This window comes from Macadamia integrifolia, chromosome 7, assembly GCF_013358625.1.
Source record: "Macadamia integrifolia cultivar HAES 741 chromosome 7, SCU_Mint_v3, whole genome shotgun sequence".
In the NCBI taxonomy this organism is placed as follows: domain Eukaryota; kingdom Viridiplantae; phylum Streptophyta; class Magnoliopsida; order Proteales; family Proteaceae; genus Macadamia; species Macadamia integrifolia.
This window is the reverse complement of record NC_056563.1, coordinates 1,224,979-1,297,067: the sequence shown is the minus strand read 5'-3', so window position 1 is coordinate 1,297,067 and position 72,089 is coordinate 1,224,979. Positions and strand designations below refer to the sequence as shown.

General features: G+C 39.1%; 3 protein-coding genes and 1 long non-coding RNA gene across 6 annotated transcripts in view; 3 read left to right on the top strand and 1 right to left on the bottom strand.

Moving 5' to 3' along the window:
* The window catches only part of LOC122083839 (zinc finger CCCH domain-containing protein 44-like), a 16,071-nt gene extending 14,277 nt beyond the window's left edge, over positions 1 to 1,794 (bottom strand). The window contains exon 1 of the mRNA XM_042651744.1: positions 1,757 to 1,794. The gene's annotated coding sequence lies outside the window, so the exon portion shown is untranslated. The remainder of the gene's footprint in view (positions 1 to 1,756) is intronic.
* Positions 1,795 to 37,608: 35,814 nt separating this feature from the next.
* LOC122083293 (transcription factor TGA2.2-like) lies at positions 37,609 to 57,650 on the top strand. 3 transcript variants are annotated; one of them, XM_042651051.1, is made up of 12 exons: positions 37,609 to 37,991; positions 38,507 to 38,632; positions 39,586 to 39,689; positions 40,573 to 40,649; positions 40,775 to 40,969; positions 41,216 to 41,299; positions 41,384 to 41,443; positions 43,860 to 43,937; positions 44,048 to 44,099; positions 48,078 to 48,349; positions 50,606 to 50,854; positions 57,005 to 57,650. In XM_042651051.1, exons 2-12 carry the CDS (start codon positions 38,535 to 38,537, stop codon positions 57,149 to 57,151), a joined length of 1,416 nt encoding a protein of 471 aa, XP_042506985.1. In that variant the 5' UTR covers positions 37,609 to 37,991; positions 38,507 to 38,534; the 3' UTR covers positions 57,152 to 57,650. The 3 variants fall into 3 exon arrangements, with proteins under 3 accessions (XP_042506985.1, XP_042506983.1, XP_042506984.1); XM_042651049.1 differs by having other exon boundaries at positions 37,611 to 37,991; positions 38,462 to 38,632; XM_042651050.1 differs by lacking the exon at positions 37,609 to 37,991 and adding an exon at positions 38,016 to 38,301 and having other exon boundaries at positions 38,462 to 38,632.
* Positions 50,865 to 55,567, top strand: LOC122083294. The gene is made up of 2 exons (XR_006141615.1): positions 50,865 to 53,971; positions 54,137 to 55,567. It is a non-coding gene; the product is annotated as an uncharacterized LOC122083294 (long non-coding RNA).
* A 7,089-nt stretch (positions 57,651 to 64,739) lies between the features above and the next one.
* LOC122083715 (flavonoid 3',5'-hydroxylase 2-like) lies at positions 64,740 to 69,167 on the top strand. The gene is made up of 2 exons (XM_042651599.1): positions 64,740 to 65,698; positions 68,244 to 69,167. Exons 1-2 carry the CDS (start codon positions 64,802 to 64,804, stop codon positions 68,871 to 68,873), a joined length of 1,527 nt encoding a protein of 508 aa, XP_042507533.1. The 5' UTR covers positions 64,740 to 64,801; the 3' UTR covers positions 68,874 to 69,167.
* The last annotated feature ends 2,922 nt before the right edge of the window (positions 69,168 to 72,089 follow it).

Sequence of the window (72,089 nt, the reverse complement as noted above, 5' to 3'; positions counted from 1 at the left end):
GAAATCTCAAACCTCCCAGGACCCAGATGGAATAAAAATGATGGACCTTTATGCATTCATAAGCACCAATTTTAACATGAAAATATATAAAGATACCTAAAACACTATCAAATACCCTTATCAGCAATCCTTTATGCATTCATAAGCACCAATTTTAACATGAAAATATATAAAGATACCTAAAACACTATCAAATACCCTTATCAGCAATAGTTCAAATTCTAAATTCCACGATTATAGTAGAATAAGAAAATTGAATTTCAAGCTCTAAAGCCAATCCACCTTAAAAATTTAACAGAATTTTAAAGCACAAACACGTAAAATAACATGAAAATCTCCAATTGGAGCAAGCAACCAAAGGAAATCTCATATGTAAATGATGGGTTTGCTCCAACCTATGAAAGGAAGGAATAAAAACCTCTTGTCGAACCTCGTTCTGACTTTCGTGTGTTACTAGATTAAGCTTTCAATTTTGTTGGTGTTCAGTGGACCGATCCAGCCTTTGAACCGCTCGTTACAATGTCAATTAGCAATCGCCTGCTAGACATCCCGTATCATACAAATCATCTGATCTACGACCACCCTTGTTGTGCTACACCCGATCAGGCCAATCAGCTGGTTCGGGGTAATGGACAGAGAATGGGCATGTGGTCTCCTTGTCGATCTCTTTCTGGGCAATATGGATTTCTTGACCTCGTCCGTTAAGGTTAGCTTCTTGTAAGAGCTCCTTAGTTGTGCAGTCTTCCAATTTACGACCAGCACAGTCGAAACAAATTGGAACTAAGCCCCCATACTCCAATCTCTTGGTAAATGTATTGATCCATACCAGCAACAAGAGTGTTTTTTCAGATTAATCTGCCTACAAAGTCGCACAATCGGGACGCAGCTTCGCAAATGGTAGTAGGGCACTCCCGCACACTCTATGCTCTTCCCTAGGCAATGAAGCTCATCTCCTATTGACTATTGATAGGTTTTCCAGGGGCCTTGTGTTAAGCATATATTAGTTGCTCTCTCTTTCGATTGAGCATCGATACCCCAAAGGTCTCGCCTCAGCCAGCAGCATGTACCATAAAAATTTAATAGAATCTTAAAGCAAAGACACGCAAGATAACATGAAAACGTATAAAGATATCTATCGAACACCCTCGTCAGCAATAGTTCAAATTCTAAATTCCACAATTATAGTAGAATAAGAAAATTGAATTTCAAGCTCAACGGCCAATCCATCATAAAAATATAACAGAATCTTAAAGCAAAGACACGCAAGATAACATGAAAACGTATAAAGATATCTATCGAACACCCTCGTCAGCAATAGTTCAAATTCTAAATTCCACAATTATAGTAGAATAAGAAAATTGAATTTCAAGCTCGATGGCCAATCCATCATAAAAATATAACAGAATCTTAAAGCAAAGACACGCAAGATAACATGAAAACGTATAAAGATATCTATCGAACACCCTCGTCAGCAATAGTTCAAATTCTAAATTCCACAATTATAGTAGAATAAGAAAATTGAATTTCAAGCTCGATGGCCAATCCACCACAAAAATTTAACAGAATCTTAAAGCAACGAAACGCAAGATAACATGAAAACGTATAAAGAAACCTATCGAACACCCAGCAGCAGTTCAAATTCTTATATCCATAATTATAGTAGAATAAGAAAATTGAATTTCAAGCTCTAAAGCCAATCCACTATAAAATTTTAACAAATCTATTGATTGTACAAACGAAGAAAAAGCCTATCTACCAGCTGTAACGTGCCGAAATCTGCAGTTCGATCCAAAAGGGCAACCTTCAGGCGTGTTGAACCGCCTGCATTCGAGATCCCCACCACCTCCATTACTTTGCTGGAAGCGCCAATCTTGATGCTCCGAGCCTCTAGAATTTACTCCAAATCCACCATTTTCAGAACGGGATCTTTTGGGATGAGTTCCATGGATAGATCTCTAAGGAATCCTCTGTGGATCTAGATCGGATTTTCCGATCCCTGAAAAAATATAAAAGCAATCGAGATACTTGATTTTTGTTGTTCTTAGGGTTTAGCGAAACTAGGGTTTAGTCCTACTTCGACAACAAGGGTTTCAGCTACCTAAATGGATTGTATGGATGGATGGGGTGAGGTCGGAGAATGAGCTGTCCTTTTTTTTTTTTTTTTTTTTTTTTTAAATGAAGCTGTCCTATCACCTATGATAAGCTGTTCTATGACTTTATAGCAGTTCGGGAGTTGGAATATTGACCCTTGACACGAGAAAGGAAAATCATTTCATCGGCCCACGTAAGGTATTTATTGAGTGCAGAGAAGAGAAGTCTTGTGGAGCCCACTGAGCAGGGAAATGCTTACTGTTGGGGATTGTGGACTGCACCTAGATGGGGCGAAATTATGAGAGTGAATTTGTAATAGAAACCATTTATCGAAATCGAATCGATTTATTTACACCAAAATCATAAAAACGTTTAGTAAATGATACGATTATGATTTTAAGTTTTAGGTCGAATAGCTAAACAGGTCAGGTCGGTTTCAACCAAAAACCTGTAGTTTTAAATCGAATTGAAACCGTTTAAACCGAATCATTTAAAACCATTTAAATCGATCCGATTAATCCATATAACAATTAAATAAAGTATGGTACAGTAATTCGTATAACAATTAACAATTAAATTAAGTGTTCATCCTGATTTGGGATGATTTATTACTATTCAGTTCAACTTTAGGCTTTAGATCATGAACTTGTAATCCATATATGTTACTATTTGTTATCACAGATGGGGTGTTTTGGCTAAACCACCTGTCATTTTAATATTTTATGATGTTGAAGGCTAGATTTGGATATTGTATGATATTAATTCTATATGTTTGAGAATGGTCATACAAAGAAATAGAACTAGATTATCAAATTAAGACATACCATCGTTAATATAGAATCTCTTATTTGTAGTTGCCAATTATTTTTGGATAAGCTTATGATCTTCAGTTTAGAGATGGTTGCAAGTTATAATAAACTGATTGTGAACCGTTTTACAAACCTTACGGAATAAATCAAAATCAAAACCGTTTAAAACCGTGAAACTGACACCGTTTAGAAACCATGGAAATCGAAACCGATTACTAAATGGTCGCTGTTTCAGAAAGTGAAACCATTTAGTAAATGGTGTGGTTATGGTTTTAGTCAAATAAATGTGAACCAAATCGATCCGCACCATTTAAACCAAAACCGAACCGATTAACACCTTTAGGCGAAATGACCGAACTCCCATGAAATGAAAAATGATACTTCAGTGATTGACTGAATGCTTCTAAGTATATATGTAGGAATTGAACTCCCTTATAAGATATGTTTCCCCATTTTTTATTCTTGGTAAAGCTTAAAACCTATCTCTTGTTATGCTAAATTGCCAGAAAAGTCCCTTGCTAATAAGGGTACAAGTGTGATACCCTACTTTTAAACCCTGGTTTACTTACATGGTTGACCTGATTTAATCATGCAGGGCCTGAACCAGAGAGGGTTAAGGCAGATTCCCTATGGACCATGATAGCAAGGGTGACTTTGAACACAGGTTGGCCAGACAAGTCCGAGTCAGTGCCAGAGGAGATGGGTGTACCCAAGTCGTGTACATGCACGTATCATAAGGTCATGTACGGGTAATGCTGGTACGTAGCCGTATCCTAAAGTGTATACGTATTATATATCTCGTACCGAGAGTGAGATACATGCCAAGAGTCGAATTCCATCGAAATCTCAATTGTTTGGCTAAGTTTTGACCAACAGGTGGGCAGTCACAGGCAAGCAAACCCGCCCACCTGAGTGACCCACCCATGTGGTTATTAGATATTCTCTAAGTATAAATAATACTTATTGTGTTTCTCCTTTTCTCATTTAATGCATTAAAGAGTTGGTGAGAAGAGTAAAGAGGAGAGAGAAAATAAAGGAAGAAAAGAGAACGAAGAAGAAGAAAGGGAAAGAAAGAAGAGGAAGAAATGATTTTAAGCGACGCCCATGTTTGATCTTCTCATTCCAACACCGAAAAAGTGATTCCCAACACGAGATCTACGATTTGAGGTTTAAATAAGTGTTTACAAGATTTGAGAAGCATTGGTGATTTCTTGAGTTAAGAGGTGATTTTGAGGTTTTGGAAGAGTTCTTGAGCAAAGAAGATAAGATGGCTTTTCAATCCTTAAATCTAACTTAGATCTAGGTTAGAATCATCTTATAAGACCTTAGATGTGTGGAAAATGTGATTGGAACAGACCCATTTGGTTTCTCCAAGGTTGAGGAACGTTTCATGGAAGAAAGCAAATTTTTGCCCCCACAGGTGGGCGAAGACCGACGGGCGAAGCCGCCCACCTGAGGGGGTCCACCTGAGGGGGGTAGCCCCTCGGTCACCGGTGGGCAGAGACCGGCAGGCGAAGCCGCCCGCCTGAGGGGGGCCCACCAGTTCAATCGACTGGCTATCCGGCCTGCCTGTGAAGACCGGTGGGCGATGACAGGTGGGCTGTCTGGCCCACCTGTTGGCCCCCCAGTAGGATTTTTGTCCTCGAACGGGCCCAAAACGGACAAGCAACCATCTTTTATGATTTTAAACATGATTTAAACATCAAATCTAGTTAGTTTTGACCCCAAAGTGGTGAAAAGCTAACTTCATTCACTTATGATAGGTTTCACTAAAAACTTACGTTTCTCGCGCTGGATCTCACCCATACCGAGCGTGAGCTTTTGTACACAACAAGTAAGTGGGGAGAGGACATTTGACTTTATTTTAAGGTGTGTTGTAGCATCATTAAATTGTATCTAGACTAGCCATGTCATCATGCAAATTATGTGTAGATTAATCATCCTCGCATGCTATTTGCACGTATTGCTTGTGCATTCTAAACAAAGGAATTATGACATGTGGGTGGTGATTTACATTCTCAATGTTAAATGATTGATGTGCTTATGTGAGGAGTGATTGGATTACTGTGCATGATGCATTATTAGACTAGACGCCGCAGTCGACTTGGAAACGAGTGCATTGGTGGCCCGTGGTATGGGACGTGGTGGTACTATGCAATCGTACTTTGTCATATAGGAGCATGCGATTTAGAATTATCATTTCCTCGTGCTATGACCCTTCCCAACAGGGGTTGAGGTGTTGGGTTATCACTTGGGGGGAAGCAGTGGTCGTGGTTGTCGAGTCACTATGGTGGTTAGACATACGCCCGGTTGGTCATTAGGACAGTCGGCAACCTCAGTGGCATATTCAAGAGGGCCAATCATATTGCTTTTAAATTGCTAGGTCAACACCTTTACTTTTCTATCATTTACTTTTATGTTGAGAGCCATTAGTCGGAATGCTTTATTTTTCTGAATACTCAAGGTGGGCCTTCTCCTACAACCCTATGGGCGTATCGCGGGATGGAGTTCGCAACTCGTACCCGGGGCATATGCGCATTATGGTTGTAAGTAGCACATAACCAAAGACTTAGTAATATTGTTTAGGTGGATAAGATTTAAAATGAATTGCATAGCATATAGTGCATATAAATGTGATTATTGTGTGGTCTTTCTTTTCCCTTACTAAGCTAGTGAGCTCATCCCACGTGCGCACCTCTTTTAGATGATTTTGCAGGTCATCCGCCTGAAGATCAGGAGTCAGGCCCCACTGTCGAGTTTTCTGTTGAAGATTGGTGGGTCCCTGAGGAGTATGAGCACGGTGCTGATTGCATATGCGAGGACTATGTTACGGGACCACAGTAATGACACCGTACAGGATTTTGCTTTTTGATTCTTTTGATGACCCCCTTTTTGTGTACTTGATACGTAAATTGTTATTCTTTTTATGTAAATATCATGCCTGCAGGCCCATATGTACTTAGCTATATACTACAATTTGGGTATCAAGTATATTGGGGATATTTACAGGTAATTTAAGTCTTCCGCTAAACTTTTGAAAACACTTATCTTAGATGTGAGTATGCTGTGATGGGGTACTGTATCAGATGATCCTGACAGGTTTGGGTTAACCGGAGTTAACCCGGTCACCTGTCCGGTTCTGTGTGAACAGGGAATGACAACAAGCCTCCCAATTCCCACCAAGCTCAAGCCTGCCCAAAGCATGCCTAAAGAAATTAGCCTACAAGTTGGGCCAAGTTGGGCTAGGGTTGAGATTTTCCTCCCTCCCACTCCTACTCACACTTTCCCCTAATATATATATATATATATCTAGGGATTGGAAAGCTCAAAGAGTCATCCCATAGAGTGATCTGGGACATGTACGTGCCCATGTGTTGGGGTGCTTACCCAAGTCCTCCCAACCATATGATGGCTCTATGGGCTTTCCGCTCCCTAGAGAGGATCTAGACCCCACTCCCCCAACCCCACCCCACCACACCTCACTCTGCTCTTCCCTCCCTCCCACTCACTCACTCTCCCCCACTGCTTACTCTTCACCAACTATTGCTATAGCGCTCTCTCTCTCTCTCTCTCTCTCTCTCTCTCTCTCTCTCTCATTTTGAGTTCAAGGCCAGCTCACCTTAACCTTGGGCTTTTTAAGGCTAGGCTAGAGTTGAGAAATCCCAACCCAACCTTGAGCCAAGCGGGCTAAGTCTAAGCAAAGGGAACCTAGGGTTTGGCTAAGGTTTTAAAAACCTGGCCAAACCCAGTACGACTGCACCCCTAGTCACAAAAGGTGATTTACTCATAGTTGTGGAGGGTGAACAAAAGGTGATTTACTCTTAGAAATAAGATCTACTATAATTGATGTTTATTCTCTGATAAGAAAACAATAGAAAGATGGATCTTGATGATAAAATAATAAATTATTGTTTTATGGTTGTCCTTGTTGGCAACCCAGCCACGTGGCGATGATGACGTGGCCAGTTTTGGTGACATGGATGAAAATGATGACATGACAGTGGCTAGTGTCACCGACGAGATAATAGAGTCGCTTGGTATGTATGGAGTGGTTTAATACATCCTTAATAGGTGGTGCGGGTTTCTTGGTCAAAACTGGTAAAATCGGTTCATTTATGCTCAGGGGCGTTTTTGGTAATGAAAATGATATTTTTGGAAGATCGATTCTTCATGAAAAAGATAGATTGTAATTTACCTCGTCCAGTGCATTTGATTTTGTCACATTCCGATATCATATGAAGAAGTTACGGCATTTATGGCAGTCGAAAATAGTTTCGGTATTAAAGATGAATTTTTTAAAGGAAGTGTTCTCCATGTAATAATACGACAAAAATCCAATATTTCCAACAGTTTTGATTTCATCATGTTTCGATTTTGTATGAGAAAGATACGTCACTGAAAATTTCTAGGGGTATTTTGGTCTTCTTATATGGTTGAGTCAGATGATTGAGTCTTTTGGAAATCGTAGAGCGTCCAATTACGGTTTCAACGCACTTCATTTCATCTCAATCGGATATCATATGAAAAAGTTATAAGTATTTCCGTAAAATCGATTTAAAAATCCAAACCAAAAATTCATCAGTATACTCTCGGTGTTGGGTGGATTTTTTAGAATTTATTTTTGAAATTTGAAGGTCTTTTATGTAATTTTGAGGTTTTGAAGGTCTTAGTTGGTTAGGGGTGTTTAGCACTGAAATATATGAAGGTAGGGGCTTGATTGTAATAAATAGGAGTAAAGGGAAGTGAAATGGATGGTCCATATTCGAGCACATAGGCTTGATGCCCATCCAAAGGCTGCTGAGATTTTACACTGACATGGACGAGATAGATGCTTGCGCGTAGGATTTGATTGGTTAAGTGCATAATTCTTGATGCACTGGCGCTACACCTTTTCAAGGTAGGTTGTAGTGTTTCGCGCTTGTATAGAAGGTATAAAAAAGATTCTGATCTTAAGGATCTCTTGAGATCTGATTAAATCCATCATGAAGGGTTTGGATCCAATGATCAATAAGCCTTTCACTTTTGTGAGTGGGAGACAAGCTCCCTTAAAATCCGAAAAAGCAACCAATTAAAGATCGACAACAAAAAGTGACAGTTGACTGCTGACGTCAGCATGACGTCATCAGTTGACTATCTTATTCAAATCTTGTGGTTGAGATTTACTATCCGTTATTTTAATCGGATGGTCTAGATTAAGAGATTCTCCTTGATGAGATCTACGGCCAGATTTGCGCCCCTGTTGTGTGCGCTGCCGGTGTAGCCTACGCCACTTCTACGAAGATTCCATTTTAGGCTATCTCATTGCTCCAACTTCAAATGGTCATATCTCCCTCATTTTAACTCGGATTTGGGTGAACTAAGTTACAACTTCTTTATTTTTTCAAGCCCTACACTATGGAAGCAAGACAAATGAGTTTTAAGTGAATGAAGACTACGATTTTGATAAGAGAAGCTTCCCCCTCTTTGTTGGTCCTTGAATGAACATGAATACTTGATGATAAATGTTCTTCGGCCATTAAATGAAGTAAAAGAGGTGATTGAGGTGTGTTAATGATATATTAACTCAAAGCCAAAGAGGAAGAGAAGAAAATAAGGATGTGTTTGCTTTGAAGAGCAAGGAGCCAAGGAGAGAGAAGATGTAAGCACTAAACTTGTCAGTACAAGTTTTCAGTCATCTTAGGCAATCGGTTGTGAGATTCTCTAATCTTTGATTTACATTATATGCATGTATGTATGTTAGGGTTAGTTGTGGATGAATGTATACATTCTAGGTTAGTTGTGGATATATATGCTAGGCAGAGCTTGACTGTAGGGCATTGATATAAGCCCAATTTAATTATATTATTTATTGAGTGTTTAGTGGGTGCTAAGCATTGGGAGTGGGTGCTCCTGTGTAGTGGGTGCTACACATTATATCGGCACTGCAAGTATCATCTCAGCTTCAACTTGAGAAAATTGGGTGTGGGTGCTCCCGACTGTGGGTGCAGTCAAAAGTAGTGTATTAAGTAGGTACGAAACCTTTACAAGCACTACTCCGGGGATGTAGGTAAATTACCGAACCTCGTAAAAATCTTGTGTTGTGGGTGCTTGTTGTTTGTATTTTATATTGAAGTACGTAAAATGTGAAATAGGTGTGCACACTTGGAAGTGCCTATGAGAGGCTGAGTGTGCATACGATTGTGTGCAAACAGGGACAGGTATATCAGGTTTTTCTTGGTCAGACATCGGACAGGTTTTTGGGGATCAGAATTGGACTCACTGATTCACCCCCCATCTCAGTGACTGCCGGGTTACAACAATTGGTATCAGAGCCGATACTTAGTGACAGTTTGATCAACAGCTGAGTGATCCAAAGGCAGTGGCAGTGACAGTATGGCAGGTGAAGGCCATTCAGAACATGCATCAAAGTTTGATGGATATAATTTTATCTTGTGGAAGAGGAGAATGTAGTCGTACCTAGGTTCACTAGGTTATGATGTTTGGGCATCAGTTCTGATTGGGTACAAGGAACCTGAAAGAGGTCCGGTTGATAATGAAGCTAAGAAGGCTTATTGTTACAATCAAAAGGCTGTGAATGTAATATTCTCAGCATTGGATAAGGGTGTGATGGCTAAGGTAATAGATTGTGATTCGGCCAAAGATATCTGGGGAAGACTGAAGAGCATTTATGAAGGAGATGAAATGATAAGAAAAGTAAAGCTTCAGACCTTTAGAGGCCAATTTAAAAGTCTACTATTGCAAGAGGAAGAGAATATTGACACCTATATGACCAGGGTAAATGAAGTGGTCAACTCTATTAGGGGTCTAGGAGCCAATCTAGAGGATTCAGTTGTTTGTCAGAAAATCCTGAGATCTTTGTTGCCCAATTATGACTCCAAGATGTCAGCTATTGAAGAGGCAAAGGACATAGATACTATTACTCTTGATCAAGTGCATGGCACTTTCATAGCTCTTGAAATGAGATGGAAAAAAGGTAAGTCCACTAACAAACAAACTGCTTTCAAGGCAATGAAAATTTTGAAAATCAAGGAGAAGAAGAAGCAGTCTGTGGAGGATACTGATGAGAGTGAAGATGAGGTTACATCTCATTTCACCAGAAAGTTGAAAAGGGGAACATAAAAATATAGTGACAAGTTGCCTTTCAAATGCTTCAACTGTGGAAGGGTTGGACATTTTGCAGCCAAGTGTCCTAACCAAGGAAAAATAGAAAGTGATGAAGATGAAAGTGAAAAGAAAAGTCACTTTAAGGGAAAGAAAAAATTATTCTCAAACAGATACAAGAAAGGTAAGGACAAGAAGAAAAGTTTGGTTTCTAAGAAATGCAGTGACACATTTGATAAGAGTCTGAAGAATCATCTAATGATGAAGATGATGAGGCTATGTTCATGGTTTCAATAGATATGGAAGGAAACAAAGAAGATTATTCTAGCAAGGAAGATTTTACAGAAGAAGAAGACGAAGATGAAAAATCACATCTAGAGGCTGAACTCACAGTTGCCCTTAGAGAGCTTAAAAGAGAAAGGAAGAAAGTGAAAAAGGTCACTCAAGACCTTAAGGGGCAAGAACAAATAGTTATTGAGTTGAGAGATCAAGCCAATAAGTCAAGGAAGACCTTAGATGATCTTGAGTATCAACTCTCACAGAAGACCATTGACTGCAACACTCTTGAGTTAGAAAAAGTGGCTTTGAAAGCACAACTAGAGGAGCAATATGAGATTCTTGCACAATTTGATGGTTATACAGATGAGCTAGCCTTATTAAAGGCTAAGGTTGAAGACTATGGGAGAACTGAGATTGAGAGAGAAGACTTAGAAAATGAAGATGTTGAAGATGACTCTACTCCAAAAAAGCATTCAAGCAGTAAGAAGCTTAATGACGTTGTTAATGCTCAAAGACCGACTCACATCAAATTTGGGTTTGGATTTGTTGGGGAATCTTCAAAAAATACCAAGGCAAATGATAAGGGAACAGTATATAATCCTATTAAAGTCAATGACAGGAATGCTCAAAGAGGAAAGGCACATATTGCTATTGCTGGCAATGTCAAAAGAGCAGTACAAAAAGATAGAGTGCAGACTGATCCAATCAGAAGAGGAAATCCATCTATATTCCATAAGACTAACCATGCTAGACAACCACAGTTGGCAAGGCCAAGTAGGAGAGCAGAAAGCTATGGATACAGTCAAGGTCCTCAACAGAGACCTAGGGCATATGATAACTTCAGAGCTCCTTATAGATGGCAGATGGAATCTGTGATGTAGAGGCACACCTTTAAAGGTTATTATTACAAATGCAACACTTTTGGACACAAGATCTCAAATTTCAAGTTCAACATTGATCCAAGGAGTTATGTGGACAAAAATCCTTTTGCACCCCTTATGGATTAAACAATTGAATGTTACAGATGCAACAACTTTAGAAATATTGCAAGGAATTGTAGAACTGTGTTTCCCCCACAAAGACAAGAGAATAGAGGTAAATAGAGAGTTTTCAGAAACACAGAAGATGATGAGATTGGGAGACAGTTCTCAAGATAGAAGAAAGCAAAGAAATCTCAATCTATCAAGAAAGTCTGGGTTCAGAGAGAGAGAGAGTAGAAGATGCAGCAGCATTTGTTATTCAGAGAGTTTTTAAGGCTCAAGGAGACTCTACTCCATGGATTATTGATAGTGGTTGCTCAAGCCACATGACAGGAGATAAGGAAAGGTTTGAACAATTACATGACTTTGAAGGTGAATCTGTGAAGTTTGGCAACAACAATGGTGCCAGAATTAGAAGGAAGGGGTCCATAAGTCTGAACCATGGGAAGGTGAAATCCCTTGATGTCTTATATGTTGAAGGGCTCAAACACAATCTTCTCAGCATCAGTAAAATTTGTGACAAAGGGTATGAAGTAACTTTCACTAGTAAAGGGTGTGAGATAAGAAGATCAAGCAGTGGAAAGGTTGTAACTACTGGACAGAGAACTTCAGGGAACTTGTACACCTTGACAGAGTTAGAGAAAGATTCTTGCATGGTCAGCATAGATGAGGAGATATGGTTGTGGCACAGAATACTTGGGCATATCGGTTTCAATAACCTTTCTAAGATTTCTTCGAAGAAGATAGTGAGAGATGTTCCTGAGTTGAAGAAGCTCTCTAATCCTATATGTGCATCTTGTCAGAAGGGAAAGCAAACTAGAATCTCCTACAAGTCTAAGGAGTACTATTCCAGCTCTCCATTGCAGTTGATTCACACAGACCTATGTCGTCCTATGAGGACACCTAGCACCTCAGGAGAGAGATACATCATGTTGTTTGTTGATGATCATTCAAGAATGGTGTGGGTGATGTTCTTGAAACATAAGTCAGAGGCTTTGAAAAGATTTAAGATCTTTAAGAAGCAAGTTGAGAATCAGAAATGGAAGAAGATAAAGTGTCTGAGATCTGACAGAGGAGGTGAGTACAGTTGGGATGATTTTGAAGAATACTGCTATGATCATGGTATCAGGAAATAAACTTCAGCTCCAAGAACACACCAACAGAATGGTGTTACAGAGAGAAAGAATAGAACAGTGCAAGACATTGCTAGAACAATGTTGGCAGAGAATGACATGGATAAAAAGTTTTGAAAGGAGGCAGTTCTAACTGCAGTGTATATCCATAACATATATATGCTGAGACCACATGAAAGCAAGACTCCATATGAAATATGGTCTGGAAGAAGGGCTACAGTAAGACACTTCAAGGTCTTTGGTAGCAAGTGTTACATCAAGAACATAACCCAAGATTTGGGTAAGTTTGATGATAGGGCTGATGAGGGTATATTTTTAGGCTATTCTACTTCAAGTAAGACCTATAGATGCTATAACAACAGACTTGGAAAAATTGTAGAGAGTGCTAATGTCACAGTTGATGAAAAAAGGGATATTCCTTCAGGCTTAGGAAATGAACTTCTAGAATTTGAAGATCTTGATGATGAGAATGACCTGGTTGATAGTAGACCCAAAAGCAAAAATGAGATTAATGTTGAACAGGCTGAGGTAGAATCAGATGAGCAGAGGAGACGCTACAGAGTTGATCAACAGGAAACAGATGAGTTAATCATTGGTGACCCCACTGTAGGTGGTCAGACTAGAAGAATGAAGACCAACACCTATTCTCTTCTTTCAAAGATTGAACCAAACACTGTTGATGAGGCAAGCAATGATAAGAGTTGGATGAAGGCCATGAATAAAGAACTTGATCAGATAGAGAGGAATCACACTTGGAATCTAGTCCCTAGGCCAGTCGACAAAAATGTGATTAGTACTAAATGGGTTTTCATAAACAAACTCAATGAAGATGGTCAAGTGGTGAGGAACAAAGCAAGACTTGTATGCAAAGGGTATGCTCAAGTGGAAGGCATTGATTTTAAGGAAACTTTTGCTCCAATGGCAAGACTTGAGGCTATTAAAACGTTCTTGGCTTTGTCAGTGTACAAGGGGTTCAAGGTCTATCAGATGGATGTCAAAACAGTTTTTCTAAATGAAAACTTGGAAGAGGAGGTTTATATAGAGCAACCTGATGGGTTTCAGCTGAGTGAGGACCCCACTCTTGTGTGCATATTAAAGAAGGCATTTTATGGTTTGAAACAAGCTCCAAGGGCATGGTACTCCAGATTGGACTCTTACTTGTGCAAGTTGGGTTTCAAGAAAGGCTTAGTGGACAGTAATCTACATCAGAACTGAAGAAAGCAGTCAGCTTGTGGTGGTTGTGTATGTAGATGATATCATCTTTGGGGGTCACAAAGAGGAGTTGTGCAGAGACTTTGCTATGAGGAGGAAGATGAGTTTGAGATGTCCATGTTGGGTGAACTATCATTCTTCTTGGGTTTGCAGATCAGTCAGAAGAAGGAAGGTATCTTCATATCTCAGTCCAAGTATGTGAGGGAGATGTTGAAGAGATTCACCATGGAGGATTGCAAGCCAGTTAGTACACCTATGATAATTGGGTGTAAGTTGAGCAAAGAAGATGACTCTCCATCAGTTGACCACACCTCGTATAGGACAATGATTGGTAGCCTATTATATCTAACAGCTACTAGGCCTGACATCTTACAAGTTGTGTGCATGGTAGCCAGATTCCAAGCAGGACCAAAAGAGACACATGTGGCAGCAATGAAGAGAATTTTCAGATATCTGAAAGGGACTAGTGAGTTTGGGTTATGGTATCCAAAAGTCAAGAGCTTTAGTTTATCAGCTTTTTCAGATGCAGATTGGGTCGGATGTGTAAATGACAGGAAGAGCGCCAGTGGTGGTGCATTCTATTTGGGGAGCAGCTTGATGGCATGGCATAGTAAGAATAAAGAGTCAGTCTCTCTTTTAACTGCAGAGGCAGAATACATTGCAGCTACATCTTGTTATACACAAGTGTTATAGATAAAGCAGATGTTGAAGGATCTGAGTGTGGAGGTTGAGCAGGCAATGCCGCTATATCGTGACAATACTAATGCTATCAATATCTCTAAGAACCCGGTGATGCATTCTAGAATGAAGCACATTGCTATTCGATATCATTTCTTAAGAGACAGGGTGATGGAAGGTGGAGTAAGGATGGAGTTTGTTCCCACAGCAGAACAGGTGACTGATATCTTCACTAAACTGCTTCCCAAAGATCAGTTTGAGTTCCTTAGACAAAAGTTAGGAGTGGTGGTTCTTCCAAAGAACTAGTGGCATCGGGAGAGGGGGAGCAAGTTGCTTGATGTTGCTACCCCCATATTGGACTCAGGGAGAGTCCATTGGTTCCACCATATGTACTTGTTGTCAAAGGGGGAGAGAGTTATTCATCGGAGCTTTCGAGTGTATTAGTGATGAGGTGGTTGTCAGCAACTCCAAAGGGGAAGATTGTTGTTTTATGGTTGTCCTTGTTGGCAACCCAGCCACGTGGCAATGATGACATGGCCAGTTTTGATGATGTGGATGAAAATGATGATATGACAGTGTCTAGTGTTACCGATGAGATAATAGAGCCGCTTAGTATGCATGGAGTGGTTTAATACATCCTTAATAGGTGGTGCGGGTTTCTGGGTAAAAAACTTGTAAAATTGACCCATTTATGCTCGGGGGTATTTTTGGTAATGAAAATGACACTTTTGGAAGATCGATTCTTCATGAAAAAGATAGATTGTAATGTACCTAGCCCAGTGTATTTTATTTCGTCACATTCCAATACCGTATGAAGAAGTTACGAAATTTATGGCAGTTAAAGGCATAGTTAGCAAATTCGGATTCGGGAATTATTCGGACGGAGAATTATTCGGAATAATTCGGACGATTAATTTAAGGATTCGGTCAAAAAAGCGGTCAAAAAATCTTATTGGGGGTTTTTTTTTAAAAAAAATTGTTTTTTTTTTTTTTTATTTTTGGTTTTTTTTTAAATAATGTTTAAATGGACCGAATAATTCGGTTTAATTCGGATTCGGTCCGAATTATTCGAGATTTATATTCATTTTGGAAAAAGTCACGAATTTTAAAGAATTTTATTTTTAATTCGGATTCGGTCCGAATTTTATCAAAAATTCAGAAAAATTCGGTTCGGCCGAATAATTCGTAATTCACGAATTATTCGACCGAATTGATAACTATGGTTAAGGGTAGTTTCGGCATTGAAGATGAATTTTTTAAAGGAAGTGTTCTCCATGTAATAATACGACAAAAATCCAATCTTTCCAACGGTTCTGATTCCGTATGAGAAAAAATGCGTCATTGAAAAGGTCTAGGGGCATTTTAGTCTTTTTATATGATTGAGTCAGATAATTAAGCCTTCTAAAAAGTCGTAGAGCGTCCAGTTAAGGTTTCAATGCACTTTGTTTCATTTCGATCGGATATCGTATGAAAAAGTTATAAGTGTTTCCGTAAAGTCGATTCGAAAATCCAAACCAAAAATTCATCAGTATGCTCTCGGTGTTGGGTGGATTTTTTAGAATTTATTTTTGAAACTTGAAGGGCTTTTATGCAATTTTGAGGTTTTGAAGGTCTTAGTTGTTAAGGGATGTTTAGCACTGAAATATATGAAGGTATGGGCTTGATTGTAATAAAGAGGAGTAAAATAAAGTGAAATGGATGGTCCAGATTCGACCACGTAGGCTTGATGCCCATCCAAAGGCTACTGAGATTTTGCACTTACATCGACAAGATAGATGCTTGCGCATAGGATTTGATTGGTTAGGTGCATAATCCTTGATGCACTGGCGCTACACCTTATCAAGGTAAGTTGTGGTGTTTCATGCGTGCATAGAAGGTATAAAAAAGATTTCGATCTTAAAGATCTCATGAGATCTGATTAAAGCCATCCTGAAGGATTCGGATCCAATGGTCGATAAGCCTTTCACTTTTGTGAGTGGGAGACAAGCTCCCTTAAAATCCGAAAAAGCAACCAATTAAAGATCAACAACAAAAAGTGACAGTTGACCGCTGACGTCAGCATGACGTCATCAGTTGACTATCTTATTCAAATCTTGTGGTTGAGATTTACTATCCGTTATTTTAATCGGATGGTCTAGATTAAGAGATTCTCCTTGATGAGATCTACGGCCAGATTTGCGCCCCTGTTGTGTGCGCCGCTGATGTAGCCTACGCCACTCCTACGAAGATTCCATTTTAGGCTATCTCATTGCTCCAACTTCAAATGGTCATATCTCCCTCATTTTAACTCGGATTTGGGTGAACTAAGTTACAACTTCTTTATTTTTTCAAGCCCTACAATATGGAAGCAAGAAAAATGAGTTTTAAGTGAATGAAGACTACGATTTTGATAGGAGAAGCTTCCCCCTCTTTGTTGGTCCTTGAATGAACATGAATACTTGATGATAAATGTTCTTAGGCCATTAAATGAAGTAAAAGAGGTGATTGAGGTGTGTTAATGATATATTAACTCAAAGCCAAAGAGGAAGAGAAGAAAATAAGGATGTGTTTGCTTTGAAGAGCAAGGAGCCAAGGAGAGAGAAGATGTAAGCACTAAACTTGTCAGTACAAGTTTTCAGTCATCTCAGGCAATCGGTTGTGAGATTCTCTAACCTTTGATTTACATTATATGCATGTATGTATGTTAGGGTTAGTTGTGGATGAATGTATACATGCTAGGTTAGTTGTGGATGAACTGTAAGCATGCTAGCTAGTTGTGGATATATATGCTTGGCAGAGCTTATTGTAGGGCATTGATATAAGCCCAATTGAATTGCATTATTTATTGAGTGCTTAGTGGGTGCTAAGCATTGGGAATGGGTGCTTTCGTGTAGTGGGTGCTACACATTGTATCGGCACTACGAGTGCCATCTCGGCTTCGACTTGAGAAAATTGGGTGTGGGTGCTCCCGATTGTGGGTGCAATCAAAAGTAGGGTATTGAGTATGTATGAAGCCTTTACATTCACTACTTCGGTGATGTAGGTAAATTACTGAACCTCGTAAAAATCCTGCGTTGTGGGTGCTTCTTATTTGTATTTTATATTGAAGTGCGTGGAATGTGGAATGAGTGTAGACATTTGAAAGTGCCTATAAGAGGCTGAGTGTGCATACGACTGTGTGCAAACAGGGACAGGTATATCAGGTTTTTCTTGGCCAGACATCGGACAGATTTTTGGGGATCAAAATTGGACTCACTAATTCACCCCCCTCTCAGTGACTGTCGGGTTACAACATAAATAGAAATCAATTAGAGAGTAAGAAATCTCTAATAATTCATTCAAGTTTGAAATTTCAATATGTTGTATTTTCTCCTCATAATACTTCAATTGTAGATCCTCTTCTTGAGAGCGATAATTTAAGGAGGATATGTGCCACTCCATAATATGAAGAAATGATTTTCCTTTAACAGACTCCAAAATTTCCTTAAGCATAATACGAAGCAACAAACAAATTTTAACTGCTCTTTACTGTGGTTTCGCATGTACAACAGATGAAGCCGAAGCAAGGGCCATCCAACAAAGACTCAATGAAGCAGTAGCACAAGGAATCAAGGATGTAGAATGCTGGACTGACTCTCAAAACCTATGCAACTATATTGCTAAAAAATAGCAAAGAACAACCCAATGCACGAGGCTCCCGCTGCTGCGAGGTCTAGGAGGGGCAAAGTTGTGTGCAACATAACCCCCTACTTCGCAGAAGAGGTTGTTTATAGATTTTGAACCCGTGACCAACATGTTGCAATAGTGCAACTTAACCGTTGTGGCACAGGCTCACCCATCAATAACCATTTCATATTTGGACACCTTTTGTGTCATTAAAAAACAAACATATGAAATCTTTGCAGCCCATTATCTGGCTAACAAAGCTAGAGCTTTAAAACTTGATGTATCAACTGATGATGTAGCCTATCTTCTTAGGCCCTTTTAGGTATCATTTTTCTTTTTGATTTTTACCTATTTAACAAAAATGGTTAATGAAAACTATTTTTAATCAAAAGATAAAAATGATTTGGTAACTACTTGATAAAAATGGTTTTTTGTGAGAAATAGTTTGGGATCTCTATATGCAAAATGGTTTTTTAAAGAAATGGGTGAAAAGATTCTCTTCAGCCATCTTCCTTATAACTCTTTCTCCACTTTAGACTGAAGAAGAGGGACTAGGGGCCTGGATTTATAATTATAAAACAAATGACTACTTTATCCCTTCATATTGGATTTTAAACATGTGCTAATTAAGGTTCAACGCAAAAATAACTGAAAATCAATTTTGGCCAAAACACATAAATGACTCTTGATCTTTTTTTGGTTTTTGTGTTTTATCATTTTTTTTAAAATAGAAAAAAGCTCCATAAATGATACCAAATGTAGCCAAAACCATTTTTGTGAACAGAAATAAAAAAGAAAAATGATTCCAAAGAGGGCCCTACTTAATTTTAATAGATATTTCTTATTATATATATATAAAAAAAAAGAGGGACGATTTGATAAAAAACACTTCAAATCCTCTTCCCCAAGTCAAAATGTAAAACAACGAAGAATAGGGAAATATAACTAATATTGAAATTAATGGATAAATAAAATTTATCGAGAAATCATTGTAAGGGGAAGAAACAATTAATCATTCATTTAATTGTCCAACCAATTTTATATAGTGAACAAAAAGTGAAATAGCCTAGATAGAACCAAAACAAAGTCTTATTTGGGCCAATTTTGATTTGGAGTATAACGACCGCAAAACCAAACCGAGTGAATTTGAGACCAAATTGAAACTAGCTCAAAACTTGGATTTAAATTGAAGCCAAACCAATATCAGCTCATAACTCATGTAAAACCAGTTTTTTTTTTTTTTTTACATAAATTTTTATGTTAAACCAAACCCAAATCAGACTAAACCAATCCAATAACAAATTGTAAAAAAAAACCAGGATTTCTTTATCGATTTGATTTCGATTTCACCATTCATTGATTTGTAACAATCCCTCTAATCCAAAGACTCCCAACTCTGCCATATACGCTCTATCATAAGCCACTATATTGAAATCTTCTTGTAGAACCGATGATGTTATACATTTACACAAAGATACTCAAATCCAAATATTTTGGTCCGGTGAAGGTCTCTAGAGCATCCGGTCAACATGGTACTAAAGATTCCAAAATGGTGGTTTTGGTTCAGGGTCCGTGGTCCTCATTGTGGACCCTAGGCCAATTGCTAATGTGCATTGAATACCTAACTTTCCCATAGAATATATATATATATATATATTTGTTGGTGAAGCCATAGAATATTTAAATGTATGGATTTCCATGTTTCACTTTTATGAATCTAATAATTTTATAATGGTCATTTAAGGTCAATCATTATAGATCTTATGAAATCCTCTCATCAGGCGGCGCAAGTAAATAAAGGCTGGTCCTTATGCCAGGATAATGGGAGTCCATGCGGAAGTCTCATTTTACTTTTTTGTGTTTGAACTATGGATCATGCTACCTTTTAGTTTTAAGCATCTTTATCCTATATATATAAAATACACATTCGTGGGTTGCTTAGATAATTAGGACAAATTGGAAATTGTATAGATAAGAGAGTCCTAGGTTCGATTCTCCATCTATGCATCTGTGATCTTTTGCCTCCATTGTGTCTAGGCGTAAAGAGACATACGATGAGACATCAAGCATGGGGATGGTTACCAATCGGGGCATATCGATGTGTTCTATGCATTTTGCACTGAATCGATTCACGAGGATTCAGAGAGAATTGGAAGCTTTGAAAAGCCACCAAGTAAGGTAGATGTTGGGTTGGGAGATGCAACTTTTCATTAGGCGTCTATCGATTTTTTGGCCCATAAGTTGTTCCAAGAAAAGGAAAAACAAGTCTAAGGGTCCGTTTGATAATGTTTCAAGAAACGCGTTTCTGTCGTTTCTGTGTCTAGAAACGACAGAAACGGAACAAAAAGGGTTTGATAAAACTGTTTCATTTCACTTATTTTCAGAAATAGAAATTGAAATTTCTACCTATTTATGGTTCAAGAAATGACCCAGGCTACTTGTTTTTCCGTTTCTGGAAACGACTTGTGGCCATGCTTTTGTTGGTTATTATCGACTTTCAGAAACATGACTTATCAAACACCTTCAATTCCGTTTATGTTTATAGAAACAGAAATTTATGTTTCTGCTGTTTCTTGAAACAAAAGCAGAAGAAACGTTATCAAACGGGCCCTACCTTGTGTTGTCAAACCCGTTTCTAGACATAGAAATAAGCATAAATTATTTATGTTTCAAAAAACAGGTGAAATGAAACAGGTTTATCCAACAGTTTTTGGGTGTTTTTCCATTTCTGAGCACAGAAAAACGGGAAAACACATTTCTAAAAACGTTATCAAATGGTGCCTATGTTTCTACTTCCCTAAAAATAGGTAAAATTTTATCTCTTTTTTCTCTGAATGTTTTTAATGGCAACATTACCTCTATTCTTCACATGTCAACAAGTTCTCATGATCTCCCTTCCTTCCTCATATATTTTTTGGATAAGAGAATGCTATCTTGCTAGCCCAGGTACACACCAGTATGGGTCAATGGGAGTGCATGTGGAAGCATTTTTGATCATCCTGGAGGCAACACAGTCTTTCTACACTTGTTGTGTTTAGGCATGTATCTGTGCCAACGGATAGCATTTTTTCTTCCATATCTTTTATTGTTTCTTCTTTAGGTAAAGAGGTCTCTTTCTAGGATCATATTTGGATTTCCAAGAATCACCATTTTGACTTTTATGAGGAGCTTTGCAATTTTGTAAATGATGATTTTGATGTGTATTTATTAGATATTGTAGCCTTCTTATTTGTTTAATGAGATTATTTACTTATATTTTATCCCTCACTCCAAAATATATATATATATATATAGATAGATTACTTATAAAAAACAAAGTCTACCCAAAATATCACATTGTCAACGAAAGTTGTCAGCATGCCATGATTGATCACATAATGGGGTGTTTGGTTCGGTAAATCTTTGGGATGACATTCTTTAGAATGATAATTCTTAATTTTTGGAGTTGTTTGGTTCTACTAGGATGACCTTCATAAGTGAGCACCCTACTTCCCATGAATGACCATATTACAAAGGATGTGTTCCAAATCTGAGTTTACCTCAACACTTAAACTCATATTTGAGCAACCTTTTTACCACCTAGTATAAAAGGAGAAAGCAGAAAGAAGTTCTCTATGGAAGCCAATATCTCAACCCGCGAGAAACATGCACTAGCCTCAAGGCAACCAAACGATTTTTCAGAAAGAAACATAATTCAGAAGAATGTCTATCAAAAGATTGGTATTCATATCCGATATATACACCATTTGATTTACCGAACCAAACACCCCCTAAAGCATGCCACATGCACCAAAGGCTTCTCAGATTTCTTCAACTATTTTTGATTGATGAACATAATTGTTATTATGAATGCCAAACAGATCGAGTATGGGTACGTCGTAGGTAATATTGTTTTTTAGGTTGCGTTTGATAACGGTCTATTGGAACATTTATCGAGTTTTTTTCTTTTATTAGAATGAAAAAATCGAATAAAACGATTGATGCATCATAGACGAGTTTCCATTTTTTGGAACAAAAAGTGAAAAAAGAACAATAGAAACTCGAATCGACGGAATGACCAATAGTTGTTCCGTCTTCCCAATTTCGTTCCAAAAAAAAAAAAGAAGAAATATTTGGAGGATTTTAGGGAAATTGTTCCCGATAAACTTGTCTTCTACCCAGCTCTTAATTTTTCACAATTTTGCGCATAGAGAGGAAAGAAGACCTGCATTTTGAAATCGTTCCAGAAACAGATTCGCCAAACACCATTTTTTTTTTAAATGACATTTTGACACAGAAACTAAAATTTTCATTTTTGACACGAAACATCATTTATAGAACAAAAACGTTACCCAACGCAACCTTAATTAGGTTGTTTCATGATTGGGAAATGTTTCGATGAGTGCACAAAGAATCGAGGATTTATTGTGATGTCGAAGTCAACAAGGCCCTTAACTTCGATCTTGGAGTAGTGAAATTTTTTATGCTCCTTGGTCTGATCATTTCACCAGCCATGCTAGATGGAGGCGGGGAGGGTGGAAGCTAGAAGGGGGTGGATAAGGGGAGGGTGGGGAGGATGGGATCAGGGTTACAGGGCAAAGGCAAGGTGAGGGTGGGTGAGGACAGAGTTTCCTTTTCATGTGATAAAAACAATAATAATAATTTAAAAAAAAAAAAAAGGAAAATTATATGTGCCACCCCTAAAAAAAACCACATGACATGTGAGCGGGGAGACTATTTCCTCTGCACACACCAAATGCTATCAGAAGCCAAATCTCTCCTTCATTTTATCATCTCTTGGAAGGGGAAGGACTCAGCTTCCTCTATCTTTTCCATAATTCTTGAAACCTCAAGTACCCATCAACCCAATTTGGTGTTTAATGCTCTGATGAATGTGTATATCAATTCTGGTTTCATTTCTGATGCAATTCAGTGTTTCGGATTGGTTAGAAAGCATGGGTTTCAAATCCAATTTCATTCATGTGGTAATCTTCTGGATCACATAATGAAGAAGAATTCATCTGCCGCTGCTTAGGCTTTCTACTCAAAAAATATTTGAGCTGTGGGTTTCTGTCAAATATCTACACATTCAATATTTTGATGCATAAGTTCTGCAACGAGGGAAAGTTGAAGGAAGCCCAGTTGATCTTCCATGAAATTAGTAAGAGGGGTTTGGCTCCAAGTGCCGTTAGTTTCAATACTTTGATCAATGGGTACTGCATGTCGGGGAATTTGGAGGAAGGATTTAGGTTGAAGAACATTCTGTCAGAATTCTGGGTAGTTTGGTTACTTTCTTGGAGGCTAAGCCTTCATCACTTCCCCAACAAAGAAGAAAAGATTAGGAACACCTTGAAGGACAACCCACACAGATACAAAGATTGAATCTTACTTTCGCTGCTGGTTGCTGGGTGTTGCAGGTATTAATGGAGGTAGGTCTACTCTACTTCACCGTCTTCTTCAATGGGGCAATTGTCTTGGAGGTCTTCAATGGAATACATGTAAGTATATAGGGTTCCACAATACCAAGGGATGGGTTATACGGATATATCCACTATCGTCCATTGGTCCTATAGAAGTGTCGCTTGCCATACGGGGGCTTGTCTTAGGGGCTATGATCACTACCATAGAGTATCCTTTTTTTTTCTACAAAAAAAAAAAAAAAAAAAGGTTATAGGGATATATAAGAGGGTTAATATCATCTTGTCCTATTTTTTAAATTTCTAAGTTAACACTATCACTCAAAATGGGAGTGGAAGTAATTTTTGGAAAAAGTGACCTTCACATGTCATATGGTTTTTTTAAGAGATGGTACATGTAATTTTCCCTAAAAAATATATAAGGGAAGAGAGATGATGGGAATCAATTAACATATCAAGTAGAGGGATAATTTGATGACTTAAAAACATCAGGGAGTAGGAGGGGTTAACAAAAAGTTTAGGTTTTTTGGGGAATCATAAAAAAGATTAGGGTAGGGAAATATCAATAAATATAGGCTAAGTATAGGAAAGAGATAGTAATTGCCCTTAAAAATAGATAAGAATAAATGGAAATGTCCAATTTGAAACAATTCCAAAAATCTCGTCAATTTTAGAAAACAAAACGGATTAGTAAAAAAAGGTAAGAACATCTCTATCACCCAAAAAAAAAAAAAGAACATCTCACTTTCTATCACCAAATATCAGGGATGTAAATGAATAGTAGAAAATCTGAATTTGATTAGGGAAATTTACTGCGCCACCCCCTGGAGAATGCCACAATGATAAGACCACCCCCTCTCTTTCACCAAATTATTCTCAAACCCCCTACCGTTAGTCTCTGTTAAATGATGATTTTACCCTTTAACTAAAACACACTACCTAATCATATTTTACCCTAACCCGACAATACCTCTCACATTCACTCATCTTCACCCGTGGATTTCAGAGGAGTGAAACCCTCTTCCATCCATGCGTGGCAGCGTGGGTGCTCAGTGGTACTTGATACGACCCAATTAATCACCTTGTAAGGTAAGAACATGTGGTATCCAAAGGAAAGACACATGTTGCCCACCTGATAGAGGCCGTAAGAATTCTAGCCACGCAAACCACGTGAGGAGAAGATACCCGAATAGGGAATATTTCCCATAGGGGGAATAGCACGTATCCGAGTAGGACTTGGGAAGGGAAAAAGGCGGACCAGAGGGGGACTTCCAAAAGGGAAACCCTAGACCCTAAGCACTATAAGAGAGGGCCCGAAAGGAGGGGAGAGGTAGGTCAACACACCATTACTCTTGTAAAAACACTATTCCACCGGTCTCTAACTTGGGCGTCGGAGGACTAACCCTGGGGATACCTCCGGGGCCTCTGCCTTATGTCCTTGTGTAGGTTTAGCTCCTCTGGCAGATTATCGGTGGTAACAGATTGACGCCATCCGTGGGAACGACATAAATGGTGGGGAGAACCTACAATCGTAAAAAAACAAAAGCAGCGTCGAATATAAATATGAATGAGGGATAACCTTTGGGAGGGCTCCCTCTCTCGACGAACATCAGGGAAGAATGGGGAAACAGCGATCAGAATGGTTCTGTGAGGGATCAGTCCTCGGTCGGACATCCTGTGCGTAGGGATAGTGATCCTCCCCCTCCCAGGGCGCAGGAATATATGACGAGGAAGCAGTTTGACGCCCTTCAGGAGAAGTATGACCGTAGGGGTGTCAATTCATGGCCCGACCCGACTAAATTGATCGGGACCGACCGTTTATAGACCTATCCGGCCCGGACTGTTTATTAAACGTGTCGGGCTTGAGCCCGGCCTGTTTATAAATGGTCGATCTCGGTTTTGCTACTTGGATCATCGGGCGCCCGACTGAGACCGACTGAATAATGCCCGATCGAGACCGGCCTATTGTGCACCGACTTGGCCCGACCCTTTAATGATTGTAGAATATCTATTTTACCCCTCAAATTAAAGAATAAAAACTAAAAAGTAAAGACATGTTCACATTTTAAATAATGGTTATATTTGGTATCATTTATTGATTTATTTTCATTTTTTTGGGCTTGCATGAGTGGACCGAAATATAAGAACACATTTTAAAGAGGGCCCGTTTAAAAAATGGTTAAAGTCCGTTTAACATTAAACATGTCCGTAGCCCGATTAAGGCCCGGCTAAAGCCCGATTAAGGTAGCCCAATTATAGCCCGAGGCCGACCGACCGAATATAAAGTGTACCATGCCCTCAATAACTAAGCTCGATTAGTTAAATGGGCGGACACGGTGTAGTATTTAAAAGTCTTCAAGCCCGATTAAGCCCGACCAAAACTGGACCAGCCTGACCGGTTGACACCCCTATATGACCGAATGGCCGAGACAATGAAAGAGGTCTCCAAAGCCGTCTGTTATACCACCGATGGAGCAGCGTGAGGCTCCCATGTCCAGCCAGAGCGACTGCAAGACCAGGATCGGAGTAGCTCAGGATCGATAAGGTCCGATCAAAATCCTCGAAACCGAGCAAAGAGGGAAAGCCCCGCACCCAAAGAAAGAGCGCGTTGCATCACAGGAGCCGGGCATGAAGAACCGTGCCAAGGGGACAAATAGTTACATGACTCAGGGTTGAAGCATATGATCCTAGACCTGAAGGATGAGATTCGGAAGGTAGCAGAAAACCAAAAGGGAACTCGCGAGCCGGACCTCACCAATGACACGACTCTAGCTAATGAAGTCATGAGGGACCCACTCTCGATTGGTTTTCATCTGTCCAAATATGATACCTACGATGGGTCTAGAGACCTCGTCGATCATATGGAAGGCTTTAAGGTTGCGATGCAGTTCCACCGAGTCTTGAAAAACATCATGTGTCGAGCCTTGCCTTTGACGTTTAGAGGAGCAGCAAGGTTATGGTATAACCGCTTGCCGACGAAATCGATCCACAATTTCAGCTATTTGAGCTACTTCTTCGTGAAGGGATTCTCCAGTAGCCAACCACTTCAGAAGACCACATTGAACCTGACCAACATAAAACAACATGAAGGAGAATCGTTGCGAAACTACATGAAGCACTTCTAGCAAGAGAAGATCACGATCAGAGGTCTGGACCCCGAAAGAAGAGTTCACGGCCTTACTGGGAGGTGTCAAGGATAAATAGCTAAAAAGGTCTTTGGCGAAGCATATACCAAGGAACCTAGCTGAGTTGAGGGCTCGATGTGATAAGTACATCCAGATGGAAGAAACCCTTCAAGCCGATGAAGAAGTTGAAGAGAAGACGGGGAGGAAAAGGATCTCAAGAGGCAACAACAAACCTTTAGAAGAGGGCAAAAGATGAAAGTCCGAACGTGGTCGGGCACCCAGTCCACCAAAGAAGTTCGAGAAATACACGCCCCTGAATGAAAGGATGTGCTAATGCAGATAAAGGACGCCTCAGATGCTAGAGCCATGAAGTGGTCAGGGAAGATGGGAAGACACCCTGAGAGACGCAATATGGACAAATATTGCCACTTCCACAAGGACCATGGCCACGACACTGAAGATTGTTGGCACTTGAAGGGGAAAATAGAAGGAATGATCCAAAGAGGGTATCTAGGCCGATTCGTAGGCCGCAAAAAGGAGGATGCCTAAGATGGTAATGACTGCAGGAACAACCACCGAAGAGATGGCAAAGGCCACCACGAAAGGAGGCGGCCAGCCCGCAAAGGCAATCAGGAAGCCGACCATCACCTTCGGGACGATCATAAAAGCCCAACGAGGGTTATAGCGGTAATCTGTGGAGGCCTAGCTGCTGGAGAAAGTTCAACCTTTGCTAGGAAAAGCAAAAGCCTATGCGCGAAGCGTGCATATGACTGAATACAAGAAGGAGAAGACGGGGACGGTTATTTCCTTCTTGGATGACGACCTGGAAGGGGTGCACATGCCATATGATGATGCCCTAGTAATCACCATGACCATAGTCGATTGCAGAGTAAAAAGGATCCTAGTGAATAATGGCAGTTCAGCTAATACCTGTTCCTTGAAGCTTTCCAAAAGATGGGCCAGGACGAGGGAAAGCTGAAGAAGGTCGAACACCCGTTGCAAGGATTCTCCGGTGCCCTAGTCAAAATTTAGGGATCGATTGAGTTGCTAGTAAGAGCTGGCACCAGAGACTGCCAGGTAACAGTCATGATCAACTTCCTGGTAGTAGGCATTGCTTCGGCGTACAACGCCATACTAGGGAGAGTTGGTTTAAACCTGCTAAAGACTGTCATCTCCACACCACACTTCAAGATGAAGTTCCCAATCAAGAACGGTGTTGGTGAATGTCGAGGTGATCAGGAGGCATCCCAGAGGTGCTACGCCACCACCTTATGGGGAAAAGAAAAGGCAGGCGAGGCACTTCCAATATAAGATTTGCACGATGACACCAGTTATCAAAGGGGGGAACCGACTGAGGAGCTGATACAAGTTGAATCCGAAGAGGGAATAACACTCGCCACTTCCAAGTGGGGGCTACAATGCCAAGGCACCAGCGAGAAAAACTCATCTCATTCCTCCGAGACAATTTCGACGTCTTCGCCTGGTCACCATTAGACATGCTCGGAATAGACCAAGAAGTAATAGAACATCATCTAAGTGTCAACCCAACTAAGAAGCCGGTACAGCAGAAGATGAGGACCTTCGCCCCCCCAAAAGGCAGCAGAAGATAGATGAAGAGATAGAGAAGTTGCTGAAGGCCCAATTCATCTGTGAAATCCAATACCCGGAGTGGATATCCAATGTGGTAATGGTCCCAAAGGCAAATGGGAAATGGAGGATCTGCATCGATTTCATCGATCTGAACAAGGCCTGCCCAAAGGACGGCTATCCCTTGTCGAAAATAGACCTCCTCATCAATGCCACAGCAGGACACGAGGCACTGAGCTTCATGGATGCGTACTCGGGGTACAATCAGATCAAGATGTCTAAGGCCGATGTCCCAAAGACATCCTTTGTGACTGAAGGGGGGTTGTACTGCTATGAAGTCATACCCTTCGGGCTAAAAAACACAGGGGCCACCCATCAAAGGTTGGTGAACAAGATCTTTAAGGGGATGATCGGCAAAACCATGGAAGTATACATAGATGACATGCTCGTGAAAAGCCTGAAGGCAGAACACCATATTCAAGACTTAGAAAAGGCGTTCCAGGTGCTAAGGCAATACGGCATAAAGCTGAACCCGACGAAGTATGCGTTCGGAGTAGCATCAAGAAAGTTCCTCGGATTTATTGTCTCAGAGAGGGGAATTGAGACCAATTCAGTGAAAATACAGGCCATTCGAGATATGAGGTCACCACAGAATGTGAAGCAAGTCCAGGAGCTAACAGGCAGAGCCGCCACCCTGAGACGGTTCATGTCTCAGCCAGTTGACAAGTGCCTCCCTTTCTTCAAAACCTTAAAAGGGATCCAAAAAGTCTGAATGGATGGAGGAATAGGAAAAGTCCTTTGAACAACTGAAGGAGTACTTGGCCATGCCCCCTCTACTGACAAAGCTAGACGCCGGGGATACCTTGCAGTTGTTCCTGGCTGTATTGGTGGTGGCGGTAAGTGCGGTACTAATGAAGGAAGAAGGAAGGCAACAACGACCAATATATTACGTTAGCTGAACCCTGCTGGATGCCGAAACAGGATACAGAGATGGAGAAAGTGGCGTACACCCTGGTACTAGCGGCAAGAAAGCTGAGGCCCTATTTAAAATCACACGGTGTTCGTGCTGTCACCTCGGCCCTCCATCAGGCCGTGCTGCCACCTCGGCCCTCCATCAGGCAGTGTTGTCACCTCGGCCCTCCATCGGGCCATGCTGTCACCTCAGCCCTCCATCAGCCCGTGCTGTCACCTCAGCCCTCCATCAGCCCGTGCTGCCACCTCGGCCCTCCATCAGGCCATACTGTCACCTCGGCCCTCCATCAGGCCGTGCTACCAATCATCACCTCGGCTTTACCAAACTGTCACCTCGGCTCAGCACAGTCAAGTAATGCACCCACCTTGTAATTAAGATTTTACTTGCATAAGGGCTTTGGCTTTCCTACCCTTACCTGCGAAGCCGAAGCCTTATGAAAGTCCGTGCTCATAGTTAATTGTTGTTAAATCAACAAAAAATAGTGATGATAATAAAAAAGGCATGAAGGAATCTGAAAGAAAGGCATTTCATTCATCGAAGAAGCCCGAAGGCATAAATTACATGGAGGCCGGAAGGCCAAGTTCAAAAGATACAAAAAAGAGACCTGAAGGCATTTCGTTCATCAAGGTGCTTCGGTAGGGAGAACAGCTTCGCCATCTCGGTCTGAGCCATCGTGACCAGGAGTAAGGGGGACTTCATGGGGCCTCTAAACCTCCTCCTCATCACCCTCCTCGAGGTCGGTCACCTGAGTAGCCACAGGGGCAGGGGTCGAAGTAGACTTGACCGAAGGTCAAAACCTGAGTTGTGGCCTCTGGGCTAAGGCCGAGCAGACCTGACCGAAGGTCACCACCTAGGTTGGGGGCTCTGACTAAGGCCAAGCAGAACTGATCGAAGGTCACCACCTCGGTTGGGGGTTCTGGGCTAAGGCCGAGTATACTTGATAGAAGGTCACCACCTAGGTTGGGGGCTCCGACTAAGGCCGAGCAGACCCGACCAAAGGTCACCACCTCGGTTGGGGGCTCTGAGCTAAGGCTGAGCAGACCTGACTGAAGGTCACCACCTAGGTTAGGGGCTCCTGCTAAGGCCAAGCAGACCTGACCGAAGGTCACTACCTCTGTTGGGGGCTCCGGCTAAGGCCGAGCAAACCTGACCAAAGGTTACCACCTAGGTTTGGGGCTCCGGCTAAGGCCAAGTAGACCTGACTGAAGGTCACACCTAGGCTGGGGGCTCTGGGCTAAGGCCGAGCTGACCTGACCGAAGGTCACCACCTAGGTTGGGGGCTCTAGCTAAGGCCGAGCAGACCTGATCGAAGGTTAAAAACCTCAGTTGGGGGCTCTGTCTAAGGCCGAGAATACCTAACCGATGGTCGTCGCCTCAGTTGGGGCTCTGGCTAAGGCTATGGACCTGATCATAGGTCTTGGTTTCAAAAAGAAGGTCATGACCGAAGGCCAAAGGGGAACACAAAAGAGGAAGGAAATCACTTCCACTGAAAAAGCTTCCTAGTGGAAGTAAAGTGGTTGTGATACTACCCAATTAATCACCCTGTAAGGTAAGAACACGTGGTATCCAAAAGAAGGACACATGTGGCCCACCTGATAGAGGCCGTAAGAATTCTAATCATGCAAACCACGTGAGGAGAAGATGCCTGAATAGGGAATATTCCCCACAGGGGGAATAGCACGTATTTGAGTAGGACTCGGGAAGGGAAAATGGCGGACTTGAGGGGGACTCCCAAAAGCGAAATCCTAGACCCTAAGCACTATAAGAGAGGGCCCGAAAGGAGGGGAGAGGTAGGTCAATACACCATTACTCTTGTAAAAACACTATTCCGTCGGTCTCTAACTTGGGCATCAGAGGACTAACCACGGGGATACCTCCAGGCCTCTGCCTTCTGTCCTTGTGCAGGTTTAGCTCCTCTGGTGGATTATCGTCGGTAATAGTACTTCTTCGTGTGCAACCGTCAATGCCGCTGCAAACCCATGCACAATAAAACACCTCTCTTTCTATTCACTTTCCTTGACCTCAGTTGCTCACTCCAAGCCGACCCTTTCATCCATTTTATCACTTTGAAAGAAACCCAAAATCCATGGGATCACCGCTCAGAGAACGTTGCGAAACATAGCGTCGTTGATCTTGCAGTTGGCTGACTTGATGCCCCAATCAACCCAAGAGATGTAGAAGATGTAGGTAACGTCAGTGAGATGGGAAAGCTTGACGATGGTTTCATCAGCATGGGAGACATCGCATTGGATGTAGTCGATAGGGTGGTCAACATTCCAGGAGGGGTGGGGTGACAGGCTATACCGTAGACCTTATAGGGACTGCCAGGGGTGTAGGGGAGGGGAAGAATCTCAGCCAGCTGTCTGTTGCTAATAATACTGATGATGCCGATGACCAATCCCACACTCTCATAAAGTCCCTTTGGACGACCTTCATCGTTATTATACCTCCTCTGTTTTAATAAATAATTTGGAATTCAATTTTCAGAACTTATAGATTTCAACAAAGCAAAGCAATTCTTTAGTGTACTACTATTATAGATAATCATTAAAACCAGGTTCATCGAATAGGTTGCTTGAGAATAAATTAAAAGGAAACAATAACAACAAACTTGAAGAAGAAGAAGAAGAAAACCCAAATTAATGAAAGAAAATGATATTGCCTTAGTAGCACTGATCGCTCCAACCCACCACCACTGTTCAAATAATTATTCTGCAATTGACTTATCAAAGCCCCTTATCCCCAACAACCATGTTTGTCCTCCCAACCGCTACAGAATTAATGGATTCTGCCATCTATAATGGAAATCCCGTGTAGGAAATTGTCCACGGTCATCGAGATTGGTGGATGAATTACTGGACAGTGAACAAATCTCGATGACCTACGAATCCATTTGCTTGAGAGAGAGAGAGAGATCAAAGCCCCAATGGAGTCTTCGGCGATGGAAAATTTATCTGTTGGTTGGAAAAGGGCGGTCAAAGAACTCAATCGGGGTCGCGAATTGGTTTTCCAACTTCAGAGTATCCTTTGAACCGAAGATCATCCTCCAGAGGAGCTGGTTTCAAAGATCTTGCAATCCTTCAACCAGGCTCTTTCAGTACTCAATTCTGGTGAGTCTGGTGAGGTTAATAAAGATCCAGCGAGTGTACAACACAGTTTGCCTTGATTCGTTGACAGCGCAACAAGATGGATTATGGAGGGTATGAGGGTATGTGATGGGTTTGGGGTTAAGTGAAGGGTATATTAGGCACATTACATTTTATGAGGGTATTTTAGTATTTAACAAAAAATAAACCAGTTGATTTCAGCATTTGAGGTATATTCCTTAACAATGACTGACAGTAGGGGGTCTGAGAATAATTTGGTAAAAGAGAGGGGGTGGTCTTATCATTGTGGCATTCTCTAGGGGTGGCATGGTAAATTTCCCAATTTGATTATGATCCATATTTGTTTAGGAGCCAGTATCCATATCTAGTTGGAGGGTATTCTGATCCGAATTCAGATAGTTAGGAACATAATCTATACGACTCAAATATATATATCAAACTAATAATAAAAAATTAAGTAACTTCTTAAAGATTTGACATGTGATAGAGAATGACAGAAAAAAAAAATCTGAGACAACTGAAAACACGGATTGAGAGTGAATTGTATCTGTTAGGGAAAGAAGGTTTGTATTAGACAAGTTAGGGATGTAAACAAATAGTTAAAAATTCAGATTTGATTCGCATCCATAGCCGACTAGTGAATTTTTTGGTCGATCAATAATGGATCCATTTACATCTCTGGCAAAATCTATAAAAGTGGGGTGGGGGCGGGGGAAGCTCACTCCTTTGTGTAAAATCTATAAGTTTTTTGGCACAAAAACTCCAACAATCTATGATATGGAAAAAAAAAATCTATCCTCCTCCTTTCTGATTTTATTTTTCTTTGATCGATCCAAATTATGGCCAATTCAAATTGGTAGCGATGGAGACCAATCTGATATCCGATTCCAAATTAAAAATCCTTTGTTGGGGGTTGCCTCCACACGATTCAATATTACTAAAACCCCAAAAGTTCCCAAATGGGTACTATTAATATCTACTTTTACTCATAAGTTAATTTTTTTTCAAAGAAAGAACGCTACTTATTTGTCTGTGTTCCCCACGCCTATACACAATGCCCTTCTTTTAGAGGCTGTGAAAAGATGCCTCTGCCCCACCCCCCTCAGAATCATGATACATGCCTTTGCCCCCACCCCCTTAAAATCATGATACATTGCCAAATGCTTGCATGATACATGTTGTTGAGGTGACAATAATATCTGCACACAACCCAAAAAAAAATGATAATAATACTGTAATTAAACAATGATTTGTTTATTGATAAAAAACAACAACACTACATATAGTTGCGGTGGCTATACAACATATTAACATTGTTCACATAATATTTCCTTGTCATTGTCCTGAAGGCTAAGTTTTTGACTTTGTGAATAAAACCAAGGTTAGTATTTAAACAAAAAGTTGGTTTTGTCAACAAATTCTCCATTTCCAGCTAGAGAGGAATTGTTAACCACCACCAAGTATGTTTGTTAGTGCCATAAAATAAATGGAATAGAGAATCAATATCATACCGCTCCAAATTTGTCCACCTCCCATCCTTTTTCCCGTGCCTCCTTCAACCCCTGAAGAAGTTCTTTTGCTCCTACCTCCCCAATTTGTCTTGTCAACATATAATTTGCCTGGAGTGAGAGAGGTATTCCTTGGTGAATAATGCTATAAGCCCATCCACATGTATTATTAGGCAGATCTGATGTCCCGGTGATTACAATAATTATAAAAGATGAATAGGGGATAAGGTGGGAAGTATCATGGGGAGGTTGGTCCATATTAATCGGAGTGACAGGCTTATCAATAAAGCCTTGATTGATCCAAAATTCTACCTGTTTGAGGATGGGATTGGGGTTGGGTTTTGCGTGAGAGAACAGTACCTCATTCCTGTGTTTCCAGATAAAATAACAAGTAACAATGAAAGTGAACAAAACAAACTTCAGATTTTCACGAGGATTATCATTAGAATTAAAAATATACATAACTACATTATTAATAGAAGAGAAGGGGAACATGTTCTGTTTGAGACCCAAAGGGCTACCAGCCCAAACTTTTCTTGCAAACTTGCAATTGAGGAGAACATGCCATGATATTTCCTAATCGTTGTGGTAGAACCCACATGTTGGGTCAATGTCCACTCACTTATTTAGTGAGACCTTAGTGGGTAATCTTTCATTGGCAATTTTTCACATAAAAATTTTAAATTCAGGGTGAAAATTGAGTTTTTAGAAGAATCACCACCATTGTGAGCAAGATAGAGAACAAGAGGGCCAACAATGATTTTTTAATAAATAATATATCCATGTACATAAAAAGGACAATAGTCTTGTTAGGTATATATATTTTTTGAAATATTGATTATGACATTTTTCAGATGTTCCACTCTCATTAGTGGATGACTTCATGTTGTTTTCTAGTCCACACTAATATTTCTTTCTCTTAACTACCTCAATACATATTGTTTAGTGATTCTTTTTCTGGCCACAACAATCTCAATGGGGAGGGGAGGATTAACCTTTATGGTTTCTAAATAACATGCTAATGGAGAAGTGATGTAGGATCAGAGTCATTCAACTATAGATTAATCTTATTTGGTTAGATTGGCAAGTTGTCATACCATAAAATTATTTTGTTTTGTTGGGAAGGATCATGGAGCTGTGTTTAGCAGTACTTGCTTTAGCATTTTTTCTCAAATATATACCCAAAACTTTATGGTTAAGTAGTCTATTGCCCAAATCTTATATATTTTGTAAGATAAAACTTATCACCATAATAGAAGTTTCAAGAAAATAATGGAAACTTGTTGCTTTAATATAGGAAAGGGCTGGCTGGATGAGGGGCATGATTTAAAAAGTCGGATCAGATCAGCAAAATCACTTGGATCAGATTGGTATTGATCGAGACTGATCCTAAGTCTTCATCAATCTGATACTGCTCCATTGGTATAATCCAAGGGCAAAAACATAACAATTTTTTTTTTATAAAGCATGGATAAATCCGATCAATCCAATCCAGTCAGGATTGGTATCAATCAAAACTGATCTCGAGATTTCGAACCTTGAATGGGGGCGTTATCAAACTTTGAAATACAATGTAGTTATAGGTATCAATATTGTATTGGTGATCGATGCACATTGATATTATCGATGCCCAATACCAATACTAATACCGATACCATATTAAATCAAGGAAGAAGAAGAAAGCAATTATGTGGTTCAGAGAGACACCTACTTCCATGAGAAGAAAAGAGAGTTATTTCAATATGTTTCTCAATCTTACACCACTTTATATCGATCACTACACTTAAGTCATTTCTCTCCCTAGGTACGGGTTATAATCTGAACTGATACATCTCAACACATGCCTCTAGTTGGGTGTGAATAACATGGATGCCTAACTTGCTCAGAAGAAAATAATATTGCTCTTGACTAAGAGCTTTGGTAAAAGTATATATGCAATTTCTTGTTTTGAGGAAGCATAAACAACATGATTTGTCGGGTTTAAATCTCCTTCTGAACCATTTGACAGTAAATCTCAATATGTTTTATTTGTTCATGAAAAACCGGATTTACTGCAATGTGTATAATTGGCTCATTATCATGGACTCACAATATACATCATAGGATTTGAATGTTATACCCCTAAATCCTTGAGTAGGTAATACAACTAAGTCAGCTCATAAGTTGTAGTAGCCATGACTCTATATTCAACTTCAAGAGTAGATCATGGAATAGTTGATTGCTTTTTTACTCTTCCAGGAGATGAGACTCAATCCAATAATGATACGATATCTTGTAGTAGGGCGATGAGAGGTGGCAAAACTAGCTCAAGCTGCTACACAAGCAATAAGCACTCAAATGCTATGTGGAATCGTGGTTGATTACATTACACCAAATTATCCTTCTTAGTGTATGTAGGTGTGGTCTTTTTCGTGTTGAAGGAGAATACACTATACAATGTGTTAAGAGTACATAGTTGTTCTTTATCTTTTTTTTTTTTTTTTTTTATCAAAGGAAAGAGCTATATATTAATAAGAGAAAGATTATGTAACAGTGGTAAGAGAAGGGCTGCCGGCCCTAATAATTAGATTCCTTACTAGTACCATAGCTGGGTCAGTGATATCTTTATACACAAATTGATGGATCGGGATAGGTTGTATATATTACAAAAAGTGTTATAGGAAATGAGTGGCCACGCGCCCCTGGAAGGACGTGGAAGAAGGTGTTGCAAGTTCTGGTTTGAAAACCATACTTCACTGATATCCCAGAGTTCTGCCTTTGCCTTTGAGAGCCCATGGAGAATTCCTTCCACTTCAATCACATTTGGGTTATCACCGACAGCAGCACCTGATTCCATGAACCTAAACTCACTTTGTGAGAGAACACCCCATGCCCAGCCTGAACCTGAGTGCAAAAGATTAGACGCGTCGGTACAAACTAAAACTGTACATGTCAAAAAAGGAAGGGTGTAGCTGGAATCCATAAACCTAAACTCACCTCGTGAGAGAACACCCCATGTCTAGCCTGAACTTGAGTGCAAAAGATTAGATGCGCCGGTAACTATACATATCAAAAAAGGAAGGGTGCAACTGGAAATTAAGCTTGCTGGACCATCTGTAGGAGACATTGGGGTAGACGTTAGTACCATGCGGTATAAATTAAGATCCAAAATCCAATGATGGATATTAAATAAGATACTTTATGAGTTGTTCTTTATCTTATTTTGTCTATTATCAATAGTTATAGTTTCATGCCGTATTACACAAATAATATCTCTCTAAGTTTTATAAAATATTCAATGATTAAAATTAAGGAGAAAAAACGTCTCCAGGTTACGTACCATACATTAACGCCTTTTTGTGTCTCTCTCCTCCCTCATATGAAATGATATATTTGTTCCCGACTGTGAGAAGAGAGAGAGAGAGACATAAAGGGACACTGCAATATGCTACACGATCGAGAACTCAATCCCTTAAGATTATTACATCATCCTTACAAGGTATATAACCAAATGCATCATACATAAATCCCATAATAGATTGCATGGTCAAAGAAACATTTGGCTCTAGAAACAACAGAAACATATCACAATCAAAACATGAAACCAAAGAAGAGTCAAAAGAGAGGAGTTGTACATAATGCTGTTTTTGAAATGGTCCAACAGGTCTTCAAGTGCAAACTACCAAACTACTAAACCAGGTAGTCAATGGAACTGGCTCAGGTCCATTTTGTTTTTGGGTTGATTTGTATTCTAAGAAGTCAAACAATTGACCACTGATCAGTGGAAAGCAGACAGTGGCAAAATGGTAAATCTAAAAAATTAAACAGTGGCAATGTTGTAAAATTGGAAATCTGTGGGGTTGTAAACTTATCAACTCCATAAGCCCAAAAAAAAAAAGAGGGAAAAAACTCCGCCCTTCCTGAGTTCCCACTACAGCTTTCTCTATGTGGGAGGTGTGAACTGTGAACACCCCTATCCAGATTCCAGACAGACTCCATAGTCCACGATCAGTTCTTTACAAAGTTGGAAATCTCTGACACAACTCACAGGAAAAGATTATTTAAATGGAAAGGAATTAAATAAATACCCCAAACAGTAAAAATCAAGGAAGAAAACAATAGAAAAAAGGGGCTGAGAGTATTTGGAAATTCAACTGAAAAGGACGTTTGGAGATTGGAATGGTCTGAACGTCACCCTTTTCTTTACCATTTCTCTCTGTCTTTCACTTACTCTTTCTTACCCAGCAAGACGGAAGATCGAAGTTTTATGAGGTTGGTCGGTCTGAAATTTGGAGATAGAGAGAGGGAGAAGCGATTTGCAGAGGCGGAGAGAGTATAGTTTAGGACAAGAGGTCAAAAAGGGCGATTTTGATCTTGATAAAGATACGGTAATTAGGTTTTGTTTACTTGTGTATCGATTTTGGCTTCTGGTTTTTTTTTTTTTTTCAAAGTTGTTAGTTTGGTACTAGCTAGGGAGAGGGTCGTGGGTTTTTCAGTCGTTTCTGAAGGATATAGCTTGAAAAATTGCTGCTTTTGTTGATCTTTGGTACTGGATTTTAAGCTCCTTTTAGGGTTTTTAAGGTTAAAGACGCTGGTGATGATAAGCTCTTGTTAATCTCTCGGTGGAGTTTGGGTTGTGTTGTAATATATTCACTTTTTCTGGGAAGGCTGCGACTAGAGCATGATCTTTGTTATAAGGTTTTTCTTTGTTTCCATTTTGGTTTTTGTTTTTATTGGCCAGTATTGTAGAGTTGAAGTCTGATAGTTTTTTTTTTTTCTTCTTATATTTATATTTTGGGGTTGGGTGTTTTTGAGTTTTTAGGGTTTCTCTTAACTTGCTGAGTTTGCTGAAGTTTAGGGTTTTTGGGTCTCCGGTTTTCGTCTTGGGTTTTGGGGGATTAAGGTGGTGATGGTGATGGTGATGGTGATGCATGGGCAGTAGAAAAGTGAGGGCTGGTGCAGAAAATGATAAGGAAGCAGCAGGCGGGATGCCGAGCTTCATTCCTCAACTACCTGCTTCTCATGCAGTGTAAAGTTCCTCTTAAACACTTATCTTTTGATTGATTTAACTTTTGTAAAGTTCCTCTTAAACACTTATCTTTTGATTGATTTAACTTTTGTTTTTGTTTGCATTTCCTGTTAGCTATTGCTGTTTTTTTCCATTCTTTGCCTCTAGCTTCTCTGAAGAAATTGTGGTCCTTTTGTTTTGATGATCTTTTGGTAATCCTTTTATTGTTTTTTTCTTCTCAATATCTCTGCATTTATTGTCTAGGTTTGGACTCATTTAGAATTCCTCTCTTTAATATTCATAATACTCCCTTTGTTCTATTTTTTTTTTTTTTAGTGCACTATTGGCACTGGATGTGAATGTACAGGCAGAGGAACGTTGAAACCTTTTCATCTCCAAACTAGTTACTCTTTTGGTTTGGGTAGATGTATAGGTGCATTGTGATCGATTTATGATGCTTTGACTGAATTCCACTATTTTGAGAGATGAAAACTTTGAATTCCGGTTCCCCACACAACCCCCCCCCCCCCCAAAAAAAAATTATGGTCATCAGGGTTAGAAAGTTTGGCCTGAAGATCATATTTGGGTGTAGGGAGTTGGACAGGGTTTAATGCTAGTAAGTTTGGAAATGTCACATCAGTTCCTTGGGTGTATAATGCCAATGTGACAAGTGGGTACAATAACATGAAATTGAAAGAAACAGCTTCTAAGATATAGCGTATATGAGGAATATACCAAATTGCACTAACCAAAGAAGAAGAGAATACATGGAGTTACCAGTGATCAAATGAACTGGTGTAAATGAAGGTGAAATAATAGCCCTTGGGCTAGAGGGAGACTTTTCCTTAGCTACTGGAGAAAGCTTGATTGCAGTTTTCAGTTTGTTACCTATTACTTTGTGGAATTTTTCATTTACCCTTTACAGTAGCACATCTTACCAATGCAACTATTGTTTCTTGTATTATGGGTTTCAGTGGCACAGAAGGAAATAACACCCCTTCTTCTCAAGTTTCTGACTTTGGGGCACTGGATAATTCTGTTGGATTTCGCATAGAGGATGCTGTTGGCCTCAGTAGAAGTATGTATCCGTGCTCATTTTTCTGTATTTCAACTTGCATAGAGATGATCTTTTATCAATATTTCAACTGTCGTGCAACCATCCAATTTTATCTGTGCTGCTATGTTCTTTTGTAACTTCATTAGAAACATAAGAAGTTTATTTCTCTTGTATTAACTGCAGGTAGTTTGTTGCATAATGTTTTGGTCTATTGTCTTATGATATTTCACCTTTTGAAGTCATGAGGGAAAACTGGCCTTTCTCTTGTCTCTCTCCTTCTTCTTCCTTAATTAAAAAAAAAAAAAAAAAAAAAAAAAGAAAGAAAAGAAAAGAAAAGAAAAAACAGCAGAAGCATAGTATCAGCACACAAATAAATGTGCATGTTTGTTGGTCAAGTTTGTCAATTTTTGTTTGAAGCCTGATTTATGAACTCATTGGCTTATCATTTCATAGTCTTTTATTGAGGGGCATGGATATGCACTTGGTTTCAGTGCTGACATGGCACTTTCTGTGAAAATTATTTAGGCTCATATGGAAAAGAGAAGTTTGGTGTCTGGCACTGACATGTACAGGGAAGCTGGTCGTAAGACAGCAGAATTTTGGAAATGGATTGTCTTTGTTACATAGTCTTTAATAAATGAGTTGGTTGGGCAGTTAGGATTCTTGATTTAACCATTGGTTGCACATTTTAGATGGATCACATCAATTACAATATGCCTTTTGTAATAATTCTTCTACATTCACTGCTTAGTTTATTGATGAGAGGTTTCTTCTCCGTTTTTAATTTTGAAAACCTCTCTACTTTTTTGAAATTTTGATGCAAAAGTGATTGTTTCTGATTCATTTTTTATGATCATATTGCTTTCTGATTTTTTTTTTTCCTGATCAATTTTGTCCTTTGAAGACCCTGTATTCAATCCGACAAAGTCAACCGGACAGACTGCTACTTTGGACCCTTTGCAATTTGGCAATTTTGCCAAGGTAAGTCTAAATGTTTCCTGCTAAACTTGTGTGAATTTGTGATTTAATGGTAAATATTTCTGCTTGTTGATTTTATTCAGTGGTTGTGTGAGGCTGATTCTTTTTTGTTCTTCCTCGAAAAACAGTCTTTTGTTGCCTCCGATATAACGCCACTTGCTTCTAGAGCTGTGCCTCAGAGGTTTCCATCACATAAGGGACAACCAAATTTGGGTTCTATATCTAGTGGTCATTTTGAGAACTGGGGAGACTCCACAATGGCAGATGCCAGTCCTCGGACTGATACGTCAACAGACGTGGATACTGATGATAAGAATCAAAGGGTGACTAGTCTAATTTACACTCTTTCTTTACATTGGTTGTAGTATTATCTCTGCATTCTTTGTGATTATAGCTATTATTCAAATCTTATAATATCTATCTTCACCATGCATATTGCCATATCTGTTTCATCCCTTTGTTGCAGTATATTCAAACAATGTTCTTCCTTTCTGTATTTTTTTTTTCTTGTTATGTAAAATTGCACTGTGCGGTTAATGGATGAACTAAATTAAGTTCTCCTAGTGCAGATTGAAACTGGTCAGTCTCAGTCTACTGGTATTGCAGCTTCTGATTCTAGTGACAAATCAAAGGACAGAGCAGGGGATCAGAAGGTATAGCTTGAGTAGATATAATGGATACTTCGTTAGATGGGTTAATAGTATTTGGTTATTTATAATATGTTTTATATTTTCCAGACACTTCGTAGGTTAGCTCAGAATCGTGAAGCTGCAAGGAAAAGCCGCTTGAGGAAAAAAGTAAGTTTTCTTGATGTCTTTCCGTCTTATTGACTTTATTTGCCTTTAATGTCTATAGTATGGGATATGATAGCATATGTTGCATATGGAGGTTAGTAGTAAGCCTCTTCAGTATAGGTTATACTGGGAATCATCAACTAAGGGGCTACCTGTTCTTATTGTACTTGTATTTAGATGTTATTCTAAATTTTACTTATTGAGAAGTTCTTTTTTGTCAGTCATATATGAAAGACCAATAGGTAGACCAAAGGTGACTTGGGAAATAGTGAGAAAGATATGAATAGCCTAGGATTGACAACTAACATCACCTTAAATTGATTTAAATGGTGGAACAGAATTCATATTGCCAATTCGATTTAGTTGGGGAAAGGCCTAGTTTGAGTTGGGCATCTATAGGTTCCCTCTATTAAATTATGTGGTAAAAAAAGTAGTACATGGTATTGCTTATGCCTGAAATTATGGCTACTATGAAATGGAACTGGGAGCCAAAAACCAGACGGAATAGTATGAGGAAGAATGAAGTAAACACTTGCCCTGGCGTGTTGGGTTCCCTTTCCTTCAGCCTCCCTCCACACGTTCCCATGCCTATCGAATTCCTTCTTAATTCAACAAGATGAGAGGTTTAGGCTTCTCACTTAACTAATCACTGGAGTAAGAAAAGATACGTGAGCACAACGGTCTTAGGCTCTCTTTGGTATCATTTTATTTTATTTTATTTTTTGTTTTTCTGACATCAAAACATTTTTTGCAGGTGTTTGGTATTAATAGTTTGACCTATTTGTATTTAAAATAATTCAGAATAATACAAAACCATAATAGGGTCAAGACCCATTCATTTATAATGGCCTCAAGTTGTTTTGGCCATTTATGTGCTCAACATTAATGCACACGTGTTCTAACAGCTAAAAAATAAGAGTAAAATGGTGATTTCAACATCCTGTTGTAAAATCTTCTTTCTTTCCTTTTCTTCCCCATGCTATTTCTGCCACTGCATCTCCACTTTCCTCCCTCTCGCTGAAGTGACCCTCCTCTATGCCGTCGTTGGAATGTGTTTGTTGTTGGCCCTTGCTTTTGGGACGAAGCATTCAGGTACAGGACAATCAGAACAGATTGCTCTGTCTCTTCTTACCTTTCATGATAGATTGGTTAAACAAAGCAAAAAGAAAAAAGGAAACGGACAAAAAAAGCAATGGCATGGAAACATATTTTTATTGACCAATTAAAATTGTCTTCCAGGGTACTCATTCGATCTAAGGACTGTCAGAATTGAGAAATTCTATGGCTCTTTTTTTTTTTTTTAATGGAAATTTCCCAATTTTTTTTTCCACATCTTGTCATTTTGGGTGCTCGATACTACCAACGAAAGCTATAGTCCTGTCACTGGAGATCTACTTTGTGAGATCATTGTTTGGACTTCCTGAATTGCTGAAAAGTTTAGTCAGTTGACAGCTTTTATGATCCAAAATTGCTAATTAATTACTATTGTATGTGATGAAATTGGACCATCTGCATTTTATCATATGATTGGGCAATATATTTATAGGGAGGTTACATTGTAACATCTTAAGTAAGCCTATTAACAAGCAAAGCTGAGCCGTGGTCTACCCATCTTGTCGAGGCTCTTCACATGCATGAGGAGCTGAGTCCAAACTTGTCTTGCAAAGATTTTGGTCGATGCAACTTCTTTTGGTTTCCCTTGCAAGTTCTTAAATTACCAGGTCCTCTACTGCTCAATTGTCGAGTTTAACAACAGACAACAAAAAAACATTTTTCGACTTCTTCAGTTTTTAAAAATTTTATATGCACAGAATTACTGTTGTCTTTGTTCTTTTACATTTCTGTGTGTGTTGGAGAGACCGATAGTTTAGTGGGAATCTAATTTAGTGGAAATTTCTCTTTCCATTTATATTTTAGATAGTCCTCTGCAAGGGTTTATTTAGTTGATAATATGTGGCTCTTGTTTGGTCATGAAATCTTGGTTTACAATATTTGTGCATTGTTACTTAATATTAGAGCTGCGTAATATCCATTTTCTAATAACCTGACCCGAGCACGAGTTTTTGATAGTCCGAATCGGTCTTATTGCATTATTGGTTTATGTGCATAATGAACTTTTGAATTGATTTAATATAATTGAGGTGGGTGGGTCCTTTGTCTCCCAACATAGTCCTCATATTAACAAGGCAGAATGTTTTAGTTGGCCATGTTATTTTAGAGCCATTTGTGTTCTCAGAGTTCGTTATGAAAGTGGATGTGAGCTCCCACGTACCTAGTTGTATCCATTTTAATGTTATCTTGCTGTTTGAAGTTCTGATAAAGGACTCCACATTTTTGCATTAACGTAAGCTATAATTCTACTGTATTCTTATTGATCACAGGCATCGACTGAGTTCCTTTTCTTTTTTGCTTCTTTAAGGCATATGTCCAACAGTTAGAGACCAGCAGACTGAAGCTGACACAACTTGAGCAGGAGCTTCAGAGAGCTCGTCAGCAGGTCTGTCTATAGATTCCTTTTTTTTCTGCTCTTAATTAATTGGTTTGTATACTCCAAATGGTTTATATGTAATGCATATTTACCCTCAGAAGTTTCTTTCCATCATGTAGGGCATTTTTATTTCGAGTTCTGGAGACCAATCTCATTCAATGAGTGGAAATGGTATTCCCACTTGCTCTCTTACCTTGTCTCTTTCTGTAGTAAGGTTCTCAATTATGGGAGATAATTTTCTCTGTTTGTACATGCTAGAAGTATGTTTACTTCACTACTCTAGTAAAGTACAGGTAGGAGAGACAAGTTTCCTGTGACTCTGGAAAAGCAAGTTTTACTTTGTTGCAAGTGGTTTTACTGAATGATAAAATGCAGATTCTATAGATCTGATGTAAATTCTTTGGTATCTGGATAGCATAGAGATAATTAGAAGCAAACATTGGATCTAACTACTTGTTAACCTGGGGAAGTACTACCATTTTCTTTATCCCCCTTCTTTTCCTTTTTTGCTGGGTTGGAGTTGGGGGGTAAGTGCAATGTGTTACAGTTTTTTCTTTGTGGGGAAGGGGTGTTCATGATAAAACAAAGAGGTCATTGAGAGATTACAGCAACTGCCAAACTAAGCTGAGCGAAAATGTTTCCCATTTGCAAGGATTAAAAGTATCAGTATCGGTTTCTGTATCGGTCGGCCAAGATTAAGATACGTATCGGAGGGTATCGTATCGTATCAGATCAGAGATACGCTAAGATACACTAAAGATATACAGATAAATGGATAGGAAACACTTTTTTATACACTTGTGCATATAATTTTTTTTTTAAAAAAAGCTATATATAACATGTATTATGCATAAACACTAAAATGGAGAATATTGCAAATCCAAGGTTTGTAGTCATTTATGGGTTGAATATGGATTCCCAACCTTAATTTCCACTTTAGTTAGAGAGAAAAATGGCTGGTAGCAACTTTGAAACAAAAACCCTGTCTCAAAAAATCATTTTTTGCTAAGAAATGACCCATCTTGGCCATTATTTACGTATCATACTGTATCGGTATGTACATACCGATACAGTATTTAACCTTGATTTTTAATTTTCATAGAGTATTGTTACGTTTTGGTATGTAACGGCGCGTATTGGTATGTATTGTACAATACATATCGATGCGAAGGGATTTTAAAATTTTCATGTAGCGTATTGGTAGTATTGTATGGTAAGAGCTGATTCAGAAACGTATCGGCCGATACAGTACGATACATATGGATCCTATAAACCATTCCCATTTGTATGATTCTTTTTTGATTGGCAAAGAGGGGAATAAATATTTGCAAAATGAAAAGGAAAAAAAATGTAAAATAGACAATGTATGGAATACAATAGGAAACACAAACAGTGTCTTTTATCTTTTCTGATCCTTTTGGAAACACCAGACAGAAAATGCTCTCAATATGCCATGTAGATTATATAGACTATTGAAGCTATTTGAAACTGCTGGCTTTCCCAAAAAAAGAAAAAAAGAATTTTCAACAAGCCTGAAATTCCTCCTTCCCTACCAGCTAACAAATCAGCAATAGTAACAAAACATTCAACCAATGGAGATCCACACCCAGCAAAATTGAGAACAAAACCTCAGGGTGAGATGTGGCACCACCTCCCATTGCACCCATCTGCAATCTTTGAAATTTTGGTGAAATTACCAAAATATTTCGGTGTTGCGAAGAAACTGAAACAAAATTGCTATAGAAATTTGGTAAAATTTCACCAAAATATTTCGGGTTTGGCAAACTTTCTACCTTCATTGGATTGTTCAAGTGGTGCCCTTCTGTGAGGAGTCTCTTCTGATTACGATATCTAACTTCAAACGCCTGTAAAAATTGCAATATAATTATGTTCTATAGGGAAGCCAATTGTTAAAATGACCTACTTACCTAGACTGATTGATGCAGTTGGGCATTGGGTTTAGGGATATCTTTTGATTTGATTCCTTTATTTCTTTCCTTTTTAGAGTTAAAACTTATTTGGTAGTATTCTTATTTGAGTGAGATTTTATTTCTATTTTTAGACTTAGATGCAAGTTTAATTCCATTCCAGATTAGGAAGGTCGGTTTTTGAGTCTTTATATACGGCTGTGTAGTCCATTGTTGACAGATTTTGGAATATAAAAGAGTAGTTTTTTGGTTTGGAAACCATGGCCGTGAGCTCATACCTCTTACTCCCCTAATCTTCTTCTCTTCTTTCCTCTTTCCTTTCTTTCTTCCTTGCTTTCCTGTTCCGTTCTTCCGTGTTTCTGTTCCAGGCGACACTTGCAGCCAAGAAAGGAGGTTCGATCTCCTTCGATAGGGTTTCATTCGTCTTGTGGTTGTGGCCGAAGGTGAAGCTACTGCTGCGATCCATGTCCTTGGTCATCGCCCTTCAATTCTCCTGGTTTTCACAAGAGATGAACTCAGTTCAGACCTTACCTGCAACTACTGCTGATTTTTCCAAGTTTCAGAACCCTATATTCCAAGTATTGCTTGAATCCTTGAGCTGTACTGGTTTGGATTCGTCCAGCAGGCTTAGGTGACAGTAGATCTGGAATCTCAGAGCTGTTGAAAGAGATTCCAAGGGCTGAAGCTTGATTTCCTCTTTTGGTGTTCAATGCGACTCCCTTGGCTGTCGTGAGGTTGAAGACAAACTCAAAAGTGAGTTTTATTTTAGTTTTATTGTAACATCACATAAATAGCCCTCTCTTTATTCTAATTCTGTTTTGACCCTTACCTCATAATTGTTTCCAACATCGTCCCATACAGAAATTAGAAAAGACCCTTGCGTCCCATACCACTTTCACCTCTCATCACACCCCTTTGCAGTCTGGTTATTTTCCAAATTGCCACTTTGCTAACTTTGATTATTTTTCCAAATTGCCATTATTTTTAAATAATTAGTTATTGCAAATTTTAGTGGGTCCATAAGTGATTTGATTCCGAGTTTTGGAATCCGGATCCGCAGCATTGATTTGAATCACATTCTCCAAGGGAAGATTGTTATCTTCATCGCCCTTGGAGAATGCCATGGCATGTTGTCTAGTTGTTCTCAGAGATTGCACTATTTAGCTACACGCCTACACTTGCCAAATGGTTCTTACTAAGCATTTTGTGAACATTACAGTTGTTACAGGCCTTCTACAATACCTAGTTGATTGCGAAGTAGTTAGATTACAGAAAGCTCTGATGAAACCAATTTCCTAATGCTCCGTTACTATTGCACTGTAGGTAGTAGTTACAGCTATAACTGTGTATACACGGTCATAGACAACTATAATTATTCCTGTACACGATCTAGGTAGTAGTTACAGCTATAACTGTGTGTACACGGTCATAGACAGCTATAATTATTTCTGTACACGATCATAAATAGCTATAACTGTTTGCCTATCATGGTTATAGATTCTGTATTCCCTCTTAATACTCCATACTTTTTTTTCTTCCTCTCCACTCTTTGTTATGTCTTTTTCCTCCTTACTATGAGAACTCTGATTACCAATATTGCACAAGGTGCCAACTATGAAGCTACTGCAGTAGTGCCCCCACCCCACCCCACCCCACCCCACCCCACCCCAACCCAACCCAACCCAAATAAAATTAGAGGAAAAAAGAAAAAGAGAAAAAGAAGAGAATAAGGCAAGTGGCAAAGAAATACAAAATAAGTTGCAACCTAAGTTGGTAGAGTAGCAGTTTGTTATGTTGTATTGTTGTTATAGTAATAACTTCTGGATCCTTTGTTATCTTCTGGGATGTCCGTAGAAAGCTGTATATGTTTCTTTCTTCCCAAAATTGGAAATAAAGGAAACAGATTCTGGGCCAGTAAGCTTAAATCTCTTGCTTTTGGTGAGAATCATTCAAACTCACTGTGGCCTTGCTGAAAATCATAGAAACATGCACTGACCCTTTATCTGAAAACTTAAAAAAGACAAACTGTGCAAGTTTTTTTTTTTTTTTATTGTTATTATTATTATTATTATTATTTATTTTACATAAAAATATTTTTTACTTTTGTTATATGAGTGGCCTTGTGGTTGTTGTTGCCTTGGAATTCTCTTGATATCATTTAGTCATGAAGGAGATCATCATAAATTTTCTTGGGATAATTATTGATTATTCTATTTTTCAGGGGCCTTGGCATTTGACATAGAGTATGCACGGTGGCTTGAAGAGCACAACCGACAGATCAATGAGCTGAGGGGAGCTGTCAATTCCCATGCAAGTGATAATGAACTCCGTCTTATAGTAGATGGCATCATGGCACACTATGATGACATTTTTAGACTTAAGGGCATTGCAGCAAAGGCTGATGTCTTTCACATGCTATCGGGAATGTGGAAGACACCTGCAGAGAGGTGTTTTCTGTGGATTGGTGGTTTCAGGTCTTCTGAACTACTTAAGGTGCGCAATAATTTGATGTTTTCATGGTGTCTGTGTATGGGAAGTGAACTGATATTTGTCTTTTAAATGCCAACTAATGTTTTTAAGTCTCAGAAAGAATCATATGATGTGTTCTCTTGAGACTACACATTTCCAGGTCCAAAAGTTGTGTTTGTTCTCTTCTTGGAGTTGGATTTCTTTTGTTGGTGGGTATATGTGTGGGTTGCATCAGGTGTGGCATTGTGGGGTTGGCAGAGGGATCATGTAAAATTTTGATAACAAAGGAAGAAAATAGCTGTTTCAGCATCAACACAAAGTGTCTTTGTTTCTTGCTGACTGTGTTACATCTTCTTTACTCAAATTTATCTTTTTAGGAAAAAAAGAATATGGCTTCTTGAGCGTATGGTTATTTATAAAAACTACGAGCATATTCAATTATTGGTACTTGCCGTTGTGCCAATCTGTTATTCTTGGTGGCCATAGTTGTTAAGGTGTCACCTAGGGGATGCCTTGGTCCCCTTGTCTTTTTCCCTCCTCAGTGCCTAGGGTTGCGTAGAGTCTGACAACAATGTTGGTGGTAACAAAAATATTCTCGGCCCCATTTATGTAGAGGGATTTTGATGGGTGGGATTGTTGGGGTGGGAAAGTTGTCAAAAATTCCTGCAAATCATGGTATTTTGGGTCGTTTGTATGTGTTGAGGTGGAAATTTGGGCAGACAAACAAAAAGTTGTCTTAGTTTACTGTTGGCTGAGGTGTCAAGCAGTTTCTCCTACCACACCCCCTTGCAAAGTCCTATCGATTTGGTGAGACTTTTGCCGATTTCCAGGGGGAAGCTGCAATGCTCTGCAACCAAGCTGAGCTGAGCTGAGCAATCTCTGCAACCCACCTGCAACTTCCTCCATACTTCCAAATCTGCCCTCTCTGCAACTTCTACCCCCTTCCAAGTCCACCCTCTTTGCGGCGATCTCCGCCCACTGAAACCTCTGCCATCTTTGCGATCCTCTTGGTTGTTCAGGGTGACCATGACGACATCAGAGAACATTTGTAAAGCAAGGAGCCATACAGGTGGAGTCGTCGCCAGCAAGTAGTGCTCGAGTAAAGTTGAGGTGACCTGAGTCCTAACTAGACCCTCAGCTTCAAAACCGCTCTGTCCGACTGAGCGACCAAGAGACTCTCGTACATGGTCTGGTTGTAATTGCATTTGCCACCAGCTTCTTTCTGTTGGAGCATCCAGAGTGAAGATGGCTCCTGCCACAATGGTGAAGCAGATGAAGATGTACCTGTAGATCGCCTGGGCTATAGTCGGTTTACAGACACCATCCCATCACTGCTTGAAAACATCCTCCAGCAGCCTGTGCCATCGGTTATTTTAAGAAAGCAGCCCCCTTCAATCTGTGCCTCTTTGCTTGCACAGCCACTGCACCCAAGACCAGCCCCTCACCACTGCAATCGCCTCTCACGTAAATCACTGTGCATCGCCCATCGCTGCAAATGGGAAATTCAGCCTTCGCTGTCATCCATTGCACCCCTCTTTGTAACCTCTTTTTTGAGAACCCAAAACATCTTATCCTCTCTAAAATCCCTTTCTGAGAATCCAACACACCTGTTGTTTCAGTTTTTCCCCAACCCACCATTCTCTTGGCACTGCAAAAAGGCGCATCTAGCTATCATCTCTCTAACCTGCAATGACCTGTGAGCATCGTTTAGAGAAGATGAGGATCCTTCATCTCTGTATCTGTCTCCCCCCTTGTCACTGGAACTGTTCCAGAGTTCTCCCACACTCGAATAATCAAACGCTTATGGAATTGGGAAAGTTGGGGAATCCCATTATGGGTTTTCATTTTTCTACCCCTGTTGGTCACTCTACCAACATATGGGTCCCACCTTAGCAACCCCATGAATCCCTCTAAATGAATGGGGCCCTTGTGTATTTATGGAAGGAGAATAGGAGTTTTTTACTGTCTCCCTTTTCTTAAGGCATCATTGTTGTATGTGGAATCTGCCTGTTTGCTTCTACCTGACATGCAAGCTTTGATTTTCCTATTCCAGCATTATAGATTCTTAGACCGTTGGTAGGTCAAGAGAACCCTCTCTTAGCAAGCTGTTGAGTGAACATATGGCCCTGCAATAAAATTTGAGAATTGCAAGCATCGATTCTCTGTTTCTGGGATGCTGAGTTTCTTAGTATGATCCTTTGTTGACTTGAAAATTGAATTTCTTTTGAGCATTTTTAGGATATATACTTTATTTGGTAAACCAACCTGGTGCTGTTTCAGCTTCTCGTTAACCAATTGGAGCCTTTAACTGAGCAACAGTTGGTTGGAATCTGCAACTTGCAAGAGTCATCCCAACAGGCTGAGGATGCCCTTTCTCAAGGAATGGAAGCGTTGCAGCAATCTCTAGCTGAGACATTGGCTAGTGGATCTCTTGGCCCCACTGGGTCATCTGGTAATGTGGCAAACTATATGGGCCAGATGGCTATGGCCATGGGAAAGCTTGGCACACTTGAGAGCTTCCTTCGTCAGGTAATTTTTGTCTTAGTTTGTTTTTTTTTTTTTTTTATATACTTATGTTTACCTTACTACTCCACGAGACTCCAGGACTAGGTTAGATGCTTTAGGCATCGACTTTAATTTACTACTGTTCTCTTATTGGCTGTTATTGAACTGTGTAGACTGTAGGCTCTCTTTCCTTTATATAATCTGTATCATTGCATAAGGGGCAAAGAGCCACAGATGAATTTTTGCGTGGTCTCTAATCCAAGATTGGTTTGATTTACAATGTTGGTGCTGTATACTGCAACACTTACTCTAGGTTTGTGGTATGTGCACAAGTTGTTTGCATCATCAGTTGTGAATGAACAAGTTTCTTGTTACTAATTAAGAAATAGATCAGGAAAAAATTAAAAACATGGGCCATATTTTATTGCTTTTTTTTTTTTTTTTTATGAAAAATGATCACTTAACACATTGGTTTGAGTATTGCTTGCATAGGGTGGGCATTATTGATTCAAATTCAATACTAGGTATACCTCATTTGCTACAAGATTCAGTGGCATCTAATACATTTTTTCAAGCACGGGAAGGGGGGGAGAGCAGGTCATTTTTTATTTTTAATTTTTTCTTGAGTTTTTCTTATTCAAGTTTTGGGTGGGCAGTATGGTGATGACTAATTGGCTAACGTCAATAGACACTTCAAAATTTATTCTACATGCATAGATGACATTTCTAAAGTGAAACTTCCATGTTCATGGTGACAACTAAGCTGTTTGTATGAGATCTCTGGCAATGGAGCACTGGATATTGGTGACTAGCTTTCAGGCTATTCTGACCCTCAAAACAGTGGAGAGAGGTTATTTGATGCAGACAGCCATAGATTTCCCCCTAAGTCGGGGTTTAAACCAAAATCTTATGAATTAGAGTTGGGCTTGGTTTTGGAGGTTTGGAAGGGGAGGCTTGAACAATTGGTCTTGTAGCAGAATGAGAAAGTATGGTCAAGTGTAAACTTACAGTATGTCGAGGATCGGGGATTTATATATGCTTGAATGTGGATGGAGTATATGGGCCGATGCAGTTGGTATTGTGACTGGCTTTGGGAAGATCTATGGCTAAGATATTACAGGTTTATACGGCTGTGATCTCTGGTCTCCTTGCATCAACTTTCATCTTTATGGTATCCTAATCACCTAACAGTCTTGACCAGGATTCTGCAGGAAAACCAGAATTGCAGGGATAAGTGTGGATCAGATTCAGGATGAAAATCTGTGGCTCACAATCCAGCTATAAAAAATTCAGGTCGAATGGTCTATCCAGGTCAAGACCTAACCCTCAAAATCTCACATTAATCCAACGGTGGATTGGGAGGTGTGGACTAGGCCAGAAAATAGGATCTCAAGTCAAAATTAGAAATTCAGGAATTTTAGATGTATTTTGAGATTGGTAACTTCTAAAGTGATAGGATTCAGAAACTCTTGACAGTCAAGAAATTAGAAAGCTTCTAAATTTGGAAGATGTTTGAAAATGGTAACTGATGAGCCTCAGTACTGTAGCACCATGCGCAGATCAGTAGCTTAATAAATTGAATTCAAATAAGCCAACATAATAGGATACTTAAAATTAGTAGCCTTCAAAAGAAGAAAAAAAAGAGAGAAGGTGGGTGAACAATGATCAGAACAAGGGAGCACTGGTATGCGACTACAGTATTGGTATTCCAATGCTCCTCTTGTAGTGATCAGACTTACTGTAACAAGGACTGAAGATATGCTCTGCAACATGGGGTGAGTTTTGAAAATAGAAACCCAGACTATGACAAAGAGGAACTGAAAATTGGATACCTTGTCAACTGTAGGAAATGTAGAACGACGGCTGACTTGAGGTGTGCAGTTGAAGATGAAGAATTGAAAGAAGAACATGGAAATGTTGGTCTCCTATAGAAGATGGCCTCTCACCAATCTCCATCTTGGAATCTCACCTAGGTTTGCTCTCTCTCGCAGCTGGCCTCTCATACTAACGCACATGAACATAGCAAGGTTCTATTTTCTTTCAAAACCCCGCCCGGGGGGGGGGGTGGACTGGCCCTTCTTTATTAATAGAATTGCCTTGCTACACAGGAAGGGAACTCTCCTTAGGTAAGGGAGAGTTTTAATAGAATAGAAACTAAATAAAAGCTTACAAAAATAGAAACTCATATGTAGAAACCTAATATACTAAATGACTATGAAACAGAAACTAGAATCTTAAACAGAAAATAATCTCCAAAGAATATTCTCCACATGAGGCAGCTTTATGACTTCTTGAAACTCCTCCACACAGCTGACTGGTCCTAAAACAGACTCATATTGAACCCACAAAGAACCAAACTAAACCCGACCAGGTTAACTCAGGGCTGGACCTAGTTTAGGCCTTTATTTGTGCGGGAATGTTTCTGCTGGAACCTCTGATCCACATCACATCAACTCGTCATTTCTCTAGCTTTTCAGGTTGTGAGACGGTTTGGTTTTAGGAAATTTGCAGTTATATTTCTGAATGTGAATATTCTGCTTCAACTGAATATAACAACGTGAATGCCATAGTGAATTGGCATCCAAGGTACTGTTGGGTCACATATACCATGGTTGTCATGTTTGAGGATCCCCCCCCCCCCCCTTCTTATATTGCAAGAGAAAATCCGGCGAATGAAAAGATTAAGGTCTGAAGCATTGTGAATTGAATTGGCTGATACACGTCAATTGGTAGAGGCCGATCGGATGTTACCTCTTGGAAGAGATGATTTGGTTCTATGGAAGTTGAAATTACAGTCTCTGGTATAAAGCATGTGCTTGCAAGAGTGCTTTGCCTCTCAGAAAGGATACAAGTGCTATCATCCTCCTACTGGTTGCCTCTTTGTTACTGTTGATGTCACCTTTCACGAATCTGAATCATACTTCCAATCATCTCTTGAGGGGGAGAATGTTATGACCAAGATTCCTTCTAGTACCTTTCTCATTGACACTATTTGTATTGAGGGGGAGGACAGAAGCGGTTCCTACTGAGGGGGAGGTTGGTGATGCTCTAATTCTGGAATTGACCAGCAGAAGACAAAGCAGCCCATCACCGGCCTACCATGTCGATCGGTACTTCCTGATTCACCTGCATTCTAGTAAGGTAATCAAATTCCTCCTGTCGATCATGATCTTCCTATTGCTGTTAGGAAAGAACTAATAGCTTCTACCCAACATCCTATTTCTAACTTTGTTTTTTACGAGTCACTGTCCCGTCTTATCGTGCTTTTGTTTTTTCTGTGTCTATTGTCTCTATTCTGCATGGTAGCTGCCACTGATCCCAAGTGGAAGGAAGCCATGATGGAAGAAATTAAGGTTCTGGGAAAAAATGGCACTTGGGACCTTGTTACTCTCCCAAGAGGAAAAATACCAGTGGGATGCAAATGGGTTGACTGTAAAGAAAAAAGCATAGGGCAGTATTGACCGATACAAGGCCAAGTTGGTTGCAAAAGCCTTTACCCAAACCTATGGCATCGATTACCAAGTTACATTTGTTCTAGTAGCAAAGATGAACCCAGTTCAGGTACTCCTATCATGTGCTACAAACCTTGGGTGGAGTCTTCAACAACTATATATTAAAAATGCTATCCTCCTCGGTGATCTTGGAGAAGTGTACATGGATACACCTCCAGGTTTCACCTCATCATCTACAAATGGAAAGGTGTGCAAGTTGAGGAAATCTTTGTATGGGCTCAAACAGTCACCAGGAGCTTGGTTCGACAGGTTTCTAAAGGCCATGTGGAAATTTGGATACATACAAAGTTATCTTGATCATGCCTTGTTTATAAATTGAAATGACAGTAAGATCACTACTCCTATCGTCTATGTTGATGATATAGTAGTAACAACCTTGCAGGTTGTGATGACGTAGAGATATCCAAGTTAAAGGATCAGTTGGCCGAGGATTTAAAACCAAAGATTTAGGCCCTCTCAAATATTTCTCGGAAATAGAGGTAGCCAGATCCAATAATGGTATTATTATTTCCCAACGAATATGTCCTAGACCTTCTCTGCAAAACTGGTATGATTGGTTGTAAGCCTGCACTCCCTTATTGAGGTCAACCATCAAATCAGTAGCAATGGTGCTGAACCTGTGGATAAGGAAAGGCATCAAAGGCTCGTTGGCAAATTGATATCCCTATCACATGCCATACCTGATATTGCCTATGCTGTGGGAGTAGTGAGTCGGTGTCTACACGATCCACAAACTGCACATCTAGACACAGTACACTGGATTCTGAGGTACCTAAAATCTTCTCTTGGGAAGGGAATTTTATTCTCCGATCATGGCAATCTGAAATTGGAAGCCTTTGCTGAGCTGATTGGACAGGTTATATAGATGATCGATGATCGACCTCTCCTAGGGGGAATGTAGTTTCTTGGAGAAGTAAAAAATGACCCATGATATCTAGATCAAATGCTGAAGCAGATTACCTCGCAATGGCTCAAGTTGTATGTGAACTCATCAAGGAGAAATTTGAACAAAGACTCTATTTACATTCTGTTTGTCAAGTCTGAAAATCAGCTAACTGATGTATTTTTAAAGGGTTTTTACTTGTAAGGTGTTTCATCCTATTATATGAACGTTGGGCATATGAGATATCTGTGCATCAACTTGAGGGGGAGTGTTAAGGATAGGATAAGTATGCCACCTCGTATATGTGTGTACGTGTACCACCTAACTTTGTACCACTTTCCATATTTGTTACTCTTTGTATTACGCTCATTCATTTTAAACAAAGATGGCCTCTATCATATCAGATAAGCCAAAGCATTCTCTCAATCTCTCTTCTCAACTTGAACCCTTTACAGCTTTGCCACCTTAGAGGACTGGTAACAGTGGTGTTGTCAAGGTGTAGCTTGCGAAACTGGCCACTTCAAACAGAGAGAGAGAGGGGGCTGAGCAATTCAATCCCAGGTTTAAGTATATGGCTTACTACGTATTAATATGCAAGCTAGTCAACTCCCTTTTGTCTATTTGTGCATGTGTCTTTCTTTGTTCTTTTCTTCTTCTTTTTTTTTTTTTTTGGGGGGGGGGGTGTTGTCGATTCTTATGGGAAACCTTTGGAGTACAGGCTTTAATTATTTTACTCCTTATAAATTATAGGACAAAGTGTTTACGCGCGTACTTGTGAAGAGGTAACAGCTACCTATTTCTGCTTTGTGGAAGGGTTAGGTGGCTATTCCATCTGTTCGATGTCTTGAAATGGTTTGGAATGATTGGCTGCATATCAATTTTCAGACGTCAAATTCAATCGTATACTCTCCCATGTATTGGCGTCTTCCCTTGGATTTTTAGTCCATCCATGTATGGATGCAATCTCTCCTAGTGAATTTTTGCATTCTTTGTTTTGCAACTTTGCAAACTCCGTATTAGCTGAAACTTGACATATGAGCACAGAGGATCTAGGGCCTTAACTGTCCACAAAATTTCATCCCAATCTCACCTGGTGTGTGGCAGAACCAAATGGCTGTCTGGAGAACCTTTCTAGACATGCCCATCTAGAAATTATGCTTTCTAAATTATGATATGGTCTGCTAAAGTGGATGTTATCTGTGTGCACAGGTTTTCTTTAAGGGTGGGGGTGGGGGAGATGGGTTTGAATCTTGTGACTTAATGCTCTACAGTATTCTTAGTATGTTTTAGGACATGAAATGGTGGATGTTATATATTCTTGGTTATTATTATTTAAGTTTATTTTGGTTGACAATTACCTCTTGGAGATGATTTTAAGATGGTTATGATTTCAGTTCAGCGGGCCTTGGAGGTCCTTAGTATCTTACAAGGGTGGGTCTCGAGGTAAATTGCTCTCTTGGAGCTTGTAATCTGCTAACTCTTACAACTGATGGGAGAGCTATAAGCAACTTTGTATCTGGATTCTTGTTTTGTTGTTTTGTTTTCCTTTTAGGGGTTTTTTCCCTTGCCTTCAGCTGGCTTCTTCTTCTTGTACAGTATACGCTTTGTTCCTTATTTATTGCTTTGAAATATTTATAATCCATAAAAGAAAATCATTTGCAGTTGATGTTTGCTGAAAGTAAGTTTCTAATATCTATATTCCTCTTTCCCTTGTACCATTCGTCATCCTTTTTTTTCTCTTGGAATTTTAAGTCATTATTTATTGTTGAATAATTATAGGCTGACAATTTGCGGCAACAAACTCTTCAACAAATGCACCGAATACTAACGACCCGCCAATCTGCCCGTGCCCTACTGGCCATACATGATTATTTCACTCGGCTTCGTGCTCTTAGTTCTCTCTGGCTAGCCCGTCCACGGGAGTGAAAAGCTGTGCACCTACTCTAAAACTGTACCAGAAAGAAATTGGTTCTTGCTTGAGGGCATTGGTGCCACAAGCTTTGGGTTCCAACATGGACAGTACTGGTTTGTCATTGGCAGTAATCTTGGTTGGCCAGCTGTTGGACACCCCAGATATTGGGAGGCATTGTGGTTCAGTGATCTACCCTTTTGCGGTTTCTCACCACTCCCACATTGTATTACTTGTTAATTTGGTTACCATTGTGTTGTATGTTTATTCTCATGTTTGGAACAGTAGTAGAAATAATCAGCAGTCACTTGTTATTTGTTGTAATCAATGGCATTTATAGCAACTCTTGCAGAATTTTGTATAAAGGGAATAGAGATTAAATTTAGCATGTCTACCACTTCTTGTCGATATATCTTCACTTGTGGAGTGATTCAAGGTGACAATAAAATAGCAAGAGTGCAGAATGTTGTATTGTTGTCTCCAAACACTAATTAAACGTATTAATTTGCATTATCATTTTGTGAGCAATGTGTGGATTTTATATATAATTCCAGGATTGTTAAGAATCCAAATTTATGGATTTTTTTGTAGTGGTGTTATGAAACCAACAATGGTGTTTGGCTTGGATCAAGATATGTAGATCCTTTGTGAGGTTGTAGGAGTAAAGTTTTTTCCATCTATTGTTAATGCAAGCTGTTTCAGGAAGGCATATGTGGTTGGATTTGTGTTCTTTGGCAGGATCTTCTTTACCCTGGATGGGTATAGAATATTTTAATGCGATGTTCTCTCATGAGAAGCGAGGGCCTGGTACTTTAGTATGGTTTCAGTAAGTGAATTTGCAGCTATGATGGATATCGCGTCACTGATTTCTATCCCTTCTTGTGGTTGTAAATTCACGTGATCAAATAATCGCAAGAGTTAGAAATTTTAGAGCAGTGTTAGATCGTACTTTCTGTAATAAGGAGTGGTTGGCTAAGTTTCCTGGTTGTTCTCAGCGTGTTTTTTCTCATGGTTACTCAGGTCATTGCCTGTTTTGTGTCATGTGATGGGATTCCCAAGCCTACTCAGTACAAATGTTTTTTAGATAAGGCATTGTGACGAAGGGAGTAGACTCAAACATTCTTACCTTGATTACTAAGGGGAAAAATACAAGTAGGTTAGTTTAGACCTTTTGCTTAGGAAATTTTTTTTTCTTTAAAATAATGCCGAAGATAATGGCATCTCGTTTAGCTCCGTTGCTTGGTAGTTTAATTTCAGATGAGCAGGGCACCTTTCGAAAAGGCAAGGTAATTTCTTCTAATATTTGTTTGACTTCAGAGTTAGCATATATCCAGAAAGTGTATGCCACTCTAGATTGGAATTTCATGTTTGATGTTCTCTAAAAGTTTGGTTTTTCTCGGGTGTAGATTAATTGAGTTTCATCAAATTTTGATTTCAACTCGCTTATCTGTTCTTGTGAATGGTGGTCCTATGGGTTTCCTTGGGATTGAAAGAGGTCTTCATCAAGGTGACTCTCTTTCTCTTTTACTCTTTATTATTGTTGAGGAGGTTCTCTGTTGCGGTATTGTAGAGCTCAGACTGACTGAAAAATTAAATACTTATCAGTTCATAAAAATGTATCTACGGCATCCCATTTGTTATACGTAGATGGCATTTTTATTTTTTTAAGTGCAGATTTTAGAGGCATGAATAATTTAAAAAGGTTCTTGGATTTATATCAAGATTATTCAGGGCAGAAAGTAAGAATTAAAAAAAAGTAAGATTTATCTCGGTAAGATCCCAATTAATAGGAAGTGAAGAATTAAAGAGGTTCTTAACATCCCGGAGTGCACTTTCCTTACAAGTTATTTGAGTGTGGAGATCTTCAGAGGCCGGGTAAAAGATCTTATTTTACCTTTGGTTGATAAATTCAGAGCAATTTTTTTTTAGTAGAATTCGGCGCAAAATTGACAGGATGGAATAGGAAGCTCCTATCTATGGCAGGAAGAGTGGAATTGGTTAAGACAGTTATGCGTAGCATCCATATTCATAATTTTTCAATTTATTTGACACCTGCGTTGTCCATAGCATTGGTGGAGCGATGAATAAAATTTTTATCTGGATTGGCGACGCTAATATCAAAAGCAATCACAGTGGCATGCTATATGTAAACCCCAATTTGAAGGGGTATGGGAAATTTCCGTCTAAATAAGGTAAATTTATCCTTGCTTACAAAATTATGCTGGTTCATTAAGAATACTGCCAAAGTTGCCCTACTTCTCTTCTTCTAGTTGGCGTATAAAGCATGTTTGTGATTTTTTGGGCCAAAATGAGAGATGGATTGTGGAAAATAGATCAAAAATAAATTTTTGGAGGGATCATTAAATTTTTAATAGGTTATTTGCAAAGGTTTCGGGGTTTATTGCGGAAGGAAAGTGGATGCTTCCTGTGGTGGGCTCAAGTGAGATGCGACGTCTTGTGAGAAGCTTCCCTCTTCCATCAGTTGGAAGAGGATAGGCGGATACGGTCTCTTAGTCAGGTAATTTTTGTTTTCTCTGCATGGGTAGGTATTCAGGATAAGACTCCAAAACCATTATGGAGTAATCTTGTTTGGATAAAGGGGTTGCTGCAAAGGGTTTCGATCTTTGCTTGGAGGATGGCTCATAGCAAATTTTCTACAGATGAGAAGGTGATGAAGAAAGAGGTGGCAATGGCATCTGGGTGTAATCTGTGTTGGGCAACATCTGAGTCAATCTTTCATTGGCTAATTGATTGTCATTTTGCAGCAATGGTGTGGACTGAAGTGATTGAAGTGATGTTTTTAATGTTTGATGGAATGGCTTTCCATCAATTAAAGAAACGCAAGGGGTAGCATGGTTGGTGAGCACTTGGTACGAGCCATAAATTCGAACGTTCTAAGTTTGACTCCCACTAGGTATACTTTGGGTCACTAACACGAGGTGTTTAGTGCTTTTTATTGCTTTCAGTGAAAGTTGAATGATTCTCATTCAATCTTGGCATGACCTGGTCCATGTGGTTGTGGCGTCAGTATGAATCCACGGGACTAGTTAGGCCAAAAGCGTAGATACCCATTTAAAAAAAAAAAAAAGCTATCAATTAAAGAGCTTTTTTCGTAGTGGAAATGCGAAGGTGTGACCTCTCCTTTGAGAATAGTTGGGTACTTTAGTTAATGTCCCATTTTAGATTCAGTTGGAGAGAAACCGTAGGAGGTTTGAGAATTCTGCAAGAGAAGCATCATTTGTAGTAAAGACTATATTCAAAGATCAAGAGGATTTTTCTTCTATTGTTCCTGTTCAGGTTGGTTATTTAAAGGTGCTTATGATGTCGAAAAAAAAAAAAAAAAAATTGAGGATATCAGGCATTCAGGCTTCAACCCTTTCTCTCAAACAATTACCGAGTCATATCGGAGGAAATCAAGACCTCGCTGTGTCAGATGGTAGCTTGTTGGAAAACAATTCACTTAGGAGCGGGAGGAATCTTTCGAGACAACAATGTTAAGTCACTTTGGTGTTTTGTGAGATATAAAGGGGTTGCGTCAAATTATTGGGCGGGGTTTGCTGCTTTTTTAGAAGCAATTAATATTGCAAAAACTATGGGTTTGACTAGCTTATGGGTGGAGTGCGATTCAAATGAGGGAGTATCTTGTATTGATAACGGAACTATCTCATGGAGTTCTAAACAAAAATGGCCACACTCTAAGGGATACTTGAATGGAATTACTTGGAGCATTTTTCATTGTTTTCGAGAGGTTAATGTGATTGTAGATAGACTGACAAGCATGCTCCGACTTCAAGGGTGTTTTCAGTTTGGAATGTGTCTCCTAGTTTCATAGTAGTAGACATCAGTTGGGATGCTCAAATGAGGTTGATATTTAGATTTAGCTGATCAGTTTATCTATCCGTTGATGGCCATGTTGAAGGTGGATAGATAGTCTGGTTATATTTTTTTATTCTTTTATTGTCTTCAAGTTATTGGTGTATTTGGTCATCAGGTGTATTCTAATTTTTTAATAAAAAGCCTTGCTGATTCCTAGGGGAAAAAAAAAAAAAAAAAATTTTAAATCTGATTTGTGATGGATCATGAGAGTACCACAATAAGGTCAAAAACAAAGTTTTACTCTTTACAATTTTAGATGCCATAATTATTGTCATTTCCCTACACTTGACCAATATTTACTAAAAGTCCCCTATTCAAAACTTCTTTTTTCTTCCCCATAAAACTAAAGTTCCACGTCTCTTTCTCCCCTAGTATTTTAAAAGTCCAAAATTATACCTTTTAACCACCCTCTCCTCTTATAATCCTCCTCGAACATCTGATAACTGCCCCACCATCATCCCTACTGTGCCTTTGTATCTTCCCCCAACCATGGTTTGAGGAATAAGATCGGATCAGTTGAAATTGGTAGGATTGGATCGGTATTGGCCTTGATCGATCCCGATTCTTGACCAATATTATATTAGTGCATCGGTACAGATGAAGGGTAAGGCCAAAAAGTGGTTTTTAAATTGAAATCAAAGTCAATCCGAATCAGTATTGACTTTGATTGATCGCATTCTCGATACTAAGTTCTCAAAGCTTGCCCTGAACTTGCTCACCCCTCCTTGCCTCCGATCAAAATCCTCTGTTTTTCCCATCCATGTTTTTCCTTGTTTTGCTACCTGCAGAACGCGACACGTGGACAATAAGGAGACCAACGGTCAAGATTGGGTGAAGATTATTACATCCGGTGCGTTTGTCTTAAAGTTGTCCACGTGTCGCGTTCTGCAAGTAGCAAAACAAGGAAAAACAGGGATGAGAAAAACAGAGGATTATTTTCCCCTTGCCTCCTTCCATCTATTTCATAATCCCCGCCCCTCTAACTTTCTGTCCTTTCAGAGTTGAAACTACGTTACTAAGGATTGAAAGGATCTTTCACTCACTTCTATGTCGCCGACAAAGCTCAATAGGTAGGGGCCGAGGTCCATTTTTAGAATTTGGATGATGTTTGAACTAGAGATAGAAAGTTATGTAGAGCTTGAAGAAAATCTTACCTTTCTCAAGGGCAGCTCTAAACGATTACATGTTTCTTTTAGTCCCAGCAAAAAATGCTATAAATACTTTATCATATACCCTCCCATTTATTGTTATGCACCTTCTTAGTACTTCGGACATTGTAATGCATCTTTTTGGTAGTCTTAGATTTTTTAAAGCTTTATTTTTTCGCTTGACTAAGTCCCAATGAGATGAAACTTGACATGTGAACATGAAACCTTAAAGACACTTTACAAATCTCAGTCCCATCAAACATATATTCTATGTGGTACAAATAAGTTGAACATCTATAGATACCTGATGGACAGTACAATCGATAAAATCCACTTCCAACAAAAAGGGGATTAGTTTGGTTCAACCGAATAGTCTGGTCCGGTCCTCAAAATTATAATGGGGACCAATAATGAGGCCTTCAATGGAGAGAAACACAAAAATAAAACCATTTATTTGATGAATTTCAATCAGCTTATCCATCAAATTAAGATATGGTAAAAGAACCATCTGTTAGGGTAAGCTTTCCAAACCAAGGAGAATTGAATGTAAGGGAGTGAGTTAAAAATCTCATGTCTTTTGTTTAACAGTTTGAATGGTTCAGAATTTTATCACCTACAACAATAGTTAAAAAAAAAAAAAAAAAAAAAAAAAAAAAAAAAAAGGTTATTTTTACATCAGCTTGGGTGAAGAGATTCAAGGTGATGTGATTATGATTGCACTCTTTAGTTAATTAGTTGTATCATTAAATAAACTTCTGTTTCCTTTTGTATGAAATTCAAAATACCCATTTTCGTTCCCATTGAACGGTCAAATGCGACTGAGTTAATAGATTACTTGTTCAATAGTGGGTGAAGGGAAGCTCAATCCTAACTTTTTGGAGACTCATGTGCTCTATCTAGTATCTACCTGTGCTTAACGTAATTGGGCTTAGGCTGGGTAGAGACTATAAGGCCAATTAGACCCATGAAGTAAATAGTTGGCCTCAATGCTTAAGTTGATGCCCCTGTATTCATTGGCCCTCGCATTGGTTCTGGGGCCATGCCATTAGATAGGGATCTTGAGTTCTATTTTTAATTCCACCTATTTGTTGCTGATCTCATTTAGCTGAGTTTCTTCTGATTTGCTCTTTCTTCTTACTTTATTTTTTTTTTTTTATCATTTCTTAAGTTCTTCTCTTCTTCATTTAACTTATTTTGTTTGAACCGCAATCTTCCCTACTTTGTTTTGCATAGATCATTGTAGTTGACTCTAATAAATTGAAATTAGGTTAAGTTTGTTATTGCTACTTGTTGTTTCCACGTGGTAGATTTATTAGTCTCCAAGCCATTGTGATTTTTTTTGTACCGCAACTATTTCTAGTGTTTTGACTGGTAGAGCTACTGGTATGGGTCTCTTGCGTTATTTTTCCACATCCCTTTTCTGTTGTCTCTATTTAATTTGAGAGAGAGAGAGAGAGAGAGAGAGAGAGAGAGAGAGAGAGAGAGAGAGAGAGAGAGAGAGAGAGTAATTATAAGTATAATTTCAATTCTATGTAAGACCATATTACCATACATATTCAATAGATCTCCACCAACCATCTGCATTGAAAGATCAACTAATCGTCAGCAGAATTTTAATCATACTGCACCCACCTATCAACCATTGAACTATATGGATGGAAATTATCATGATAAAATATGAACATCTTTCCTTAAGAATAATGTAATACATAATTTTTTATATTGATAAAGACTTTTAATTGAATGTAATCTGTCGATTTTATATTTTCAAATCGTTTGGTGGGGCCTGTCTCGCTTGGTTTGAGAGCCTATCTCCCTTTTTTTAGGTTGGTTTAATAAGAAGTGCGGTTGTCAATTTCGGTATCTTATTTTTTTCTTCTTTCATCTTTCCTCATATAATAATAATCTAAGTATATTTTTAATACTAGTATAATCCAAGTGTCAGAACACATCAATATAAAGCAAAAGATTTTGTGCACCGCAATGCATCTTACATGATCAAGCACTGAAGCACACAATCATTGGATGAGGGATGAGGGATGAGGGATGAGGGTCTATGATGCACCCCTTCATTCACATCTTGAGACTTAAAACTCGGTATCATTTGGGATCAGATGGGTTTACCTTTGTTTAAGAAAAAAAAGGTCTTTTGAACCTATTTGCACTTAGATCATACCAATGGATTAGTATCGGGTTAAAACTTGGGATTGGTGTTGAGTCTGTTGATCAATTCTGATATGATCTAGGCAATTTTAATCGATTCAATCCAATTTTTAAAAGTATGCTCTTTTCCAATGGTCGATCAATTCTGATCCGATGCAGGTGATTCTAATCAATTTAATCCAAATTTTAAAATTATGCAATTATGCTGTCATCCAACGACTATGTGCATGGTTGTGCACCATGTATGACGTTGCATAAAAACTCCCCGCCCGAAGAAAAAAAATAATTTGACTGAATTTTTGTCTTTCTGGTGCTCCAACCCTTGGAACGCTTTTGAAAGAGGAGTAGAAGCCTCACGTGACCAACAACAAGCTTTACATCCCCCAAAAAAAGTCCTATATAGCAAGCCCCAAGCCCTTCACTCTCAGTACTCAAACCATTGTGACCTCTCCCCATATGCAACTTAGCTAACCTGCAACAATGGTGGTCAACATAGTTCTCTTGCGTGAGCTCTTGGCAGCAGCAATTCTCTTCCTCATCACCCGTTACTTTATCCAGCGTATCACCTCTAACCCTCGGCGGCAGCTCCCGCCGGGCCCAAAAGGCTGGCCAGTCATCGGAGCTCTACCACTGCTAGGAAAAATGCCTCATATTGCCTTATTTGAGTTAGCCCAGAAGTATGGCCCTGTCATGTACCTCAAGATGGGCACATGCGGCATGGTCGTGGCGTCTACACCAGATGCCGCACGTGCTTTCCTCAAAACACTTGACCTCAACTTCTCAAACCGGCCGCCCAACGCCGGCGCCACCCATCTTGCATATGATGCACAGGACATGGTCTTTGCGGACTATGGGCCTCGGTGGAAGTTGCTTCGTAAGCTAAGCAACCTCCACATGCTAGGCGGCAAGGCCTTAGAGGATTGGGCCAATGTCCGTGCCGCCGAGCTTGGCCACATGATTGGGGCCATGCGCGAATCATGTCAGCGCAAAGAACCTGTCGTAGTGCCAGACATGTTGACATATGCGATGGCTAATATGATTGGGCAGATCATACTGAGTCGGCGAGTTTTTGCCACAAAGGGGGACGAGTCAAACGAGTTCAAGGATATGGTGGTGGAGCTGATGACATCGGCCGGGTTGTTCAATATCGGCGATTTTATCCCCTCGATTTCTTGGATGGACTTGCAGGGGATTGAAGGAGGTATGAAGAAGTTGCATAAGAAGTGGGATGGTCTCATTACAAAGATGATTAAGGAGCACCAAGCGTCGGCTCATGAGCGGAAGGGGAAGCCGGATTTTCTCGACGTCGTCTTCGCTAACAGGGAGAACTCGGAAGGAGAGAGGCTCTCCGATGTCAACATTAAGGCCTTACTTTTGGTATGCAACCATTTTTAACACCTCTGCTTCTGTTCTTCTGTTCTTCTGTTCTGTTTCACATTAGTGTTCTAGAAATTGATCAAACTCATGATCCAAAAGGCTGAGTGTTACTCAGAACGGTGAGTAGGTGAGTTGTCTCATAAATCAAAATAAGGAAGAAAATTCTCTGTGGGGGTCTTGGGGGCTCATAGCCCCTGCATCAATGTGCCAGCCAATGAGAGGGTGCTGGGCATTGTTTAGAAGGGTGTGGTAGTCATTTCGCACTCTGTGTCTAGGCACAATGGCATGTGCCCCACAACATGATTTAAGATAATAGAATTGGTCTTGGGATTGAATAGGAATGATACCAATTCAATTCCGATCCAGATTAGACAGAAATACCATTGGTTGTCATTAGAAAATTTATGTTTTAAACCTTATTATCCTTCGTCCATATCAATCTAACAATATAGTATCAGCCAATAATTGGGATCAGATAGAGCTGATACCAATCCAATTTGTTTTGATTTCTCAAACCATGCCCCATGGAGAGCATCCCTCCCCCCTTCCCTTACAAAATAAATAGAAAAAAAGATGCTATCAAGGTGCATAGAATATACTAGTATCTCCCAGTCTCTCTCTCCACGTCTTTGTAAATATGTAATTTCATAGGAAAGAATAGATATTTGACCATTTATGACAAGTGAGTATATCCTCTCTTCTAACCCCTTAAATTCAATGGGCATGACCAGAGACGTATAGCTCAGTTGGCAATTGACCATGCCTCCAAAACGAGACTCTAACTCTAGATTATCCTCAGTTGGGGGCTATCCATGGGCTTAATATATATATATATATATATATAGAGAGAGAGAGAGAGAGAGAGAGAGAGAGAGAGAGAGAGAGAGAGAGAGAGAGAGTCCTCATTTGTCTCTCTCCAGCATGGGGTTGCTGGAAAGATCTGAATCCAATTCGCGGACATTTTAGTTTTTCAGTCATTAAAAGTGATTGGAGGGACAGTTACTGAAACAGAAAGAGAAAAAGGACAGATATCTGAATCACATGTGAAGCATACATAGATACAGGTACAGGTACAAGTACAAGTACAGGTATAGGTACAGGTACAGGTACAGGTACAAATACAGATACAAGATACAGGTAGTCTATGATTGAGTTCTTAAAAAAAAATAATTGAATGTGAATGACGTCTATCATATTGTCATCAGACAATTTTTAGTATTATCTTCCCATGTTAAGAAAAACACAATAGGATTTAGTTGAGATGTAATAGATCTGGATGTCATTTTCAAACTGGTAAGAGAAACGGGGATGAGCTTCTCAGTCCGTGGCAGGCGGCTAGATAGTAGAGTCTAGTGTAAGTCTAAGAAAAAAAGGATTAGAATTCAATCCTCTTGACCCCACCCTTGAAATAGTAGCAGTACACCCGTGTGGCCCCGTGGACCTTTTTACTACTCTCTTGTGATCTTCATCGACCCCTCACCTCCCATCCCCCCTCCAGAAATGAAGAGAGGGATGCACTGATTCTGTGTGATAAAGTAAGAGTATCATTACAAAAGAGAAAAGAGAGATGGATACAAATGACAATAATTTACTATAATTATGTACCAAACTTTTTCCCATTAAAAAAAAAAAAAACCTGCCATCACATGTGTGGTCAATGCCCTATCTGAATAAATCACATGCATCGGATCAATGAATAGTTAACAGTTTTTAACCCCTTATTCTTCCCATACATGATTAATAAATCCATGATAAATTAAAAAATAATAATAAATTTGTTTTTGGCACTATCACTTTACCTAATGGTCAAAATGTCTTAACAATCTTGAAAGAACAAATAATTGTCATATCAAGGTCATGATGAGAGGGTGAGGGTTTGCTAAGATTGCAAGTAATGAAATGAGTGAAAAATAATCTCGAAAATACGAAAGATGTTTGAAGAGAGAGAGAGAAAAACGAAACATATGGGACTCACATTTATGTGTCTTGACATGCAAATTGATTCGCACACTGACGTCGTGCGAATATTTTACCCTATTTAGGATGAGTATCAACTATCAAAACTTTATCAATGATTAACATCTTCAATCATTTAAGATAGATGTTGGTGTATGATGTCTTGTATTCTGTCACAATTTAATCCAGAGAGTACTGGTGCAAGAACCTTAACAGGCAGAAAGACGATCCCATTATATATTTGTAGCGAGAGTTTTTTTCTCTGTAATACAAGCAATACTGAGATGTGTGAAGACGAACATTGTAACCCTATTCTCCATTAATAGTAAAGCATGATCTAATTTCACCAAGGACATAGGCAATCTTGTCGAATCTCGTAAACCTGTGTGCATTATTTGTTCTTGTTTTTCCATTATCTCTTGCATCATTTTAGGATTGCATTTCTACAATAGCCTGTCTGGACTCTGGACTGTGTCAAAATCAAGTAGATCTTCCATTTCATCTATTAAGTTAGCCAAACCCTGAGTTGACTCACTGAGCTATATGACATTTTCTCATTCCCTACTCACCATTTCTTTTGTCTTTGCAGAACTTATTCTCAGCAGGAACCGACACATCATCGAGCATAATCGAGTGGGCATTAGCAGAGATGATGAAAAACCCAACAATCCTCCAAAAAGCTCATGCCGAAATGGACGAAGTGATAGGTCGGAATCGCCGGCTCGAAGAATCTGATATCCCAAAGCTCCCATACCTCCAAGCTATCTGCAAGGAGACCTTTAGAAAACACCCATCAACACCATTAAACCTCCCTCGAGTATCCACTCAAGCTTGTGAAGTGAATGGCTACTACATACCTAAGAACACAAGGCTAAGTGTTAACATATGGGGAATAGGGAGAGACCCAAATGTGTGGGAGAACCCAATAGATTTTACACCAGAGAGGTTCTTGAGTGGAAGGAATGCTAAGATTGATCCTCGTGGGAATGATTTTGAGTTGATTCCATTTGGAGCTGGAAGAAGGATCTGTGCTGGGACTAGAATGGGTATTGTGTTGGTGGAGTATATATTAGGAACCCTTGTGCATGCTTTTGATTGGAAGATTCCTCAGGGAACTGAGCTTAACATGGATGAAGCATTTGGGCTAGCTTTGCAGAAGGCTGTGCCTCTTTCAGCTATGGTGATACCAAGGTTAGCACCCAATGCTTATGAAGCTTGATGGGTTTGGATTGATGATTAGTTATACAGAGGTAGATGATGGTTAAAGAATTAAATGTTTGGAGATCATTGAAGCTAGCTAGGTTTTATGTAAGTTAAGAGACTTTCTGTTCTGTATCTTTTCTATCTGGGTTTGTTAATATCACTGCTGTTTTCTCCCTTTAAAGTTTTTTCAATAAAAGGTTAAGTAGGTATGGAGGAAAAGAAAGGAATCAGAATCTCTTTGAAATACCTTCTATCTCTCCCCCTTCTTCTCTAAATGTGTATAAATATATATATATTTATATTTTCTTGATTTGGGTTTTGTAGATGATTTATCTAATCACATGACAAAGGTTTGGTCACTTATCGTATTTGAAAAACATGTTGAGAACACGTGTAAAGTATATGAGAAATATATTTAATGTACAAGTGGGAGATTGGTAGATATGCACCCATCAAACTTAGAATTTTTAATTAATAATAATTTCTTAATTTGCATAATCTAATGGGCTACACTTATCGTTAAGTTTTCACCTAAAATTTGTACTAGGACTGGACTTTTTGTTTGTACGATCATCCCATCATGTGTTTCCGGATTAATGATTCTAAAACATAGGTTCGAGTGCACATACGATGTATGCATAGTATAGGATTATTGATTAGAAATAATATCAATGGTTGATGTCTTCTTGACTATATATCAATGTATTTGATTCTTAGTGTTTGATTGTAAACGATAGAGTCGCTCAACATAGACTCCAGTACCCTAGTAGGAAATATTGAGGAGAGAGAGTGGTTGTATATGATTGGATAGAAATCCGAATCCAATAACAATTAGTTTATAATTTGTTTTATAAAACTGATATTACTTTATCAAATGTTTTGAAAATGTTTTCGTCTAATCATGGACACAAAATCTCTACACTAGTGCATATTTGATGGAGTGGAATTTTGAGAATAATTGAATTACATGCATTATAGTCCATTGTGTGATAGTTTTAGTGAAGAAACCGATATGCAATTAATTAGACAAAATTGCAAATTTCTATTTCTTTGGGAGATAATGGTATTAACTAATCAATTAATATCCACATGTTATTATTAATGAGATTATTTAATATTATGAGATATTTAGATTAGGTAAGATACACGATTGGATCTACTTCCCACTGTATAGCATAAAATGACGCTACGCTTGTCATCAAGGATTTATAATCCCAATAGCACTCCAACTCTGTTGCACACTCAAAATGAGGAACTCCCATTATCATCTTCATTGAAATCTCTCTCCCCCAACCCCACCCCCACTTTTGATAAATTATAGCTTTCTAAAACCCTAGATGAGAGTGTCAATGGGCATTCTCAAAGAACACAATGGTTGCGTGATCATACCTTGCATTGCTCGAGTGTGAAAGAGCTAAGATCAAGTGGAGGAATTACACTTGCAAAATTACACTTGCCTTATTCCCTACTTTGGAAGAGAGGCTGTTTCTAAGTTTTGAACATGCGACCAACATGTTGAAGTGGTGCAATTTAACCATTGCACCACAAGTTTTGAACTCGTGACCAATATGGTTAGCAACCAAAATTTCTAAAACTGGGAGATTCTCCTTAGTTGCATTATTTATTTATTTATTTTTTCCAATGAGATTTTTTCTCTTCAAATAGGAGATTCCTATTAATTAACAATATTTATTTTAATTAGTTTAATATTTTTCATACGTTTTTCAAATATTAAGGGAAACCAATCACTGCATGTTCGTGTGACCGTCGCATGCATAGGCATCAACATTGATGGATTTTTTTTTTTCAATAGGGGATGGGGCAGAAACTTCACGCACTCTCATGTCTAGGCACGAGGGCCACATGACCAAACATCGTTCTTTTTCCGTAATATTAAATATATCTGAATATTTTATCAAAAAAAATATATATCTGAATATTCATATATTTGGATTTTACTGAGTAATTCATGATTAATTCGATTGAACTTAAAAGCCACGACCTTTCCAAATCTATAGGAAAATGTCATATACCATGAATTAATTTGTATTACTAGGTTTGGCGGAATAATTCAAGCAAATTAAACAAGTATGATCTTTTGTGGGTAATCATCACTAGAAAGGATGATAGATAATTTTACAACATAGTAGTTTAGTCCCACATCTGATAGACATGAAACAATAAAAGGGTGACTAACCCCAATAAATAAGGGTGGGCATCGTAATTTTAGTCCCATATTGGATAGACACAAGCAAAAGAAGAAAGGCGACCCTTATAAATAGGGGGTAGTCACCAACTAACAATCAAACTTTGGTGTAAATAATTTAAATTACAGAAAAATAAATATTTTAACTAATGGAAATAACCCATTGGAGAAAAAAAAAAAAAAACAAAAAAAAAAACGAAAAACAAAAAACAAAAAAACAAAAAAGAAAAAAAGAAAAGAAAAGAGAAAGAAATCGGTAATGGCTACATCTACTGGTTAATGGAGGGTTTGTCATATTTTGCATTGCAGGTCACACCATTCAATCCCTGTGGAGATAACTAAGTATGCTTATTTTAATCCTAAAGATGTACAAAGGGTAATTAATGATAGAATTGGCTCCTGGGAATCATGCAGGTGAGATAACGAAGAAAATAGAATCTCAAAAGTAAATTGATCACCTATTCTCTTTTAGTCTCCGATAAGCCCACCAATTTATCAACTGTCCATAATACAGCACAAGATCACTTAGGTGCTTGAGTGTAGGGTGCATCGACAATGCTACTCCACTTGAGGGAATTTAATGTTGATGCACTTTTGAGTTCGGGTGCATGTTCATGTAATTCCAAACTTCCTAGTCCTTTAAAATGTACCTTGTTCAGTTAAATAACAGATCTCACAACCCTTTCATAAGATTAAAAAAAAAAAAAAAAATGGTTTCACAAGCTAAACACTAATGATATATCAATTTTCAACATAAAAATTAGGGTAATTTACAGCGCCACCCCATGAAGAACATCAGTATTATAGGAACACCCCCTCTCTTTCACCAAATTAGACTTAGACCCCTTACCGTCAATCTCGGTTAAAGTAAGAATTTGAAATGACATTTTTACCCTTTTAACTAAAACAAATAATAAATCATATTTTACTAAGGTACTTTTCATTGAGTCATTAGCAGTGAATCGTGACCATCCGCAACAGCACCTACCGCCGGCAGTTCCAATGACGGAAAAATTTTCCATCCGC

Coding starts and splice junctions, on each gene's coding strand:
- LOC122083293 (XM_042651051.1), top strand. CDS start 38,535: ATGGGCAGTAGAAAAGTGAGGGCTGGTGCAGAAAATGATAAGGAAGCA. Junction 43,938..44,047: donor TTCAGAGAGCTCGTCAGCAG/GTCTGTCTATAG, acceptor TCCATCATGTAG/GGCATTTTTATTTCGAGTTC. Junction 48,350..50,605: donor GGTCTTCTGAACTACTTAAG/GTGCGCAATAAT, acceptor GTGCTGTTTCAG/CTTCTCGTTAACCAATTGGA.
- LOC122083715 (XM_042651599.1), top strand. CDS start 64,802: ATGGTGGTCAACATAGTTCTCTTGCGTGAGCTCTTGGCAGCAGCAATT. Junction 65,699..68,243: donor ACATTAAGGCCTTACTTTTG/GTATGCAACCAT, acceptor TTGTCTTTGCAG/AACTTATTCTCAGCAGGAAC.